Genomic DNA, 67,868 nt, shown 5'->3' on the forward strand with positions numbered 1-67,868 from the left:
TCTTGTTCCCAATCTACTTAAAATCCGAGTCGTGCAGAGATCACATTCCGAGCATGGTCAGCTAAAGAAAGCATATTTTTTTAGGAACTCGGGGTAAAAGACAATCTGCAGGATAAGATGTACCTAGCAGTCTTTTTGTCTTGTTGGCTTTGTCTTTTCGTGTTTCCCCAGAAATGAGCCTATCTTCATCCAGACGTCTTCAAAATTGCTAGCTTATTGGCTGACAGTAATATCTTCAGCCTTGTCGTTCCCATCCTAGCAAAAATATCACGGCTTAGGAGTGATAACCAAAGCTTCGAACCCAATCGGGCGCACGGATTTCTGCTTCCCTATGCATTATGTCCATGGTTGGGCTGCCAATTATTTTAACACCCACTATCATGTTCTTGTAGATGTTCGGGGTCCTAAGATGTCTAACTTTTTCGGTGAAGGCAGAGTGATCTACTTTGGGGAATATGAAACTCGAGATTTGATCCACAAGGGGGTAAACATTCAGTGGCATGTGAATATTCGGGGCAAGAATAAACACGAGAAAGTGATTGATAATGAGTACCTCTCCTTTAGTGGGTCTCCACATTTTTCCAGAATGCAATCTCGCTACGTATCATCCTAATATGCGGGCACCTTAATTATTGAATTGTATAGCCCTTACCGGTATGGTAGAAAATTTGGCATTTACCAAGACTTTCTTAAAAACATAGGAGGAGTCCCTCCTATCGCCACTCCCAGAATGTACTGTATCACTAGAGGATTTGTACGAGGAGTAGGACCTCCTCCCAAGCATTCTTGCCTGCCCGCACGCTAAACCCGCATAATCATGCCACCCCGCGTTTCATGACCTGGTGATGGGAGAAACATGGGAGCTACTTTGAGGAGAACAAGCATCATTTGGTATCCAGTGCCATTCCTCCTCCGACACAACCCAAACTGCCCAAAAGCAAAGAGACCATCGAGGGAGGCAAAAAACTTCGTTTGGTTGAAGAGACGACCTCAATCCCACGAAAGAATGCTCCACACTCAACGGAAGAGGAGAGTCATAATAGCACTAGTCATCGTCATTGGAAAAGGCCCTCCAAGAAGCCAAAAGCATCGGGCCATGATCTTTTAGCAGAGGACTAAAACATTCTTGGAGTCCCCGATGCTCCTAACCTACTGGTACAATTTTTTTCTTTCTATTTATTTATTTATTTATTATTATTATTTTTTACCATATAATTCATGTTGTGCGTCTTTTTTAGTTGCCTCTGAATGCTTCACTCCAAGAGCTGACAAGGCAACAAAGTGAAGAATCCTTAATGAGCCCATTTGCTATTGATATAGTCATTGAGGGTACCAGTACTTTAGAGACGCTACCTGAAAAACCTTTCACTCCTGAACATATTCACCATGTTGAGAAGGAAACAGGCATAGGGTGCATCGAAGCTCTTGCTTCTCAAGTTAGGGAAGCTGGTTTCCACAACATTCCTTTAGCGGAGAGAGTCTTGCAACTTGGGGAAGCTTCAAAAACCCTGGCGAGCCCAAATGGACACAAGCCCACTTTTGCGTGTACGAACGACTCTGGGATCCTGGTTGGCACAACGGTGACTCTGGATCATCCTTTTGTGGCCTAGGAACTCCCCAAACATGCAAACAAATCAACTTCTATGGTTATTTCTAGGGTGTCCGAATTTTACGCTGTCAACGTAGTTTCTAATGTTCGACGTCATGCTGTCTTGGCTATGTTGGAAACTATACAGAAGAAAATAATATTACCCCCTTCGAGAAAGTCCTTTGTCTAGAAAAGAAAACTCACCAGATATTTGTGGCAATTTCTGACATTTGTGGAGTAAATCTTCCTCCACTTAGAAAACTCATAGATGACTATTATCGAAACGTGGAGTGGTACAATCAGTTCCAATCATCATTTTCTTCTTAATTGACCCAGGAAAATAAGAACCAACGTCAGGAAGAGGCCAAGTTTCACTTGGAGAAGATATTGTATGACGAAAGTAGTGCCCTTGCTAAAAGAAATGCACTACTAGAGCGTGATTCTCGAGCTTGTACACCCTGCTTAGCTACCCATATATGGAAGACATTTCTCTCTCTCTGTTTTTTTTTTTTAATCTCTAGGCTTATTTGATTGCTAGATTTATTTATCGTACGTAGTGTTGAAACTTTCATATATGGAAGACATTTCTCTCTCTCTCTCTTTTTTTTTTTTTTATTATTATCTTGTGACAACTTTCAGTGCTTGAAGTTTCTTTTAAATTCCTATTTCTTTATGTGCTTGAACTCATTTTTTTTTCACGTGACTGAACTTAAATTGCTTTAAGCTACCTACGTACCTTTTATAACGACAGGGATCAAGTCATAACGTAGTTCAATTGATTTTTTTTTTTTTTTACATTTGGTAAGCGTAAAATTTCTTGAGAAACTTGCCATTGATTAGGCGGATTCTTAGTCCGTTTGATCAACAATCTTGTATACTTCATTTGTATAGACTTCTTTGACAATGTAAGGCCCATCCCATTTGGGTGTGAACTTATTTCCTATATGTCTTGTCGTGATAATAGGTCTTTTTACAACGAGCACTAGATCTCCAACTTGAAAAGATCGAGGCTTTACGTGCTTACTGAAAGCTTTAGACATTCGCGCTTGGTAGCACTCCCATGCTTGTTGAGCTTCTAGTCATTTCTCGTTCAGTGCTTCCAATTCTCGAAGACGTAGCTTAGCATTGTCTTCTATAGTCAACCCTTGTTGTACCGCCATTCTTAGCAATGGAATTTCTCTCTCTAAGGGAAGGACAACCTCTACCCCGTAAACGAGAGAGTATGGAGTGACTTCTGTAGGGGTACGATGAGTGGGGAAATAAGCCCACAATGCTTCACCAATCTTTTCTTGCCAATCTCTTTTCGACTTAGAGACCATTTTCTTCAGCAAGTTGCACAATGTCTTGTTGAATGCCTCTGCCAACCCATTCGCGGTGGTGTTATACATGGACGACTTGTACTACTTGAATTTGAATTTCTCACACAATCTGTCCATCAAGCTATTGGAGAACTGTCTCCAATTATCTGTCACGATTCGGTGGGGGATACCATACTGATAAATGATGTGAGTGTGAATAAAGTCCACCACATTCTCTTTCTTAGCCTCCCTTAAAGCGATGGCCTCAGGCTATCTTGAAAAGTAATCAGTGGCTGTGAGAATATAAGAATCCCTGCTGATGACTTAGGTGTTATAGGGCACACAAGATCAAGCCCCCATGCTTCAAAAGGCCACGAGGCTATAGTTGAGTGTAGAGGCTCAGGCAGCTGATGAATGAAATTCGCATGATATTGACAAGCTTCACACTTCTTTGCATATTCCATCGAATCCTGGATCATCCTTGGCCAGTAGTAACCCATCCTTTTCAACTGGAACTATAACTTTGGTCTGGATTGATGCGTGCCACATACGCCTGTATGTGCTTCTTCCAAAGCCTTCATCGAGTTCTCTTTTCCAAGGCATCGTAGAAAGAGTCCTTCAAGGGATAGGCGGTACAAAACCCCTTTGTAGTAAATGAAATGCGCAGCCCTCCTTCAAATCTGTTTTATGGCGAGGGTCACTCGAAAGCCTTCCATGCTCAAGGTAATCTACAATAGGCTACGGCAAAATGGGATTCTACCAAGAAACCATGGATTTTTTAGTTTCAGTCTTCCTCCTTGATTAAGTAGACTGATATCGCATTCATTTCTTCACATGCGGTCTCGACCGAAGGTACAACCCACCTTCGAAAAAGCGATATACTAAGAGATACATCATCCAGAACCGTCAAGGCAGTAGCCAAGTTTGCCAAAGCGTCCGCCTTCTTATTTTCCATCCTCGAGACTGTTGAGATTTGTGTCCTAATTCTCCCGGAGTCTCATTGTTTGTAATTTATACCATTGTTTATGAATAAAATAAGAGTTATTTCATTCTGGCATTTACTCATATCCAATAAACAAAGCTCCATGGTTATTGTATGTAAACTTAAGCATGTATATCAGATATATAAGTAGATCATACCTTAAGTGATAACCTAAATAGGTATGTAGTATAAAGATTAAGGAGCGATACCTGATCCTGGTGAGACTACAGATTTGCAAGTGTTGTGAACTACTACAGATGGTAGATCCTGACCATTTATGTGGAGAAATGCGAGCAGGGGTGACTTATACAAAGAGTTTTTTATAGGACCGGACGACAAGATGATTCGTCTCTATATATAACGCCGTTGATACTAGAGACTTACATCTCACCTAAATGACCATAGGTGACATGATCTCAATCCTGAATGTTTTGGGAACTCCTGCCATTGAGGGCGGTCCTTTGATTAGTATGGGTGAGAATGACCATATTGCCAACTCGATATGCCTACCTTTTTGGGGACTTGTCTGATTTAGGAGCTGAGAACTCAGTTACACAAGATGAATTCACTACTTCTCCAAAGCAGGGGTAAGTAGATAGATTGCTCCCTTAAGGGTTGATTTTGGGGCTTGAACATAGTGGCCACAACTTCTCTTTGGAAGAGAGAACTCTATGTTCATTAGAGAGATCAGTGGTACTTAAGGAGTTAGATGTAACTACAGAGGTATAACGGTTATTGGTCGAGCTGTACTTACAAGCGATCTGTAAAGGGTTGTCGCACTATTGATTGGTTAAGATGAACACATAATATATCTATAGTAAGGAGAGTTCAGTTGTCAGTCTTTAGTGGAGTGCCTGGCAGTTAATGGATGGTGGATCCCGTGACTAAAGAGTTTAGTCAGTTATTCACGTACCATTGGAGCTTCGAGCTACAGGTTCATAAGGTCCCCTTGGTAGCTCAATGGATTCAAGTTGAGGATCAGTTCTTGGTGTTGGTTTGAAGTGTTCAAATTGACAAGAGGTAATTCGATTATATATGATATGATCGGTGTGATGTATGAGATACATCTAGTGGTGAGATACATCTAGTGGAGGATTAATTAAATGAGATTTACATTAAATTCCATAGAATAGAAAAAGAGCTATGGTTTATATGTTTCATGAGATGAAATATTAAAACTATAGGTTATAAATATAGTATGGTAAGTTGGTTATCATATATATTTATAATAATATTAATTATTGGATAATTATCTCTTTTTGTCTAATAACCAATTGAGTGGGAGGTTATTGGTGGTTTAATGGTAACCGTGAGATAAAAGGAAAAATGTTTTCCTAAATTTAGGAAGATTTGCAAAAGTTGTTGATTTGAGAATTCCATTCTTGGAAATTACTCACGGAAAGGTTGTCAAGTAAATAAGATTTACTAAACAACAGCTTGGAGAGACTAGACGATTGTGGAGTGTTTCTACACGATAGACACTCAGTTGGCCGATGAGCTAAACGATCGCATAGCGTTTTTTAAACGATTGGGCATCATCTATACGATAGACACTGTCATCTCCCACTTGCTCAATCATTTACACGATCCGGTCTCATCATCTAACCAAGTCCACACAGAGCCCACACTCTAGATTCTCACACTGAGAATACCAAGGTAACTTTTGTGGTGGTGTCATAATCAACTCGACACTAGTCGAGGTTCTGTGGTGGCTGTTCGTTGCGTTTGCTGTGTTCGTGATCCAGGTGATCGCTGTGTTCGAGTTTGCTATGATCATACAGTGTAGCGATCGTGGTGTACGAGCGTTTCTGCGTTTTCGCTTGTGATCAAAGGTGTTGAATATGAATCTTCAAAGGTATGTGAATTCTTCCTTTGATCTTTAGAAAAGCATGTTGTAATTTCGATTTATGCATGACTGTATGTTTCCATTTCTTAATTGTAATTGTTGTTGTTTAAATACGATTGAAATTTGGAACAATCCTTCCCATGTTCCGATTTCCTTCAATTGGTATCAGAGCCAGGTTGTTCTGATATTCCAAATTTCATTTCTGTTTTAAAGCTTTTTTTAAATTACAAAGTGTTAATTTTGAAGGGCCTCTGTGTTTTTTGGCATAATTAACATGCTATCGAGTCTGTAATTCAAAGTGTTTAAGTTAGTTGAGTCGTTCTTTATGAAGTTTCGAAGCATGGAGATGCGGTTCTCAGCGAAGAAGAAGACCAACAGTTGATCGTGTCATGTAGCCTCAGGTAAACGATTGTTGGGATTTAACTAAACGATCATGTAGATTTTTCTATATGATCGTGTAGTATTTACTAAACGATCGTTTATCTAATGCTAAATGATGGGGTAAATCGTTTACTTTATCGCGTAGCATTGGTTGCCCGATCGCGTAGACGCTGGAGGTAAACGATCGTAGTGGGAGTATATGATGCTCATTGTTTAGAAGAAGACGAGTGCTAGACGATCGTGTAGTTAGCATGCTCATCACATAGTCACTGATTACACGATCACGCAGCATACGATACGAAGGCACTCGCTCAGCAATCGTTTAGACGATGGTGCTTCGCTGCATCGTAGTCATTTAGACGATCGTATAAGACTTGCGTTAGGCGGAGCGCGCTGCATGATCGCATATCTCGTGCTTCATTGCATAGTAAAAGGTACACGATAGTTGCTAAATGATCGTTTAGCTCTGGAAGCGTTGGTAAACGATTGAGCAAAGCGTTTGTTATTTCGTGTAGACGATCGTGGGGAAATTGGTGCATGATCAGTGGAGACGCATTACTTCGCCCGGACGGTTCAAGACCCGGTTCGCCTGTTTGAACTGGAGACTTCTTGTTTTTTTGATAGTTAGCTTTTAGTTTTGAGGATTTGAAGAAATTTTTCCCGGTTCATCAACATTTGTATATTATACATGAGATGTATGGTGTTTATATGGCAAAGTGTTTGACATATAGATTTGAAACCCACCTTAGGTTGTGCACTTATTCATGCATGAAGAAATTACATGAAAGCATGCGCATGCATCATGAAATATAAGAGTTATATTTATGCATGTAGTAAGCATATTCACGCATCATCTTTATATTATAAGCATTATAGTATAAGGGTGTATGGAAGCATGTTTTTGTTTGGTTCATTGCTTATTTATGTAAGAGTTATATAAAAATTTATGAATGCCTTGTATGTGTCTACTTTGCATTGTGGTTGGTTTTGGTTATTTCCGTTATAAGTGTTATAAAGGAAATTAGAACTAAAATCGATAAGAAAGAGTTGCATGCGAACATAGGGTGAACTCTTGTTTTAAAAGAGTTTTAAAATTGGATTGAGATAGACTTAAGTTCAAAGGTTATAATGAGATTACTAACCTAGTTTAATCTTTTTAAATCGTTTTAATAGGATTAAATTGATTGGCATAAAAGATTAAAATTTTATTAAATCTATCTATAAGGGACCTTTTGTCTAAGGCAGGTTCTGTCTAGGCTGGGGTACTTAAGTTGACGGAAACGGAACACCCCTACCTAAGAACCTACCTGGAAAGGTGAATTAGATAGATTTTCTGCAAGCATGCGACAATTGGTCAAAGACTCCATTAAGGAGTTTAATGGATGATGATCATGTTGGGGTTGATGCCCTAAAGTCTCGTGTCCTGTAGTTTGTAACCAGTTTGTATGAACGCTCGTGATGTATAATATATGATATTTTACTTCACTTCTTGATTTTGCTAAGTTGTCTGCTTTATTTGCTTTAACACAAACTAATAAACATAAAATCTCTAGTTATCAGTATGTAACTTAAGCATGTATGTGTTGACATACAAGTGGATCATGTTTTAAGTGATAACCAAAATGGTCTGTGGTATATGGATATAGGAAGGAAACCTTATCCTGGTAACACTACGGATGTGGCCTGCTTTGTGGAATGGTCACAAGTGTTATGACTTGTCACAAATGGTTTGATCATGATCATTCGTGTAAGGGACATGCGAGCGGGGGCGTCCTATACAAAGAGTTTGTATAAGACCTGACCACGAAGTGTTAACGTCTCGTTATATAACATCGTTCATGATAGAGACTTCACTTCACTAGGATGACCATAGGTAACATGACCTCAATCCTGAGTGAGTTGGGAACTCCTGCCATTCAGGGCGGTCCTTTGATTTGTATGGGTGTGAGTAGCCAGGTCGCCGACCCAAACCTACCATTTTAGGGATTCGTCTGATTTGGGAACTAGAAACTCAGCTACACAAGATGGAATTCACTCCTTCCCCGAAGCAGGCGCAAGTAGATAGATAGCTCCCTTAAGGGCTGATTCCAGGGCTTGAATGATGTGGCGCCACATACCTTCTCTTGGCCCGATAGGTGTTCACACATAGTTGGACTATGTTGTATTGTTCATTAGATGAATCGGTGGTACTTAAGGAGTGAGATGCAACTACAGAGGCAAAACGGTAAATTGGCCCAGCTATATTTATGAGCATCTGTGAAGGGTCATTGTGCTCATGATTGGTTATACCCGATGGACACAGAAATATATCTGTGGTAAGAAGAGTTCAGCTGTTGGTCTTTAGTGGAATGCCTGGCAGTTAATGTATAGTGGATCTCGTGGCTAAAGAGTTTAGACAGCTATTCACATACCGTTGGAACTTCGAGCCATAGGTCCATAAGGTCCCCTAGGTAGCTTGGATAAAGTCGAGAATCAGTTTTTGGGTCAGTTTGAAATGTTCAAATTGATAAGAGGTAGTTTGATTATATATGATATAATTGAATTAGTTAATTATATATGATATAATTGACTATATGTATGAGATACATCATTTTGGAGGAAATTAGAAGAGCATCACCTTGTAGCAATATATCCTTTTTAGGGTTCGAAATTCCGTCATTTCCTCATCTGCGAGAGCCGTTTGTATTTGGTTATACCCAAACGATCCATCCATAAAGAACAGGGCCTCATGTCCTATTGTCGCATAAACCATGATGGGCAATGGGAAATCATCTTTCAAGCACGCATTGTTTTGGTCACGAAAGTCCATGCGGACACGAAGCTATCCGTTCTTTTTTTTAACTGGGACAATGTTGGCTATCCACGCTGGGTATTTGACTTCACGGATGAACCCTGCTTCAATCAGCTTGTTGACTTTAGCCTGAATCTGGGGGATAAGTTTCGGCTAAACACGTCGCTGAGCTTGCTTAACGGGTAGACACCCTTGTTTTATCACAAGATGGTGAACTGCTACCTTTGGATCTAGTCCCGACATCTCTTTGTATGACCAAGCGAAAACATCCCTATATTCGGTGATCAAACTCACGTATTCGCCTCATTCCTCTTCTGAGAGGGATGTACTGATGAAAGTCGGTTGCGGCTACTCTGTTGTGCCCAGATTCACCTCTTTGAGCTCGTCCACTGTGGATTGACCACCGTCTTCCACTTCCTCCTCGGTCATACCATCTTCAGATTCTTCGGTGATGGTGATATGGTGGCATGAAGTTCTGCCCTTCTCTTGCTCTAAATTTCCATCCCAAGAGTTGGTGAAGAGAACGTCGCGCCTCTTTACCTTGAGTGAGCCCTCGCTTGTGTTTAAAGTGACAAAGAAAGTAACAAAGGTCTTTCTCTTCATTCGTGAGGGGACGGTACCACGAATTTCTCCGTCACTTCTTGCCTCACCTGATGGTTTCTTGTCCAATGGCCTTTCAGCATCTTTAAGGTCAAGGCGTTGCCAAATTGACGCTTGAGGTATCGGCCCTCTCTTTCCTTTTCCCATTTTCTTACTAGAGACGTTTTTGTCGAGGCGATCTTTAACCTTCTCGAGCTTCAAGTAATAAAAAATGGGGATGCGGGTTTTTTCTTCATTTTCCTTTGGAACTGCACCTAATCTCTCAAAGGTTGAAGGTCGTGCCACCATCGCCGGATGATTTCCTCATTTCTTTCATTCGACAGAGTCAACCTTCAAAAGACTGAGTGTCGAGTAGTTCTGGGAATCGTATATGGACTTCCCTTTTCTGCTTTCGTCACGCTCAATCTCTCGAAGACCAAAGTGCGTTCAACGGACGACCTAATACGGTCGAAGGCAGAGGCTCTTTTATCCTTGCCCCCTTTTTCCCCTGCATCATCTACTTCTTTTGCAGTGATATGATTATTGTTGGCCACATTTTCCTTCGTCTTTCTGGTTATGAGAACCGGCTCTGATGATTTATATCTGAGTCCCATCCTCGAGGTAGGTGTAGCATGTCTCTCTTGCAAAAGCTTCTTTTGGGTCAACAAGAGTTTGTGTTGCTCATAAATCTTCAAGCTCTTGAACTCAGTGTGAGTTATGAAGTCATAACCCACCTTCGCCAATAGCTTGTAAGCCTTGGGGTCGAATCTGTCTTTAGTTCGCTATCGACCAGATTTAACTCTGTCAGGTCCGCCTCTAGCTTGTGGACTTCCTGCTTTGTTTTCGGTATGAGGGGTATGACGAAACTCTTATTTAGGATTTCTATATCACCGACCTGCAAACCTTTTAAGCATTTCGTAAAAGGTGACTCCCTCTTTTTTTGTCTCGAAAAAAGGACATAACGCAGAATCGGAGGCTTTGAGGCTTTTTCGTCCCTCATCACGGGTGCCTTTCCAACACTGGAGGATGTCCCACTCTCTTTTGGGCTGGAGGCTTGTACCTTGCTACCCGTTTCTTTCTCTGTGTCTACTGGCGACCTTGACCGAAATCCACCTGCTTTCTTTGTTAGTAAGGTCTCTACAGGCATTGTTTCACCGAAATTCTCACTCTTTAAGTAAAACTTTGTATCTGTGAAGTGAGGTTCAGGCTCAGAAAACGGATTAGAGTCTGCTTCAACTTTCTTAATCCCATCATGGTAGAACTTGAAATATTAATGCAGTGTTGACATAATCACACCATTCCCGTGAATCTAAGGGCACCCTAGTAGCAGCCTATAGGTGGTTTTTGAGTCTATAACGTGAAACAACGCATCAGCTTTTAGGTCACCGATGAGAAGCTTTAAGCGTATCATGCCTATCGCCCTTTGTCTGCCTTGATTGAACCCTTAAATCACCAACTTGTGGTTCGACAACTCTTCCATGCAGATGTCTAACTGTTTCATAGTTTCTTTAGGATTATATTGACAGCAGATCCATTATCGATGAGAATTCGACATACTCTTTGTTCTTGAATGTACCCGGAGACGTACAAAAGTCTATTACGCAACGTGGATCCTAGCAGCAGATCTTCGTCTGAGAAGTCTATGAATGTACAACTGGAGGCATACGCACGTGCTACGGAGGTCGGTGCACCGGACGTGTTGAAGTCCAACGCCGCCTCAATGAGGGTCGTCTTAGCTTCTTGCGGGAGTGAGAGGAAGTCATCTATGCTGAATGATGATAAGCCCTTTGATTCTTTTATCGATTTCAATGGGCTTGGGAGGGTATCTTCTTCTTCTGTAGTAGCCTCTAGCGTTTCTTCTGCACCCCAATCGCAGAAGTTCTCCAAGAGGAAATTTGCCAATGTCACATGTCACCTAGGATGAGGAACATCCTCATCTCCCTCGTCAACACCCTTAGGCTTCTGGGCCTTCTTTCTACCCTTCCTTTTTTGTGTCTTGCTCTCTTTTTTGTAACTTCGATAGGAGCGTGATTCTTTTTTAGTAGAGTTCGACCCTTTCTTCTTACGGTGTGTCACAAGGATCCAACCTTCGTTATCGTCATTATCAACGTGTTCTCCTCTGTTTTAAAGATCCGTGGCTTGGACTTGAGTATCCACTGGGCGCCCAATGTGGGATACGTTTGACTTGAAGAAATTCCATTCTTAGCGATGGAATTTCTCTCTCCAAGGGAAGGACAGCCTCGTGTGAACCACACTGGATACGAATTCAACTCAAGTTCAAGTTCAACCTCTGTTTTGACGAAAGCCGTCAAGGACCGAGGCCATGAGATCACTGCCCTAAGAGTATAAATGCAGTCTCGAAAGGCTGCTGAATCAAGCCAAACACATACGGTCAAAGTAACTGACAAAGGGAAGACTGTACTACAAGAAAACCAGCTACAACAGTCAGCTTTGGTGGCCTCTCTATCGGTCCAACAGCTGCAAGACATGATCATGACCTCCACAAGGGCTCAGTATGGAGGCTCGGCTCAGACTTCCTTCATGTATTTCAAGCCATCACCCAGAGGATTGACAACTTGAGAATGCCTGTAGGTATCAACCCCCAAAGTTCCAGCAGTTTAACGGAAAGAGCAACCCAAAGAAACACATCGCTCACTTCATAGAAACATGCGAGAATGCGAGAATAAAGGGAGATCTGCTAATCAAGCAGTTCGTCAGAACCCTCAAAGGAAATGCTTTTGACCGGTACACAAACTTAGAGCCTGAGGTGATCGATAGTTGAGAGCAGCATGAAAGGGAATTCTTAAATCGCTTCTACAGTACAAGACGCACCGTCAATATATGGAGCTAACAAACGGCAAGCAGTAAAAAGAGGAGTCGATCATTAACTACATCAACCGATGGAAGGCTTAGAGTCTGGACTACAAATACCGACTCACCGAACTATCTACTGTGTAAATGTGCACTCCGGGTATGCACTGGGACTCCTCTATATCCTGTAGGGAATAAAGCCTCGTACCTTTGAAGAATTGGCGACTCGCGCCCACGACATGGAGCTAAGCATCGCCAACAGGGGAACGAAAAACGACTAGAAGCTCAACAAGCGCGAATATCTAAAGCTTTTGATAAGCACGTAAAGCCTCGATCTTTTCAAGTTGGAGATCTAGTGCTTTTTGTAAGAAGACCTATTATCACGACAAGACATACAAGAAATAAGTTCACACCCAAATGGGATGGGCTACGTCGTCAAAGAAGTCTATACAAATGGAGCATACAAGATTGTTGATCAAGATAGACTAAAAATTAGCCCAATCAATGACAAGTTTCTCAAGAAGTTTTACGCTTAACAAATGGAAAAAAAAAACAATTGAACTACGTTATGACTTGATCCCTATCATTATAAAGGGTATGTAGGTAACTTAAAACAATTTAAGTTTAGTCAAGTGAAAAAAAAAATGAGTTCAAGCACATAAAAAAAAGGGGGGGAACTTAAAAGAAACTCCAAGCACTAAAAGTTGTCACATGATAATTAAAAAAAGAAAAAAGAGAGAGAGAGAGATGTCTTCCATATAAGAAAGTTTCAACATTACAATACGATAAATAAATTAACAATCAAAGAAGCAGATTACAAAATTATTGGAGCCCCCAACAACCAACACATGGGTAGTTAAGGAAGATGTACAAGGTTGGATCATAGTGCCCAATTGTAGTCTTTCAGCTCCTCTTGCATAGCCTCTAACATTTGGTGCAGCATTTTTCAAGGCTTTGACGTCCTTGTCAGAAATAGCAGGAGCAGTCTCTATGTTGTTTATGTCCCTTCTCGTGTTGGAGGCATCAAGCTTGTGTTGATTCAGAAGATTCTCATTCTCAAAGAGTTGCTTCGATATTTTGGCTCGTCTAGCTTTGATGGCTACTAGCTTCGCTAACAATTCTTCCTCTTCTTGCAAAGCTTGAGAATCACGCTCCAGTAGTGCTTTTCTTTTAGCAATGGCACTACTTTCATCATACAATATCTTCTCCAAGTGAAACTTGGCCTCCTCCAGACGTTGTGATTGGAGTTGATTGTACCTCTCCACGTTTCGATAATAGTCATCTACGAATTTTCTAAGTGGGGGAAGATTGACTCCACAAATGTCAGAAATTGCCGCAAATATCTGGTGAGTTTCCTTTTCTAAAAAAATGACCTTCTCAAAAGGGGAACGTATGATTTTCTTCTGTATAGTTTCCCACATAGCCAAGACAGCATGACATTGAATGTCAGAAACAACGTTCGCAGAGCAAAATTCGGACACCCCAAAAACAATCGCAGAAGTTGATTTGTTTGCATATTTGGGGAGTTCCTGGGCCACAAGAGGATAAGCCAGGGTCGTCGTTGTGCCAACTAGGGCCCTAGATTCGTTCGTATACGTAGAAGTGGACTTGTGTCTGTTCGGGCTCGCCAGGGTTTCTGAAGCTTCCCCAAGTTGCAGGACTCTCTCTGCTAAATGAGTGTTGGGGAAACCAACTTCCCTAACTTGAGAAGCCAGAGCTTCGACACACCTTGTTTCCTTCTCGATGTGGTGAATGTGTTTAGGAGTAGCAAGTTTTTCAGGCAGCATCTCTAAAGTATTGGTACCCTCAATGACTGTATCGATGGCGAAGGGGCTCATTAAGGATTCTTCACTTTGTTGCCTTGCTAGCTTTTGGAGTGAGGCGTTCAAAGGTGAGTAAAAAAAAATGCACAACATGAGTTATATGGTAAATAATAATAATAATAAATATATAAATATATAAATAAAAAGAAAAAATTTGTACCAGTAGGTTAGGAGCATCGGGGACTCCAAGATCGTTTTGGTCCCCTACTAAAAGATCATGGTCTGACGCCTTTGGCTTCTTGGAGGGCCTCTGAAACGCAGGGTGGCATGATTATGCGGGTTTAGCGTGCAGACAGGCAAGAATGCTTGGGAGGAGGTCCTGCTCCGTACAAATCCTCCAGTGATACAGTACATTCTGGGGGGTGGCGATAGGAGGGATTCCCTCTACATCGTTAGGAAGGTCCTGGTAAAAGCCAAATTGTCTACCGAACCAGTAAGGGCTATACGATTCAATAATTGAGGTGCCCTCACATTGGGATGATACGTAGCAGGATCACATGCTAGAAAAATGTAAAGACCCATTAAAGAAGAGGTACTCATTATCAATCACTTGCTTGTGTTTATTCTTGTCCTGAATATTCACATGAATGCTTGCCTCCTTGTGGATCAAAACTCGAGCTTCATATTCACCAAAATAGATCGCCTCGCCTTCATCGGAAGAGTTGGACATCTTATGACCCTGAACATCTACAGGAACAGGATAGTAGGTGTTAAAATAATTGGTAGCCCAACCATGGACATAGTGTATAGGGAAGCAGAAATCTGTGTGCCTGATTAGGTTCGAAGCTTCGGTTATCACTCCTAAGCCGTGATATATGTTTGTTAGGATGGGAACGACAAGGATAAAGATATTTTCGTCAATCATTAAGCTAGTAATTTTGAAGACACCGGGATGAAGATAGGCTCCTTTCTAGGGAAACACAAAAAGACATAGCCAACAAGACAAAAAAGTTGATAGGTACGTCTTGTCCCACAGATTGTCTTCTACCCCGAGTTCCTAAAAAAACATGCTTTCTCTAGTTGACCATGCTCGAAATGTGATCTTTGCATCGCTCGGATTATGAGTAGATTGGGAACGAGAAGCTCTATTTTGCTTTCTGTTTGGAGGCTTGTCGTACTTTCAAGTACCAAGGAACCAAAATGAAATCCATGAGCTGATGGTCACCAGAGAATTGCTTTTGGTGGGGTCCCACAGTCATTTTTCGAAGACTTCGTACGATTCTTTCTTTGTGAACAAACTGTCAAGTAGTACGCATGAAAACGATGTTAGCAGGTCTTTGGCAGATATCTTCCTTTCTTTAGTGAGTCGATTATTTCCTTGAAGCTGGGGATAACTTCCACGTAGAACCTTCCTTTAATAGGAAGACCCCCGAAGGACCATAAATCCCATAAAGATATTGATAGTTCACCTGCCATGGTGTGAAAGGTGTTGACGGATGGACACCAAGCTTCGCAAAGGGCCCACACAACATCGCTATTGTGATCATACGTGTACAAAGAGGCCATCATTGCATTGAACAAACGAGTGTCATAAAGACGTCGTTCGTTTCGAACAACGACAAACTCTACCATTCCCAGTAGTAATCAGTAAAGGTAAACTCTCCAAGGACCTTTGTTACGACATTCCAACGAACTTCATTTTCAATCAAACAACGCCCAAGAGTTAATACTCTATAATAGTTAGGAGCCTCGTCGTGGAGGGTAAACTTTAAAGTCCACACTTTCTTATCCGAAGTTAAAGACAATTCCATTGATAGTTCAGTAGCCATCTCATCGTCATTCAAATCAGGCCAAATATCCAAAAAAGGACCACCCAATGACTCCTCTACAAGATGGCTATGTCCATCCTCGTTAGGTTGGTCTCTATTCGTAAAGATCATGAGATACCGCTTTCCAAAAAAAATGGGCTCGGTAAAGCAGATGACGACGCTGCACAAAAAAGTGAGCGAGTCTCAGCCGCATAAATTTAAAAATAATAATAATAAATAAATAAATAAATAATAAAGGGGGTGAGCCAATAAGGAGTGGAGATCAGAGCCGTTAGAGCACTGAGTTAGAAACCAACGAAATGCTCAAGTCAAAGACTGAGGCTGGGACCGACGGAATCCCCAGGTCGCGTACTAAGATTGAAGCCAATAAGGGGCGGAGATCAAAGTCGTTAGAGCACTAAGTTGGAAACCGACAGAATGTTCAAGTCAAAGACTGAGGCTGGGGCCGACTGAATCCTCAAGTCGCGTACTAAGATCGAAGCCAATAAGGGGTAGAGATCAAAGCCGTTAGAGCATTGAAATAGAAACCAACGGTATGTTCAAGTCAAAGACTAAAGCTGGGACCGACATAATCCTCAGGCCACGTACTAAGATCAAAGCTAATAAGGGGCGGAGATCAGAGCCATTAGAGCACTGAGTTGAAAACTGAGGGAATGTTCACGTCAAAGACTGAGGCTGGAACCGAAGGAACCCTTAGGCCGCGTACTAAGATCGAAGCCAATAAGGGGCAAAAATCAGAGCCGTTAGAGCACTGAGTTGGAAGCCGACGGAATGCTCAAGTCAAAGGCTGACGCTGGGATCGACAGAATCCTCAGGTCGCTTAATAAGATCGAAGCCAATAAGGGCCGGATATCAGAGTCGTTAGAGCACTAAGTGGGAAACCGATGGAATGCTCAAGTCAAAGACTGAGGCTGGGACAGACAGAGTCCTCAGGTCGCGTACTAAGATCGAAGCCAATAAGGAGCCAAGATTATAGCCATTAGAGCACTAAGTTGGAAATCAATGGAATGCTCAAGTCAAAGACGAAGGTTGGGACCGACGGAATCCTCAGGCCACGTACTAAGATCGAAGCCAATAAGGGGCGGAGATCAGAGCCGTTAGAGCATGGAGTTGAAAACAAACGAAATGCTCAAGTCAAAGACTGAGGCTGAGACCGACGGAACCTTCAGGTCGCATACTAAGATCGAAGCCAACAAAGTGCCAAAGTCCTCAAGGACTTAGAGCGGAGTCTTCAGGTCACGGATTGAGATCGGACTTGCAGAAAGAAGGTTGAAATTGATCCCTCAGGCCACTTGGTGTTTTTTTTTCATATCTGCAAAAAAACAAAAAAAACAAAACAAAACAAAAAGCCACCTCTTGCAAAAAAAAAGTAAGCGAGAGTCTACAAAAAAGGTGTTGCTCCCTAGAATTGAAAGCTATAGATGACTTGGGTTCCTGATAAACAAAAATAGGGGTGAGTTAGTAAAAAGATAACTATCATTTGGAATTTTGAAATAATAAGGAAAAAGAGAGAAATAAAAAAAAAACAAAAAGAAAAGAAAATAAAAAATAAAGTAAAAAGAAGAAAAATAATAATAGAGAAAAAAAACAAAACAAAAAAAATTGGAAGAAAAAAGAAAATAAAAAAATAAAAAAAGGAAGTAAAAAATTTTTGTTAAAAAAAAGAAGAAGAAATTTTCTTAAAAAAGAAATAAAAAAAAAAGAAAACAGCAAAAAAAAACCGATTGAAAAAAAGAGAAAAAAATTAATAAATTAATTGACTAAAAAAAGAAAAAAGAAGGGGCAGATGGAGGAAGAAACCCTAGGGTCACCTCCCCCCAACGATCGATGAGGAGGGATGATCAGCAGCGACGATCGACCAACGAGGAACTCGACGGCGCTACGACATGAGCGGCGATGCGAGCAAACAACTGGATCACGTCAAAAGGTTGCCAACGCGCACGGTGAAGAAGGGGAATGGACTCGCGGTTCGGCTCATCTAAACAAAGACAGTTGGTGGCTCAGTGACTCGGAGTAAAAAAAAGGGAGATTTTTTTTTTTTTTTTTTTTACCTTTAATTGATTAGAATGAGATTGCAGAAGGCTTTGAGTCCTATTTATAAGGACTCCACTAAATCCAGAATCAAATCAGGAAATCCAAGATTTGGTTAAATCTAGATTTTATTTGGTTTAAAATTTCATTTCAAGCCTTAAAATTCATTTTTTATTATCTTTCTTCCCCTCCTTTTCTAAAATTGTTGGCCATGTTACCAACCCTCTTTCATTTTTTTTAAGGTTTTATCCCCAAATCTAACTAAATTGGGTATGAAACTTGAATTTTCATTTTAGGTCAAAACTTTAAAGTTTTTATCTCCAAATCAAATTAAATTGAGGATGGAACTTGAATTTTCATTAAAAAAATTTTAGGTTTATCTTCAAATCAAATTAATTTGAGATGAAACCTGAATTTCCTTTTTAAAATCTGAATCTCTACGTTTTATCTCTTCAAATCAAATTAAGTATGAGATAAGAGTTGAAGCTTTTCTCAAATTAAAAGTTTAGCCGTCCTCTATCACAAATTTTAGTTAAACTTGTGCACTAAATTCACGGTTTAATTAAATTAGGAGCATTGAAGTCAAGACCAAATTACTTATGTCTCGATGCCGGCTTTATCTTTCTCGAGATTCATCCACCCACATTTGTGCATAGATTTTGAAAATGGGGCATTTGTTAGAGGAGAAATTTCATTTTAGGTCAAAACTTTCTCGAGATTCATCCACCCATGTTATTTACTAAATTAATAACAAAATTCCGAATCATCAAATTTGTGACCAATTAAGAGTTGACATGTGTTCCAAATTGAACTTGAAGATAAATTCTGTGTTTTCGTCATAGGCGTTGGATTAAGTAAAATTAAGTTCACCCAATTTTACGTTATAATTTGGGCGTTGGTTCAATTATGCCTAAATATGGGTTTAATTTGGGCCTAAAATGTCAAAATAGGGCTCAAAGGCCAGACCCGAGTCTAATTAATTAGGCCTAAACCCGAGTCTAATTAATTAGGCCTAAAGACCAAGCCCATGGCCACGCAAGCCCAGACCCATGGGCTAACTAAGCCTAAGCCCATCAGAGAGCCCTACAAATAGAGGAACTCTTCTCATTCCAAGAGGTTAGCAATTCTAAGTTCATAAAGCTTAGAGAGAATTCATCAACAAGCAGAAGACTTCTGAGACTCCTAAAGCTTCTTAAAGACACAAGACTCTTGAAGACACAAAGACTCTTCCAAGACTTCTACTTCAAGAACGTTCGGTGCTTTTCTTCTTTAAGTCAAGCATATTCATTCAACCGAGAAAGAATCAGAGGGTCAAGTACTAGAGATCGAACCACATCACATAAAATCAACATCAATACTAACACCAACACCAACTCAAGTTCAACTCCACGAAATACGTTTCTTCGGAAACCTCGTGTGAACAAATTGTTCCGACAACACGCCCACTTCAACTCAAGTTCAACACTAACTCAAGTTTGACTTGAAGAAGAAAAGCACCAAACGTTCTTGAAGTAGAAATCTTGGAAGAGTCTTTGTGTCTTCAAGGAGCTTCAGGAGTCTTCTGCTTGTTAATGAGTTCTCTCTGGACTCTCTGAACATAGAATTGTTGACCTCTTTGGAATGAGAATACCTCCTCTATTTATAGGGCTCTCTGATGGGCTTGGGCCTAGTTGGCCCATGGGTTTAGGCTTGGTTGGCCCATGGGTCTGGCCTTTGGGCCTAATTATTTGGACTCAGACCTAGACTTTGGGCCCTATTTTGGCATTCTTGGCCCAAATTAAACTCATATTTGGGCGTAACTGGACCAACGCCTAAATTATAACGTCAAGGGTGAACTTAATTTTACTCAATCCAACGCTTGTGACGAAAACACAGAATTTATCTTCAACTTCAATTTGGGACACATGTCAACTCTTAATTGGTCACAAATTTGATGATTTCGGAATTTCATCATTAATTTAGTAAATGATGTGGTGATCCGTGATTGGTCTGAAATTTCTCCTCCAACACCGTGTTCCCATCGTGCTCCTCATTTTCACAACAAAGTTTACATTTGTTTACCACATATCTAAAATCTAAGGTCTATTTTATAAGGCTTCTTTTGATAACTGTTTGATTTTTTTTTTTTAAATAATTTCTTTTAGCTTAATTTTAGAAAACTAAAAATAAAAAATAAAAATCAAATGTTTACTAAAAGAGTCTAAATAAAATGAAGATTTTAATCATTTTTTCAAGACTTACTATACATATAGCCTAAATAAATAAATCTGATTATACAATTGTCTAAAGTTTCTTATTCTTTTTTACATGAATAACTTAATGCATATTTATTTTACATAAAAGTCTAACCCAATTTGCTCTTCTTACCATTCATTTTTTTAAAATATAATAATATTAATACCAAAAGGTGCATGTAAATGAAATTTATTGTTGTTATGAACTTCCTAGAATATTATTCTTTTCGAAACCTAGTAAGAAAAGTTTATAAAAAAAAATGAAATTGCTTATTTCATAGTGAAAACAAGAATCGACAAAAAGCTTCGAAGGAGAAAAAAAGATATGTTTGATATATACAACACAATGTAATCGATCTATATTGAGTTGTCTATAAGTAAATTATTGTAGATGTTTGATAAGTGTGAAACAATTTATACGATATATCGTCTTATATATCGAATAATATATGTGATGTATATTTACATTTTTCAATATATTTGTAAACACATAAAAAATAAATAAATAAATAACCATGGTATGTGCCATGTATATTTACATTTTTCACTAAATATGTAATTGAGATCTCAACGAATAGGTGATCGATTTTTAACCTAATTATAAAAGAAAATAATGAGAAAAATTAGAATATAATTAGTATATTTTAATTTAATATTTGTTTGTTTGTTAATTCATATTAATTAGCGACGAATTAGTAAATAAATCAAATCTTATAAAATAAAGGAAACATTCACTTCAAAGATAATGTATTAAAAAGAATATCAACAAAAATTAATAATATAATAAGAATAAAGTCAAAATTTGAAGATGGTGTTAATAAGGAAAGAGTACGAAGGTTAAGGTAATTAATATTATTTCAAAAAAATAAATTTTTAAATATTCAATAAACAATCCGAATTTTTTTTAATATTTATAACGATATGAAATTAATAAGTGGGAGAATGTATCATAAGATTAAAAATGTTCCAAAAATTACTGAGCATATTTATGAAATATTAGTTATGTAATAAGACTAATAATTTTTTTTACTTAAAAATATGTTTCCGACGAGACGCGGACCTCAGTCGACCCGTATTGTCTCACACTCCCCTGCCGACGACCGGTTCCGGTTTATTAATTCTCTGCTTCTGTAAGCGGAGAAATGGCGATGTACGGACACACAAAGTATCTAATCCAACGCGCTCCAACTCACACCCCAATTCCATGCAATTGAAAACATCTCCTCATTTCACGTCTTTACGCACGTTGTATTCACGCGCCACAATAGAGCGTGGCTCTGAGTAATCACAAAAAATCCAATTTCTCTATTTAAAATATACATTTCTCTGCCTCCGCCGCGAAGCAAAGAACCCAATGCTTTCCTTGGCCCTCTCGTACACAGAGAATCGCACCAAAAACTCCCTTTCTCCTTCTTCATTTCTTCTCAATTTAAACCCAAAATCTGAACTCCGACGAATAATGCCATCAATTTTTGTTCAATTTGTTGGCAAAGAAAGTGAAATTTCTGCATTCTTATCAAGATATCAATGGCGCCTCCCAAAGTCGATGCTGCGTACCTCAAGGAAATCGAGAAGGCCCGTCGAGACCTTCGTGCTCTAATCTTCAAGGAGAAATGCGCTCCTATTATGCTTCGTTTAGCGTAAGTTCTTGTTGTGAGTTCTATATTTGTAGTCATTCCGAAATTTGCAGGGGAGTGTAATAATAGAAATTATTTGGCATTTTGTTTTTCTTTTACTGCACAGTTGATTGGGTTTTGTAGTTGATGACTTATCCTCTTTTGTCGAGTTCAGAATCACTATGAAATGTCCATTTAATCATCCAACAATATTTTTGAGTTCAAAATGCTTTTGATTCTTGAGCTTTTTATGTGAGTAACTATTTAGTTTATTCACCTCAACTTTAGTGGTAAAGATTTAGATTTTTGTAATCTTAAGTTTGTAACACTTTTTAACTTTAATAATTAACCATCTAAATCTTGTGCTTTTCAATTTGACATGATTTAGTACTTGACATGCAAAATATTATTAGATTTGATAAAATATTTTACACATGTAGATTGATAAATTGATAAAGGATCAGTTTTGTTTATAAACTATAAAAACTAAATCGTTAGATAATAAAAAAATGACACTTAATTTTGATAAGGTATACATATGATCTAAATTGTTACAAATTTGAAATTATAGTGACTAAATTGTTAAATGCAAAAGTTTAAGAAGTAAATATTATTACAAAATTTGAAAGTATAGGGATGAAATACTTGCAAATTAAAGTTAAGAGACTAAACTATCACTTGTTAAAAGTTTGGGAACAAAAGTGTTTTAACCTAAATTTAATATTTGATTTAATGCGAATTTTCCACTATCATTAAAATTAGTTTTGGATGAATAAAAGTATGCCTTCAGTGATATCATTAAAATCACTCTCAAACATATACTTATATTCATTGCTAGAACTCATTTGTTGAAGAGGGATTTTTGTTGGGTAGGTGGCATGATGCTGGTACTTACGATGCTAAAACGAAAACCGGAGGTCCAGATGGCTCCATCAGGTTCATGGATGAATTGAACCATACTGCAAACAAGGGACTGAAAATCGCAGTTGATTTCTGTGGTGAGCTTTTTTCACCTCTCTTTATTGTAAGTCTATATATAGAGTTGAGTTATTGTCCTTCAAATATTAGTTTCAATGTAATGACAAAATTAATTAATCTCTGTCCCAACTGATTTGATTGTCTGGGGATTTGATTTTATTTGCTTTGGCAGACATTTTTACTCATTCTTCCTTGTGTTGTCACTAAACAGAAACTGTGAAGGCCAGACATCCAAAAATCACATATGCAGATCTGTACCAGGTGGTTTCCTTTCATTGAAGTCGTCCTTTTTGGACTATTTCTATCCTCCAGTTCTCCGTGACATTCATCGACATAATTTTCTTTTTCTAATTGATGCTATTCTGCTGTGTGTTGGAACTTATATGTTTTGGAAATGGGTGGCAGTTTCTTCTTTTCAAATCACCATCGAACCCAAAAGCTTAAAGCTAACGGTTACTTTGACACTCCTCATTTGTTGGCTTGACTTGAAAATATTTAGAAGACCCAACAAATAGAAATCAACATTAATTAGGAAACAAGTGATATTACATGGGTTTGAATACAAAACTTCCCACTCTAATACCATGTTGAATCACCACTGAACTCAAAAGCTTAAGTTGATGGGTTATAGTAAATTTAATTATATCAAATACTTCAACACTTGTTCACCTGTTGTTGCTGCTCGTCGCTCCAAACAATTAGGAAATAAGAATTTTTCGAAATTAAAAGAACATAATGATGTAAAGTTCCAGGCTTTCAGCTGCCAAGATTTGGCTCATTCTCCTCTAATTGTAAGTTTTCAGCTTGCTGGAGTTGTTGCTGTGGAGATCACTGGCGGGCCAACCATTGACTTTGTCCCCGGAAGAAAGGTATCTGATGCACAAAAAATTTGATTGACGTTGACAATTGAGATTGCCGTTGAATAACTTCATTCTTCTTTTATATCAATGGATTAGGACTCGGATGTAGTTCCAGAAGAAGGCCGCCTTCCAGATGGCCACCAAGGTGACTTTTTGCTAAGGCATATATAGATATATTTAAGATATAAATAACTTCGTTGGTAATCTAATGATGGTTCAAATTAATTATTCAACTTTTAAAATATCTAGTTGAGTTTTTAAATATAAAATATAACAATGAATGTTTATCTTAGTTCCTCAACTTTGTAAAACAACTATTTTGGGCCTAGCAAAATTTTCCATCTAATATTCACTCATCCAACCTCTGTGGCTTTTAATAATCGCTCACTTCAGCAGATTCAGCATATCAAAGTTACCTTATCTATGAACAAATGTTTTTTTTTTCTCCCTATAATTAAATTAGTCATTTTGAAAAAATTAATGACAGAAATGAGATATAAACCTTTAATAATGGTAAGTGTTTCCTCAAAATAATAATAATCATAATAATAATAATAATGGTAAGTGTTCAAACTTCACGTGTGTTGGATCTTGTGCTAATTTTTAAGTCCACAAATGAAAAGGCCACAGGTTTAAGCTTTAAGCTTTTGGAGTGTCTAGAACTTTTTGTTCAAAGTTATAGCAGAAACCATGATTGAGTGATCATTACATGAAACTTCACTGCAGGTGCTTCCCATTTAAGAGATGTCTTTTACAGGATGGGACTAACTGACAAGGATATTGTGGCATTATCTGGAGGACACACATTGGTACTTTCTCTTGTTCCTTTCAACTATGAAGAAATTGGATCTTCACCCTTGGCTTTATATTTCCCTTTTCATTAATCATAGTTCTGGTTGCTAATTCTTCAGGGAAGAGCTCACAAGGATAGATCAGATTTTGAAGGCCCATGGACAAAGGACCCTCTGAAGTTTGATAACTCCTATTTCGTGTGAGAATAAGAAAATATATATATATATATATATATCCTCACTTCATGCATTCAATTCCCCCTTGTTTGTAGATAAAACAAGTTCTCATGCAAATGTAATTTTGATCAGGGAATTGCTGAAAAATGACTCTCGATCTAAGGAGAAACTATTGAAGCTTCCTACAGACAAGGCTTTGGTCGAGGATCCTCGGTTTTTCCAATATGTGAAGGCATATGCAAATGTGAGCTTCAACTGCTGTGCTTTTATCATGTTTGAGAGTGATTTTTAGAGTGATTTTATCAGGTTAAAAAAAGAAACTCACATTTAAAAGTGTAAAACCAAACATTAAATTGATTTTAAATCATTACATACACATTTTCAACCAAAGTGATTTTAATAATTTTAATTTCACTATAGAACTCATCTTTTAACTCGAAGGATTTTATGTATTTCTTTCCAATAGGATGAAGTCAAGTTTTTCGAGGATTATGCAGCATCTCACAAGAAACTGTCTGAGCTTGGCTTCACTACACCTTCCACGGTTCTCAAGAGCAGAGCCTCCTCATGGGCAAATAAAATTACTGTAGCTGCAATCGTAGCAGTTGTGGCGATACTGAGTTACAAAAGAGCAATGTCGCCTGAGGGCTTTCTTCCAAACCTCTTCTGATTATTCTAAAGAAAGATATTCTTACAACTATATATATATATGCATATATGTATGTTCATGGATAATTCAATGTTCCCATTTGTACATTTGTCTCTCGTTTTAAAATGGTCTGGGAATGAAAAAGAGAGCTTTAAAAGCTTTTTCCAGTTCTTATATAAGTGGCAACAATTGGCAAGAGGAAAAAAAAAATATGCATCCTACACGTTTGTTTTTTTTTTTTTACAATTTTTTAAAAATATTTGCCAAATGGCAACCCTAGGTAGCATTTCAGTTTTTTTTTTTCTAAAAAAATAAAAAATGAAATAGACTGTTTAGAATGTTCATGGATTACGATATCCATGTCGAGTTTGATTCTTACACTTCTTGGATAAATTCTCTCGTTTGTGCGCCGTAAAAGAACTAGCAGATGGATGCCCAAATAATTAAAAAAAACGATGAACAAACTAACTATATAGCATATTTTGTGCTATTTCATTAATAAAGATTTTATAAATTAAGCTCACCTGTTTTTTCTATCTATAGTTTTCCTTTATACTTTACTTCTTTAAAGAGGTGAAAAAGTGTAGTTAATAAAATTGCAAAATTGTGAGGCAACCGAACACAATTTTCAAAAACAGGAAAGGAAAACATGTCATCCCCTCCATCACAATCAGTGTTCAAGTGCAAAGAGCCTGGAAATTCTTAATACTGACAGGACAAAAAATAAAATACACAGAAGGTCAAGCAAACTAGAACAAATTTTATTAATACCATCATCATATGCCCCATATATCACAGGCATAAATAGAGAACAACAAATAAGCTTATGAAGAGTGGTTACCAAAGTAAGCAAGGGAGAACAAGTTCATCTCCTCTGCCCTAATTACTAAAAAATTAGGAATAATTCAATTAGAAAGGTAAAAAAATACTTATTGTTAAATTAGAATAGTTAGGCTCTGGGACTCAAGGAAAGTGTAATGTCTTCAAAAACCTTGAGCCTCTTCTCAATTTTCCTCTGAATTACGCCGCCGCCCCCACCGCCACCGCCAGCATTGCTTGTTGTTTTCTTCACTGCTTCATCATCTGTTGATCCCAGAACAGCAGCAAGAATAGCCTCTTCAAAGTCATTGTCATCAGGCAAAATTTCTGCCCATTTGTCTGTCTCCTCAGAGGCAGGAGATGGCTTCCTTGTCTTAGTTTCTGGCCTTCCTAATTCAACTAAAAATGGCCTTTTTGTTTCCACCAAATCATTCACTCTCATTGAGTTGGCTGCATTTCCAGACCTTGTTCTCTTCAAGCCTTCAGGAAATTGGTTTCCTAAGGGGCCTTTAGTAATGGGTTCATTAACAAATTTTGATGAAAAAAATGGTTGTGCAGCAACATTCAATGAGTTCCCTAAAGGAACTTGAACTTGTTTGATAAACTTTTGTTGTTGAGGAGGAGGAACCATTTGGTTTGCTAACAAGTTCATATCAATATTCTCATCACCAAAATCATCTTGAATTGTCCTAACAGGATTTGTGACAGGCAATGTTGGTAAGGTTGTTGTGTGATCCTTGCAAGGCTGAGGTTGCCAAATCGAAGAAGAACCGAGAAAGGCATCGAACAACCGTCTTTGTTCGAGCCTGTCGCCTCCCCTATTCATCATTTCCGACTCAAGATCTTTGAGCATTTGTTGTGCCCTTTCATAAGCTTTGAGGTGAGAATCTGTGCCTCTTGGCCCATCTACAACTGCTGGTTTAACTCTTCTTAGATTTTCTTTAGCCTCTGAAATTCTCCCTTGTTTCATCAAACAGATTCCAAGGTTACACATTTTGTTATTATCTGGTGCAATTGTAAGTGCTTTTCTATAGGCATCTTCTGCTTCAACATAGTTGTTTTGCTGCATCAGCGCCCATCCCAAATTCCCCTAAAGATCAAATCAAACACTTCAAAATCTAAGTTCAAAGTTCTCAGAGACCCAATTGTTAATTTTACAAGATGCCATTGTCTTACCAGTAATCTAGTTGCTTCTTGCTCAACAGAAACTTGGAACTTCTTCCCTTGAGATCGAGCGGTTTTAGTCCGCTTACCGTTAAACGCTAAACCTTGTTGAATCAAGAACAGTTTATGCTTCAAAAGAGCTATCTGGTCGTCTAATCTTCCACATCTCTGTGATTTCAAATTTGAAGTTATCAGTTTCGGTTATAATTTAGAACAAATCCAGTAAAGAAAAGAAAGAACAAATTTTACAGACCTTGTATAAATCGAGAAGAATATTATCCAGAGACTCCTGAGCCTGATCAGAACATCGATTTCGCAACGATTTGATCGCTTCAATCGCTTCTTCGGCTCGATTCTGTTGTTTCATCACAATGGCCATATCTTTCAAGGCACTATCAACTCTATCCCCTGCATTAATCGCAGCCCAAAAGAGAGGAATCGCCTTATCCGGATCCTTCGCAACTAACTGAGCACAAGGAACAAGAAATCAATTTTCGAAATTCGAAAACATTGAACTGAAATTGAGAAGGAAACAAATTGAGAAACCCTAGAAATCTTGCCTGAACATTTTTTGCCCTAACGTACGGAGTATCACCAACTGGAACCTTGTGAGTGACATGGTAGGGATCGGGACGGAGCCTGGAGACGGCGGCGAGAGGCTTGGCCGGAGAAGAAGGGGCGGATTTGGAAGGCCTGAAGCCCGGAGGAGCGTTCCACATGTCCTGTAGCATTGTGAAATTGAGAATGGAAGAAGAAGAAGAAGAAAAATGAATGAAAATGTGGAACGAAGGGGCTTTCGCAGAGTGAGAGATGTAGGGGAAATGGAAGGGGGGATAATATGAGGGGATTTTTGAATTTGTGACCGTTGGGAGAGTTTACCGTTCCACACAACTAGCCGTTGCAGGTTCCACGTTCGAAACTGGTACATTGTATAATTATATTATTATTATATTTTATTATAATTATTGGTGAAAAAATAAAAAATAAAACAATCTAATGTTTTTTTGCTGTTCTACAAAAGGGGGAATATCGCTGACCTCAAAGAAGAATTCTTGAACCGGAGATTTCAATTATTTTATTTATTTATTTCGGTTTCTTTTAAGGGCTATTTGGTTTTAGATTTTATAGATATTTGGAAATAAAAAATACGTAAAAATAGGATGTGTGGAAATAAATTGTTAGATAATCGAAGATAACTATGTTTAATTGTGTATAATAATGAGAATATAATGTCTGTGACTGTATTATACTTTTTAATGCAATTATAAAATATAAAATTAATCAAAATTAATTTTGATAATTAATTTTTGTTTGTTAATTTATTTTTATTACATTGAGCTATTAATCAATTTTAAGTTATTAAACTTTAATTAAATTTATCCACTCATCCTCCCGTTTAATATATTTATTATCAATTAATTTTTTATATTGAAAATTTATATTATCAATTTTTTATTAAAAATATTGGCAATTAATTTAAATATCTATTTTCTTTTTTTTTTCCTGTAAATTTGTTAATTCAAGAGTTAATTAACTAATTGTTTAATGTCAATCATAAGCATTTTATATTTATAAAAGAAGTTGATATAAACTAATTGATTTTAAATCATCAAACAATGTGTTTAATTGTTAAAAGATAATTATAATTATAGATTAAAATTAGAAGTACAAGTGTACAATATTGTTGAATTGAAAAAAAACAACTTATTTTTATTATTAATTAATTAATTAATATTTTTAAAGACTAATTAATAATTTTAATAAATAATTTAAATGTTAATATATATTACCAATGAAAAGAGATTCAAGCCAATATAATTATGTTTATTCACATATTTTTCAAAAGATTATAGGCCAACATAATTATGTTTATTCACATATTTTTCAAAAGATTATAGGCTTTCATATTAATTCATAATGATAGAATAAATTATTATATACGCATTATTATAATAAAATTAATTGTATATATTAATTATAAATTTAATTTAAACATATTTATAAAAAATTAAATAAATTAACCGATATAAAGAAAGAAGAAAAACAAATAAAATGAAAAGATAAAAAATAAGAGAGAGAAAACTCATTAGAAATGGAGAAAACCCATATATTCGGGTGGTTATGAAAAACTTCCATAAATGAGAATATAAAATACCTCGAAATAAGATATTCTCATTCCCAAGATTGAAACTTGTACTGGTGAAATATCATTTCACATTCCCACCTCTTATTCCCATGAACCAAACAGGTCACTAAAATAATCATCAGACCTTGTCTCTCTCTCTTTTTCTTTCTTTTTTGTTTAAAAAGTAAAATTGTTTATTCTCATAAAAATTTTGCATCCCTATTTTGTCAAGATTTTTTAAAAGGTCAATTTATTACCAACTATTAGATAATCTAAGATTTGAAATATATTGATGAAAATTTCATGAAACTTTATAGAAATGGATGAAATGTTGATCAAATTTTTATTTTGGCTTAATTAGATAATAATTGACTATTTTTAATCATCATTTCATAAAATGAGACAACATTTAAAAGTATATTGCAAATGCCTATATAAAATGTCGATGCAAGAGGAAAAATGTAAGAAAAAAGGGAAAATAATTATAAAATAATATAAAGTTCAGGAATGATGTGGAAATAAAAGTTTTGGATGATAAAACAAACAAAACCCACATTCAATTTAATTTTGATGTGAAATGATGCGAAAATTTAATGAAAAAATTTGATGAGGTTAAAAATATATAAACATTCTTTTTTGTGGGTTTTTTTTTTTCAAGTTGGAAATGAAAGTATTGGATTGAAATAAGGTTGGAGATTAAGAAAAGTTGAAAATTAAAAAAAATAGCTAACTAAAAAAGTTTCATTTTTCGTTGGAAATGACATTGATAATACATTGACATGTGAAACTATACAATTGTGTATGATCAAGACCATAAAACTGAAAAAACTTGAATTGAGCTAACATAACTAATTCATAAAAATAAAATTAAAAATTAAAAAAGTCTCAAAACTTTGATTTCTCTATTGAAATTTTCCACGTAGTTCTATCTAAAAAATAATTGACATTCAGAAGAGTTGATCATCTATACTTCGAACCTTTGATAGAACACATTGTGAGTTCCTTTGATTTTTTCGATATGAGATCTTCAACAACATGAATTGCAATAGATTTAGTCATAGATGATTTAAGAATCTTGATACCGATTTTCAGGAAATGTTATTTTCTTTTAGTATGTGAAATTTTAGTGCCAATTACTCTTGACTTTCGAACTAGCTCACTTTGGCAAAAATGTTAATATTATTGTGTAAAATAATTGCCATCCAAATGTTAAATCATTTTGTAATATATTCACACAAATTGATGTTTCTTTAAGCACAATAAAAGATGGAAAATTTGAACTACAAACTTTTTAATTGTTCATTTGAGCTTGATGTTACTCCACGTCATAAATTATTATAATGAATGTTTTAACTCATGAAATTCAAACTACATTGTTTTAAACCGAAAGAGATTCACTTTATTTAAAAAGATAAACTTTCTTTGATGTTTTCCCGAATTAAGTGGAATAGAAAAAGAAGAATGAGGTAGGATGGACTTTCAGGTGGATAGTTATTTTTATAAAATATGTATTTATGTATTTGTAAAAGTATAAGAATCTAATCAAGGTGAACTTAACTCAATTGACATATACAATGGGTTATCGACCAAGAGATTTGATTCAAATCCCTTACTAAAAAAATATAAGAATTTAAACCTCCGATCGCTAAAATTTTGAGGTTGATTGTGCAGTTTTTATGTTCATATTCTCTATCTTCATTTTAGCAAGTTCTATTATAAATTATATAAAATATGAAATTAGTATTTAAAGAAAATATCAATTTATACCCCTTAAACTTTAAGGATTGTATCAATTTGAATCTTAAACTAAAAATTGCATTTATTTAAACTTTAAACTTTTGTAAATTATCAATTTACACCCTTTATTACATTTCATTTGAAAACATCTATATTCATAGATGAATCAATTTAGACTCTTAATCAAAATTTCCTTTGAGAATTGTCCATGTATTTACTCTAATCCTCCATTTTGTATAACAACATTTGAAGAAATCTACATATGTTTGAGAATTAATGCATTGATGATTTTCAAACTTCAACGGTAATCATAATGATACTTAAATTGATTGACTTATGAAAATTTTGGAATTATGTTGACTCAAATTATACATTTCACACAATATTGGTCAAACAAAATCTTGAAGAGAGGGTAAGTAGACACAATTATGAAAGTTTAGGATTTAAATTAATATAATCATTAGTTAAAGACTTTAATTGATACAACCCAAAAATTAAGGGTATAAATATTTATAGTTTTATGCACTTTCTCACTATTGAAAATACTTTAGATACTTTCATGTGATTTTTTTAATCATTATACTATGGTCTTTCTATCCTCAAACCCCTTAAGACCAGAAAATTCCATTTAGGCTCAAGAAAAAAAAACATTTAAATTCGATGAAGCTAGAAGTGTTAATTAGAATTACCGATAATTTCATATAATCAAATTTACTTGTGTGATATTTAACAGCCTCCAATTTTACTCTGTTTCGGCCTCCAAGGAAAACTTGGAGAAGTCCATTGTTCAGAATGATGGAAAAAAAAATCGTGCACCAGATGGTTTTGGAAACGAAGCTCATTTCGTACCCCAAACGACTTTTGGGACCGGTCGTGCTGCCCTTGGACCCAATTTCCTACTACCCATAACCAGCATAATATAGATATACCTATGTACTCACATACGACATACAAAACTTGCAAAGAAATACATGTAAATAGTGAAAGTTTCCATCTCTTGGTAAACAGCAAACAGATGAGATAACTTCAAATAATGAGAAGGAAATTTGAGTTAAAGAAGAGAAAAGGTTAGACAAGGCAGGCAAGTCCCATATGCAGTGAAGCCCTTCATTCTCCAATTGGGAGGCAAATTACAGCGCTCTAAAGCTGTCTACTTTATCAAGTCTAGCTGTACCTGAGCTTGACGATTCGCCCATGGCATCGGGAGAAGCTGCTCGTTGGGATGACTCCCTCTTCAAAGAAGTTGGTATTCCAGAAATCTCCTGAACATACAAAGAAATAACAACCATGTTCTTTTATGTTTGGATCTGTTAACAGTTGCAAAAGGGACCGACTCCCATGAATCTACATAGGTGGTGTTGGATTGGATATATATTATCAAGAGAAAAAAAAAATGTTCAAGTGCAAAGGAATCACGGGATAACAAAGTGATCGAGTGTGCAACTTTTGATAAAAATGGATGTTATTCTCAATTCCATACAAACATTGTTAAATTACCGATTGACCCAAAAGTTTAAGTTGATGAGTTATATAGTAAGTTTAATTATATCAACACTTTAACACTCTCCTCACTTGTTGGCTTGAAAATTTATAGAACCCAACATGTGGAAACTAATATCAATTAGGGAGAACGACATTTCAGGAGTTTGAACTACTCCGCTATCATATTAAATTACTGATTGACGCTAATGGGTGAAGGTACATTCAATTGGTAATTTAACAAACACAATTGGGAATAAACTCATATACTATTAGATAAACTCAAGCAAAAGAAAATGACTTCTACAATTATAGATGAGAAATATAAGGAAAGAAAATTTACCTTCATCAAGTGAAATCTCAAGTCACAAGGTCTTACTTGATTACCAATACATGCCATCACAAATTTTGAATATTGAAACATTACATCAGCAGCAGCTTGCTTCTTCTCTTCGGTCTGAAAATTTGTTAAGTTGATAATCAGAATGCATAACAAAAGGTAGGAAACATAGATGGCAAGGAAACATATCTAAAACTCATGATGGCACATGAACACTTCAGTTAGGACTGGAAACAATCTTTAGACATAATAACATTAGGGACCTAATGCCTGTAAAGTGAATCCTGGACTTCTCTTATGGTTGAAAGGTTGATGCTGATAGGTCCAAAAACAAGTGATAGGTTTATCTAGCCTTCGATGCAGGACATACTGCAACCTACAAAACTTAAATCCTACCAAGCCGTCTGTGCATCAACAGAATTTCAAGGAATTCTGGAGGCCAAAAAAGGATTGGTGAAACTAAATGCAGTTGTGGAAACTAGAAAGCATAACAAATACAGGCAGAATCAAAGTAGCAAAACCAGAAACTACAAGTACACAAATAAGGTATCTAGGGAGAACCAGTAGTAAAATCAGGAACTACAAGTACACAAACAAGACATCCACGTGGAATGAAAACTAGTAAATGTAATTTACATAAATGAGGAATCAGAAAAAAACTTTTAAAAGTGTAGGCTGCGTTTCATAACCATTTGGTTTTTGGTTTTTTTTGTTTTTGAAAACTAAGCCTATAGACACTACTTTCACCACCAAATTTCTTCTATAGTTATATATTTTTTACCACTAGTTTAAAAAACCAAGTCAAATTTTGAAAACTAAAAAAGAGAGCTTGTAACAACTTGTTTTTGTTTTTAGAATTTGGCTAAGAATTTAACCATTATACTTAATAAGATGCAAATCATCGTAAGAATGAAATGGTTACCAACGGATTGTAATAAACTCAAAAGGGAAATAACATCCTATTTCCTAACCCAATTTAATATCAGTACATGAACTGGATATGGTTTCTCATGATCGCCATTCCAAAGATACGAAAACTTTTATAGAAAAATAGACATTCACAATTTCTTTAGCAAGGACATGACTATTTCATTCTGAATATTGAAAAGGGAAATAAAGAATATCGACTGTTACAATACAAGTCAACTCCTCAGCAAAACTGAAAAAGGTTCAACATATAAATCTAATCTACCAGCTCAGGCTTTAAGATTTAATCCAAATCCACCAAATTCTAGGTAGCATAAATTCCAACAGTCATTGATTGTTGCAGAACAAAATTGATATATCTAATCTAACCATGAAGCCATCCTTAAGATAACAACAACTGCGAAATCGAATAGGAGAGGGAGAGGGATGACTTGAGCACCTTGATTTTTAGCGCAAGATCGCGTAACTGATAGCTACAAGTGCGAGGGAAGGGAGTCGATATATATGAACACGATGAAGAGGTAAAGACGTTGAAATTCGAGGCTTATAAGAGAGAAAATCGCGTACCTCATAGTCGTCTTTCATGGCTGAGCTCCGTCGCTGGTAACAAAAGAAGAAGGATGATGTCTTCTTCCATTGATGTAGGTGGAGGCGAAGATTATATTTAATAACGCGTTTGGAAACTGGACTTCGATTCTCGACTTCGGGGGTTCTATTTTTTGGGGTTATTTTATTTTATTTTTAGGATTTAAACTAAAGTAATTTTTTTAAAAAATAAAATTAGAATTCAAAAAATCATTTTTCAAAGAGAATTGTATAAAAAAAAAGTACTTTTTTTTTCAAAACAACGTACTATAGAGGTGAGGGATCAATGGTAAAAAAACATTTCTATATTATATTTAGGGTTATTTTTATTGAAAATAAAAAAAAAAATCAATTTATTTATAAAAATAGCGAAATTTGATTATCAGTGTTAGTGATAGAAGTCGTGCGTCCATCACTAATAGATAATGGCGCGTCCATCACTAATAGATAATGACATTATGCTACAATTGAAAATATTTTCAACAGTTTTACCATTTAAAACAATTACCTTTATATTTTTATAGAATAATTATTGGATAAAAATATTCATGGAGAAATAACCTCCCCTTTGAGTTCTATTGTTTCAAATCATATTTTAGTAACACCATCACTTTGTTTATTTGTGTTATTTTTATTTAAATAAGTACATGTTTCTAATATTGCTTCTCCTTTTATTAGAAAAAAGGCTGTAAAGCTCGAAATCATAGAAATTATTAAATTAATCAATTGATCTATACATATATCATTTTGTTTCAATACATGAGTTAATCAGTTGATCTGTATTTATGTCATTTTGCATAGACAACTTGATGTTTACTAGATTAGACATTGATTGTAAGAATTAGAAGTGTGGTTTTGAAAATAGAAGATAGAAAATAAGTTAAAAGTAAGCACCAAAATTAAAGTCTCAAAATTTAGGAATGAAGATTGAAGATTTAATGTTGGCCAAAGCATATTAAAACCTTGTGACTGCCTCTTAGCCATCCAACACTCATCTGCCTTATATCAATTTGGCACCACTCTAATTTCTAAATGCATCATGACTAGTTCATCACTTAGAACATATTTAAATTGACTTTTTAAATGCTTTAAAATGTGTTTGGTCAACCTAAACAAAACATAAGTCATTTTACCAATCCACTAGTAAGAAAATGACAATGCAAGAAAAAAATTCAAGTACTACAGAAGTACTATACTCTCTTTGTTCACACTACAAATGTCTTCATAAGTATTAATAGACCCAATATTAATGTCAAAAGGTTTCACTCTATCTTTAAAAAACACAATATAGAACACAATAAATAGAGAGATTCGTAGTACTAGAAATTTACCCCGGCAGCCATGTTCATCAATATTTCCTATTCAAACTCATAGAATTCAAATTTATACAAACTACATTCTAACATGATGTAACAGTAACCCAACTACTCAGCATAGGTTGTTTTGGCTCACCTAGGCTCAAACAAGAGCATGTTTACGAACTATGCATGATGCATCACATTCATGGACACAATAATCTCAACAACAATACACAAATCACATCATTTTGCCATCCCATTGAAAGAGGCTGGAAGGATAATCAGGCATTTTTCAGAGGCTACAAGACAACTATGGCCACCTCGTGTCAATGATACACAAAATGGTATAAGTTTGGAAGTTCAGAATAAGATTTTAACGGTCCATTCACTACACCAGAAAACTAAAAGATTAAAAAATGCCTCAAGAAATGTAAGAAATGGGATCATGTTTCCTTGGGAGGAGCCTTTTTTGCAGCCTCAGCAGCTGCTTTTTCTGCTTCTATTTCTGCAACGAGAGCGTCAATTTCAGCTTCTTCCAATTGTCGCAGTCCATGCTCCTCTGTCATCACTGCGACCTCTATGTTCTTTCCACCACTCTCAACAACCTGGATTTAAAAGAAAAAGAATTCATAGTTTTTCTAAAAGAATTCATAGTTTTTCTAACGACTTGGCTTTATGGCATTGTTAATCTTTTTTAGACCCTCTCGTTCATCATCAAACGTCCACAAGGAAAATTATATGCCTATCTACATGAATGGTTCCTTACAGCAGCCCTTGTGCCGGAGAATGAGGAAGCAAGGGAGAGCTATTTAGACATCTAAAGATACCAAACCTAGAAAACCCCATTAGACCAAGAGCTATTTACGTAAGGGTCATAAGAAATTCAATATAATCTGTGTCAGGTATCTTTAGATCTCAATTCAATTTATACAACAAAAGTAGTTATGTGATTTTCTATTCTTCACAGCTGTGTACTGATTTGCATTGTGGTATATTAATATCTCATAGTTTTAGATGATTCTGTAGTCATCAACATCAACCATGAAAGATTTATATGAGATTACCACCTTCAATAAAATAGTTTGGGCAAGTCTATCGGTACTGTAAAATAAAATGACTTAGGAAGTTGGACTTTGGAAAACAGCAGAAAGAATGGAAGATGGAGAATGTTCTAACTTCTTAAACCAGGAAATTTTGATGTAATCAAAGGCAGGACCAACAGATTTTGGCTACTGGAGAGCTAGGTTCCTTCTCTGTTAAGTTCTTGTATAATAATAACACCTTGAAGGGTTATCCTTCAACGGTCTCAGTAGTTCTCATTCAATAATAATAGCACTTTGGAAAGTTATTTGAACACACAATTGGACAAGTTTTTTTTAATAGTTCCATTCTACCTTAGAAAATGAAAATTGTTTCTGAAGATTTATGCCCATGTATGTTTAAACACTTCTGCTAAAATTCAGCTTAGAAATTCTTTCATTTATATCTGCCCTGATTTGGTGTATTCTATGTAAAATTGCTATAATTGCAAATAGTCTTTTTCTGAACTTCCTCCACTCATTTGGTGGAAGCAGCTGGAATTTTTTTTAGACGTTCTTGTGAAATCACCACTTGAAAAGGACTTGAAAGGGAGCAAAGGGGCAAAGGAACTCTGATGAATACAGTTATAGCTTTGTAAGGAACCGTGACTGAGAGGAATAAGTTCTAATGTGGAAAAGGATTAGCCCGAGATTTGGAACCTGATAGTCGTCTTGTCTTCTCATGGAGTTTTCAATTTACCATTTTTATTTCTAATCTCATCATTATAGTAATGATATCTTCAGTAATATTTAGCCATAAGTACCATGCATCCAAGAGCTACTTGAGATGGTTATGTTTATCTCTATTCCTTACCAAATAACTTCAGGAAGGCAACCATAGGAAAATGTGTGAATATAAAGCTGACTCGCTTCCTAAATGAATGTATAGAACTCAAGGATATAAGTGAAAAAGCTACAGAACATATCTAGTTCAAGTAAGATCTTAAGCTTCCTAACTCACTCTAGAAACACAACTTCAACAATCAAAACTAGCCATAATGAGCAGCTCAAAATGATTCTGGTAAGGTGAAGGAATTAACTGACTCTAGCATGACATCTATCAGCTATAGTCAAAAGAACTTAATGAGAGGCAAATTAAGAAGTGAATTACTGCAAGATACCCATGAACTAATGTAAGGCAGTATAAATGATATATGCAACTCTAAAGCCCCACCACAAAATTGTGAGGAAAGAAAATGTGAAATTTGAATTCTTCCTTATAAAAGGAAAGCTTTTTATCCCTCTAGGGACATCTGATAAAATTGGAATGATACAAAGAAGATTAGCATGGTCCCTGCAAAAGGATAACACGCACAAATCGAGAAATGGTCCAAAAAAAGGATAGCTTTCCGAAGCAACTGTGCCAACATATATGAGATAGACCTAATGAAAAATATTAATGAACTCACCTCAAGCAATGCACGAATAGCAAGCTTCACAGTTTCCTGACCAGCAGTTTCCTTATAATTTTTCTCTAAGAATTCCCTTATTGAATTGGAGTTTCTACCAGTTGCATTTGCTTTCCAAGCTGAAAATGTCCCAGAAGGATCTGTCTGGTACAGTGAGGGAGCGCCAGTATATGGATCAAAACCTATAATCAAGGTTGAGAGGCCAAATGGTCGCACCCCACCACTTTGGGTATACTTCTGTTGAAGACCTGCAATGTAACGAGTAATATACTCAACGGTTACTGGATCCTCAACTGTAAGCCGATGGCTTTGACATTCAATCCGAGCTCTATTAATCAAGACACGTGCATCAGCCTTGAGCCCAGCGCAAGCTAGTGCAATATGGTTATCAAGATTCACGATCTTCCTCACAGATCTGTAAACAAAAGGAGAATATCAGTAATGGATATTTCACCGAATAGAAGATTATGAAATATTCACCATCATGTACAAATTATGGTAAAAGCATGAGTGTGTGTTCTGCCAAGACGACCATTCATGATACCACCATTATTGATACAAATTGAACAAACCAGTAATGTTGATGCAAATGGACATGGTGTTGAAATGACATCACCAGATTGGACATAGTTTTTCCTATCTAAATGAAGGCTGGTTTCCTTCCTTCATTATTAAATTTCAAAACGCCGCCAAGTAGACATTAATTGGATAATTCAACATATTTTTTGTTAACATACTACCGCCAGGGGGAAAAAAAAAGAAAGAAACCCAGAAGCTGTGTTAGTTCTTCCACAGAACAAAATCGCATGAAATTAGCGGATGACACGAACTACTATCCCCCAGTTATAACAATTGGAGTATAGAAAGAACAACAAAATCAAAATCATTTAGCGCCAAACTACAATTAACGCGTTCCTTACTCGGAAAACCATCAGCCATTTTGGCAAGAAATACCAAATCCAGTTTCTCTAGTGAAACATGGCCGATCAGTTAAATTTTGTATGACACAAGAAGGTGTCGAATCACAAATCCGCCGAAATGATTAAAAAAAAATTGGAATACTGGACCATACAGAAGCACAAATGATCTCAGTAAATCTCAGACCTTCACACTCCATTTCGGCATTTAAGATAGATCCATTCACAGGCAGAAACAGAGAACGAAATGGAAGTACCTGGAGTCTTGGAGCTTAGGGGCAGCTTTCTTCTCAACACCGAGGACGATAGTATCGGTACCACGAACACCGACGGCGGCGTTACCCTTCCGCACAGCTTCGAGAGCGTATTCGACTTGAAACAAATGGCCGTCAGGGGAGAAGACGGTGATTGCCCTATCGTATCTTGCCATTGTTGTCTTGCTTCAGCTCCTTCTTTCTCCCTCGTACTGGGCTCTGCTTGCAGCGGAAATTATAGAGATGGAGAGAAATCCCAACTTGAGCAACAAGGTACCACCACTCGGTCTATTTCTTTGTGACTTCTTTTCCCTCTTTCCTTTTTATTTCTTTTTACATTAACCACTATTTTCTTAAGCGCAAAAAAACCACTTCTCTAACTCATGATTTCAAAAGAAACAATTTTATTTATTTTTTTAGAAAAAAGATTATTATTTTTAGTTGGACAATTGTGATTGGAGAATTAAATCGTTGTCTCAAATAGTAATTGATATCTTGTCGATTGAACTTATAGTATTAAATTTCTTTTGACATGTTGATATTTCTACATTTTCATGAATTCAACATTGATATGATGAGTGAATCAATATTTTTACTATATTATAGAAAAATCTATGTTACATAATAATTAAACAACAAAGTGTTATTAATGTAAATATAATATACATGATAGGTATGTTAATTTGTTTAAAAATTATAAAATGTTTATTTACTAATTGAAATTTATCCTTTTTTTAATTTTTGTTGTATAGTTTTTCCATAAATATCTATCCATATCGACACTTTATCGATATTTTCATTAACATTTTCGTAAAATTAAGACTTCGATATTTTAATGTTGTTGAGTTGTGCTTGGATTAACAATTTAGGTTATTGATAATGTTTAACATTCTATCACATGCATATATTTTTTGAAATATAAGGTACTTCCCAAAATATGGTTCAACTTTTTTTGGTTCTAATGTGGGTGGGGGATTACATGGGTGGTGGATTCAAACCTCCAACATTAAAATTGATAACAAATATTTTATCTCAATTGAGCTATGGCTGGACTAGTCATTTTTCTTAAACGGTACTAATGTTCAAATTATGTATAAAGTTGATAAAATTAGAAGAGTAAAGATAAGAACTAAGAGCATAATTCAATTAGCATAGTGTTTATCCTATCAACCTTGAAGTCAAAAGTTCACCCCACACCATATATTATAAACAAAATGTAAAAACAAGCTTTTAATTATAGAAACGGGAATTTTAGATTAAAATTATAGGTTAAACACAATTCTTAGTTATATCTTGGAATATTTGCAAAACACATCTAAATGATTATAATTATTATAATAAATATTAAATTCTAGTTCATGCACACCTCGACTAATCTTATAGGATAACCCGCTTGACCCTACAACATTGAGTGTCAACAAAATTCATAGCATATTAAATCTAAAATAGATGATTGTCATCCATTGAACCAAACTGTTGCAATTAAATTTATTTAGAAATTGTTGCAATTACACACTCGTAGAAGAGCTTTGCTGAAACGAATTTGAGGCAATGATCTCAAATTCTCAACTTTATTGCTGATATTTTTGTGTAAATTAAATATAGAGATGAAATTTTTATTCAAAATTTCAATATGAAAGTACGAATCTCCATTGGGCCCAACTCCACAACAAGAGCTGATTGGTCAATAGGGCCACCTCTAACTGGGGTGGCTTCTGTTTTGCCATCTCCCTCAACTTTCCATGCCTTCTTTTTCATCTCTGATTTCAATTGATTTGCTGATAAACTCATCTCCTTCACCTCATTTATCTGGGAAAAAAAAAAAAACAGAAACCCCACCAGCAATAATCCATGGAATAGAAACAAGTTATTTCATTTAGTCTACATACTTGAGTTGGTTCTTGTTCACATACCCTTTTCTTGAGGATCATTCTCTTGAGTTCCACTTTAGCCAATTTTGAGTATTCAGGATCTTCTCCAGCCTGAAGAGATTGTAGTCGAAATAGTTATGATTAGCTTGCAGAATGAAGGTAACTTCTTTCTCTTTTCGAGTTTAAATTCACTTATAAACTAAATGATTTGTACATTTTGACAGAGCCAGATTTCTGGGATGTTTGTTTTACCTCGTATAGATGAGCCAACCGGACTAATACACTTCCATCATTCAACTTCTACAGAAATAAAAGTTAGAGAGAAAACGAGAACGAGAACAAGAGCGAGGGCAAAGTGGATGATGCGCAGATCACCTGAAGGGTAATCAAGGCAACATTGAGAGGCAAGCTGTAAGATGGATCCATTGTTGTTGATTTGGTCACCTTAGATGCAATCCAGGTCTCCCTTTTCTATACAAACAATATATATTACCAAGAGAGGAAATTTGTATGTTATTTACAGTATCATAAGATCATATATCATACCTCATGCGCAAAAGCTAGGAGAAGCGGAGAGTAGATTTCTTGGCCTGTTTTTCGGCGCCAACGAGCTCCAGAACCCAGTTGGTTGATGTTCACATAGTAATTTCCTCTTAACTGATAAAAAGATTGTCAATTAGATATGAGGAAAGCATACAATTCAGGTCTATTGTTTTGTACTTTTATCGATGAAAAACATGAGAAACTTTTTCTATTTCATTTTATTTTTTATTTTTTATTTTTTATTTTTTTTGGGAAAAAAAAAAACAAGATAATTTGAAATTATATGGCACATGTTCTTCATGGTGGTTTAATACACTAGAACGTTCTTCACTATCTGATGATATCCATCACAAAAAGGAAAAGAAGAAAAGGCCTACTTTTTCAGTTCATGTATTACACACAACCCAACTATACATCAATAGTTAAAATCTAATATTCTGGAGAAAGCTAAAATTTTCCTAGCTGAAGAATTCGGAACATATAAGTAATTAATTACGAGGCAAGATGAAGCTGCTTCTGAGAAGAAAATTTCTTAGAATTTCCTTCCTGAGTTATTTACATAGTTCAATCATCGTTTCATACTGAGAAACTTTTTAAATCAAAACATTTCCGTAGTTTGCAAAACAGCATTCCATTTCCAACCTTTGCCATTTCACTGTAGAACAGAAACTGAACTCAAAAGAAAATCGTGTTCCAGTCAAGTTAATACCGTTAATCCTTGACATTTGTTGTCGACGCACACCCTTTCGTCAAGAGGTTCCCCTACTCCTCTACTGTCGTCAAGGATAGTACGCCTTTCGCATTATAAAAATATGAAAGAATTATCAGCTAATTTGATGTCCATGATAAAATGGTATGGTATATTCAAGCATCAGAGAATAAGAATGTTAGAAAGCAAATCAACCTATGAAGCATTAACTCCAGTTGTCCATCTTTAATGCTGGCTGCACCGGTGGCACGATCGACCAAAACAGATAATTCAGTTTTTTTATCTGTAGTGTAAATCCCAAGATTGAGCTGAGAAGAGAATCCCAAATAGCGCAAAGGTCAAGACCCCTATACCATCTACTTGATTAATGAACTTCACAGTCAATCAAGTAATTGAGCATTACCGGATAATAGTTTCCTGCCTGTGGTTCATTGACAGAAAGATTCCAGTCTTGTCTATAGTCTCGAACCTGAAAATTATACTCATTGTAACTACAAAGCAATAAACAATTGAAGGCAAGAGAGAACTAGTGCAGAACAAGAGAGAAGAAAAGGAAAATGTTCTCAAAAGAATAAGAGAGAGAGTGATAATTCAAAAATGTTTGTAAAAGATATTTCAAATTGAACTTTGAACATTTTGTATGCTATTACCCGCTTTAAAAAGTCTCTCCCATTCGAATCAGTGTAGAACGCCTTATCCGTAACCATATTCGTTGTCAATCTTGTGATGACCTCCTTTCCCACACTATCATCCACTGGAATTGGACCAACCTTAAGAGTAGAAAATCACCCGAACCATTCAATAGACGCTTAAGACATCAATAAATTTTGGACTTTTACAAATAGGAAGATGAAATGTCGAGCAATTTGAGAAAAAAGTTCCAACATACTCACGGTGAATTCAAATTCAGCATGCTCTCTGTCTTTGAAAAGTCTAACGACCTAATGGACAAGCATATACTCAAAGATTAAGCCATTAACAGATATGAACCCAAATGGACAGATCCTTTTTAAATTTCATTCCATTTTTAGTAAGCAACCTGGTAGACCCACGGACTGAATTGTTGGCGGACCTCTTCAACTAGCGGTCCACGAATGATTTCCACAGGAACCTGTTTTGTTCAATATGAAAAATGAGGAAAAAGAGGAGGTTTGGAACATAATAAATACATGAAAATTAACAACTTGATGCACATTACACATAAGAAGTAACAAAGGGAAACATAAGACTTACTGATCTGGAAAGGATATTTGGTTCCCCTTGTGGCACAAAAATATATGCACCAGAATTCTACGTGAAGAAATTGTGGAAAAGACATATTAGTAGATGCCAAATTTAAATTTCATGAAATGTATTTGTCTAAAGAGCTAGAGAAACCTGTTCATCACTATAGAAACCTGAAGATGAAGCATACCAAAGATAGCTTTGTTGTATTGGTACATCAACCTGGCATATGGAGATAACAAGTTAACAAGTATAGAATTATTCCATTTTACTAACAAAAATAAAAAGCAATTAGATCGTAGAGCCGAAAAATTCTACTCTCATATACACAGGACGCTAATCTTATTGAGATTTCTCAACAAACAAAAATTGAGGAAATAACACAGTAAGATCACCCGATCAATCATAATCAAGTTTAACATGCACTGGAACTTGAAAACTAACAAAATGCATCTAATCACCAGCCAAGCAGTATATGATAAGTGAAGTATTTATTTTAAAGTTCTAATTTCATCCATCTTATATCAACCTTTTAATACTAAAATTACTTGGACCGGAAAAAGCGAGACGATTTACCCCTGTTTTTGAATTGTACATGCGTTTGAGTTGACCAGATGCAATAGAAAAGGACATCTTCAACTGGCCAGGTCCAACCTCAATGGTATCATTCTGACTGTCCGCGGGAAGGAATTTTGATCTTCTTTTACCTGAATAATTTTGGTACAAAAGTAAAATAGAAATCTCGATTAATTGTTTAAGGATTCTATAATTTTCTGAGCAGATGAGCTCAACTTAAGATCCACTTGAAAGGAAAAAAGGACTTAGGGATAGAATGTCAAAAATATCTACCTCCACCACTTCCTTTAGAAATAAAGTACGTGTTCCATCCAAGTTGAGGAACTGATACTTGAAAAAGAAGCCAGTACTTGGGAAATTGTCCCCTCGGCAGTCCCAAGTTGGCCTTCACATAGAACTCACTTATGTTATTTGTGACTTTATCAACAGCAACAAATTGTGTTTCGATGGTTTTGCCTGAGATATCTTGGACAACAAGATCAGCATCATGAACCTGATGAAAGTTTTCATTTCAGATTATATGAATAAACGAATTCCACTTCTCTTTCTATTCTATTCATATTTCCCTCAATTGTAAAAGGTCTACTTCCTAGTGTTCTTCTGTTGAAGATGATGTGGTAATAATCCAAATCATTCAATTGTCTGGAATGTGAAATAAGCAAGCAAAAGCAAGTTTCTACTCACTGGTATTCTAACAATATCATTACGAATCCATCCAAGAGGGTTGTACACCACCATGACCTGGCCGAAGGCACATTTACACATTCACATTGTAGTTGAAAATTATAAAAAGAACTTTTTCAAGGTAAGGAAAAGAAAAGGAACATTACCAAACTATTCCCTTCTTGAATATCTTGCTCAGTTGGTGGGCAGAAACTGATATTGAGTAACGGACACTAAAAAAAAAATAAAAGGGAATTTCAAAAGTTATAAACTGCAACAATTCCAACAAGATAATGAGAAAAAGAATCCAAATGACCCGAAAATGAAAAACAAATTTCAGTAAAAAGGTGAACTTAGATAAATAACGTCAGAAGTCCAAGCAACAACAAATCATCACCTGGCTTAGTATTTTTGATTGCTCACAATGGTCACCCAATTGTTTTTGTCCCAGGCAAATAAGGGCAGAATTGACTACTGCTTCAGCCTGTAAATGTATCCATTGTCTTTAGATTAAAACCTAAGATATATTCAAGCTTACAGAAGAACAAAGGGTAAATTAGAATGCAATTATAGTATCAAACCAAGGCTCGAGCAAGAAATATGAAACCCACCTCAGAGGATCCTGCAGCAAGCCGTTTCATATAGTCATTAGTAGTATGTTGCTTAGCAGTACCGGTCACTGCATCATGGTGCTGTGCAATCCCCAAAGCATCACCAAGACTATAAGTATTGGGGCTACCAGATTTCCTTCCAACAAGGAATTCGAGCTGTCGTGCTGCCTAATATGAAACAGAAGATTATTCAATTGATATGGATTTTTAAAATGTACCAAGAAATTTAAAATCAATGAGCTAGCAATTCCGATTCTTCTTGGCATCACATTAGAAGATTGCTATATTTAAGAGCACGACAAAATGTACTAGAGATTGCGGCACTCCTTAAAGTACAATACAATACAACGTAAATTTAGTCACTCCTTGTCGTGCTGCCTAATATGAAACAGAAGATTATTCAATTGATATGGATTTTTAAAATGTACCAAGAAATTCATAATCAATGAGCTAGCAATTCAGATTCTTCTTGGCATCACAATAGAAGATTTTCAGTAGCTATATTCAAGAGCACGACAAAATGTATAGGAGATTGTGGCACTCCTTGATGTACAATACAATACAACGTAAATTTAGTCACTCAATAAATCCTCAGCTACCCTTATGAGTTATGACATACCAAGTAATATCCACTAAGCATCCTGATATATCCTTTAAAGGCTGGGCGACTTGTAAAGAAGCCAGTCCAGTACGCATGTTCTCGATCAGCATACCTGTTATTATCGATGTGGAAGTTTATTGATCACTTATACAATACCCAAAAAAGAAAATTATGTTCACCAATAGAGGAAACATCATAAACTTGAAGGATGATGCTGGATGCAGGACTCACGGGAAAAAATCATCGGTTTTCAATGGCCATGACTCATTTGCTGCATGTTTTGCATCAGTATATATGGATGGTGTTGAATACAGAGCATTAATCCGACCATCCTAGTAAATTATGCATCCCGAAACAACAAAACATAAAGGGAAACGGTAACCCAGTAATCAGAATGCAATACACATGCCAAAGAATTGAATTTCCATTGAACCACACCTTTTTAACATAGTGAATAAACTTATCCATTTGTCTAAACCAGGACTCAGCATATTGGTACTGGAAATCATCACCCATTGTCCACATAATATGATTAGTCCTGGTGATATTTGCCTGCACATGCATGATTCATAGTGCAAATAATTAACCAATGTCTGTCGTTACCACTTCTTGCCTAAAATCAGAATGCAAATCATCAAATGGAGATTTTACTTGGTTCAGGGCAGCATCTATAAAATCATTAACCCGCTCTTCAACGTTGTAGTCATAAAGTGAAGGATCATCCTGCAGTTTTTTATCATATTATTTAAGAGGTAATGTGAATGTTACCAAGGATTTGGAGTAGTTTTTCCTTCACAAACATTATACCTGAATAAGATTGGAATCATCGTTCACTTCAAAGTGAAACCCAGGTGGAGGACTATAATGTACAGGGAAGGCATTTGCAAAAATCTGCAAACGAGCAGTAAGCACAAAAATAAGTATAAAAATACAACAGCAGATCACAAGAAAGAATGGACACTGTAAGAAGAGAGTAAATCTGATTTGTTATGGTAAACCTGAGATGAAGAACCAAATGTTTTGGAGCCACGCCATACAACTTCTAGAGATTTATCTACCTTGCGCTTTGCTCTATCCTGATAATCAATCCTTGCAAAATGTACAGAGTCAAAACCAACCTGGAAAATGAAAGCATGGAAATCCAGAACTGTGTTAGAAATTGTACAAATCAAGAGATCGCTGAAAGGAGAGAAGATTAGTGATAAACGAAATTAAGAACCTCAGCACTAAGTAAGTAAGCTTGCACAGCAGAGTGGCCAAAGGGATCAATTTGCCATCCAGCACGAGGAACCTTGTTGAACTCTTGCTTTATCACACTATGCCCAAGTGTGGTTTGGTCAATCATGTCTATGTAATGGCTTGTTGCTTCATCATGCATGCACCAACCTCCGTTTCTAAAGATATAGAAGAAAAATAAAATAGTGCAAAATATCCTCAATATAACAGGGTCAGAGAAAGGCTAGAGTTGTTCTATAATTACATACATGAATTCCAACTGTCCATCTTCAACAAGTTCTCTCACTCTTTTTTGGAGTACAGGACTTTGTTGTGACCACCATCGCTGGAAAAATGCCTACACCATTCAAAATGAACTTCATTAAGTAAAACTTTTACATGGCTTCCTCATGCTGTGGGCTAATTTAGGAGATCCAAAGCTTTAACCTTCAACATGGAAAGAGATAGCAAATTCAAGATGGGACATTTGGTATACCTTTAGGAGTGCTTTTAAATAAAAGAAATTGCTGGAAAAAGAAAAGGCTAAAAACAACAATAAAGTGCTTTTTATAATGCACATATAGAGTGTTTTCCTCAAGTAATTGATCAGAAATCACTTTAAAAGTACTTTACAGAGTAAGCCAAGCCACTAATCACTAATTCTTTCTACTGTGCTTGTACTTTTGTTAAAAGTACTCATTCTAGATTCCCTCATAAAAGATTGCATCCCAGTGATTAAAAGAGACAGAGAAAAGAAGTTACCATTTCAGCAAATACAAACTTCCTGTTTGAATCACGAAGCAAAGAATCAACAACTGAATCAAGCACATTCTGCACACACGCTCCCTATTTAAACACCATCAAATTCAACCATCAAAAAAACATTTTCCAAATCCGCTAAACAAGCCACTTTTTATTGAATACAAGATTATGAATATCAATTAACCTGAATACTATTGTTTGAACCAACATAGTATTGATCAACCGTCTTCAACCAGCCAACATCGTCGTGCGAATGAGCAACCAAGTGAACATTCAGCTTGCCTTCCACAGCGCCACCACCAGTGTCATAGTTCACAAAATTACCATTCACTTCAACGCAAAAAAATATCAGCACAAGAACCAGAAATGAAAAGGGTAAGCTAGAACTAGCTTGCTTCTCCATTATTCAAGGCCGATTCCCCCAACTCTAGCAGAATACAAGGGAGACATGGTTTTTGGCTTTTGGGTTTTTCTGGCCGGCATAGAAAATGATGTTGACTCTGTTGGATCTTTAAAAGCTTGAAACCAAAGTTCGGTACAAGAGAAATTATTGACCTCCATTGAAGAATTCCTTGATTTTTCCGTTTAATATTCCTCTTGTAATCCATCGTGTAGAGATGATAAATAAGGAAAAACAGGCATTGAATTTCCATAACAGAAACTTCAACCCAAATGACGAAAAGCTTCAACCCAAATGACGAAAAGCTTTGTCTGATTCAGTGAATCATGAGATTATCCACTCCAATGCCCGATTCCCCACATGGAAGGAATAATAGTAAGAGTTATCCGTCGGTTGGCCATCACTTTACGCTGAATTTGGAAGGAAGACAAGACGACGATTGGATTTTAGGGCAGAAAGTTAATGATTGTTACCTTTTTAAAGATTTTTTTTGTCTTTTTCGTTCTGGACAGTGATCTCCACATCAATGTGATTATAACAATACGTAATAAATAAATCGCCCATATATAATAATTGATATATTAGTCATTTTCACAAGAGTATGTAACAGTTAACCCCAACATTTATTGGAAAAATTAGATGAAAATGGTAGGTTTTATAAATCCTAGTGAAATATTGTAGATTTGAAAGTAATTAAAGAAATAGGGTAGTTTTGAGATTTGACTTGTACGAATTTTTTTTTTTAAATTAAAGAGTTGAAAACTCTTTGTCGACCCTTTTTTCCCTTTTTTTATTTTTTTAATATTAATTCTTTACCTAATTTTTTATCTTCCCTAAACAAAGTATCCTAGGTAAGTTTACCATTCTATTTCTTAATAAGAAAAAATTACCCTTGTATTTCTTAATAATAAGTAAAATTAACTCTCAGAGATATCATAGAAAAAAAATCTCAATATTTTTTTCCTTTCATATTACAACTATGGTTCATAATTGGAAAATAATAAAATGTAAATTAAAATGTTCATATCAACAATAATTTAATGTTTCTCATTTATTTAAAAATAATAATTAAAAAAAATCAATGTGTCCCACAAGGCAGATGTCATTGATTTCGAGATGGTTGTCGTCATCAACTTTGAACTCTAGGTTGTTCTAGTTTCTCTTGATGTTACTCTTGTGGCTCTTGTTTATGTGCAGACGCTTCATAGTATAAATATTCGTTATGCTCTCCACGACTATGCCCATGTCCATGCATGTATGAAAAATTGTTATTTGAGCAAGAGTATTTATCGGCAACATTCGAGCTTCTTTAAGGACCTCATTTATGCTCTCAGATAAATTTTTTCGTCATTCACCCGTACCTGGACCCTCCATTGTGTGGTTGAGTCCATTGCTCAATACCAATGTTATATATATATATATAAATCATACAACTCCAATTTATTCCTTTGATGTCCTCAATAGCTTTATTAAACTTTTGAATTTAGAATTGACATGTGGCACGATAAACAGAATTCTTTAATGTATTGGATTTGTATTTTTTGTTGAAGTTGCTAACAATATGTCGTAAGCAGAATCGATGGTAACAGTTTGGTCCCATCCAATTATTTTTTGGATTGTTCACTACTTGATAATGTCAGCATGTCGATCTGAAATTAAACACACTTCTTTGTGTGTAACAAGTTCTCTCAAATGTTTCAAGAACCATTCTCATGAGTTGCAAGAGGAAGAAAATGCTCGTTTGAATTAACTAATGTAGCAATCAGTAACTTTCCTCGATATTTTCCATACAGGTGGGTACCGTCTATTTGAATCATCTACCGATGTCTATTAAAAGCTTTTATACAAGGACCAAATGTCCAAAATACAGAAGTGAGGATGTTATGTTCTTCAGTTGGTGTTTCCTTTACTCTCCATCCACACGCGTTCCGGGAATGGTTTGCTTAACCATATACCAGCCACCTAGACAATAATTTGTATGACTTGTCTCAGTCACCAAACACTTTACCCAACACATTTCTTTTGCCCTCCCCACACCCTGAGTAAGGAACATGATAGATATCCAAATTTTGTTTTTATGTCGGACTATAATTGTGTCACACTAATGGGTGGTTTTTCTCTTATGGCATCACAAAACTCTAGTGCAATCATCGAAGAATCTAACTGCACATGACTTTTACTAAGTTCTGAGTAAAAACATGTATGTTGCTCAACATACTTAGTGATCTCAAACAAGCCATGCGATTTTTTCTTTGTTGCATGAAGTCTCCATTTGCAACCTTTGTTCCCACTTTTTCGAATTAATTACTCAAATCATTGGTGTCGATTCTACAACCTCATATGGTGCATGACAATTAATAGGAAAACACATGTCTGCATGTTATAGCATTTCTTTATTTTGACAAATCATCCCCTTACGCAATTGGGTATTGTCAACAGGCACAAGGGTTACAATTGGGACGACATGTTGTAGCATTTATTTGTTTTGAAAAATCATCTCCTTACGCAATTGGGTATTGTCAACAGGCACAGGGGATACAATTGGGACGTGTTGTAGAATGTTATCTATTGCATCCAAATCATTGAATGTATCTAAAGATAACTCCTGTTCACGACCTTCAAAATCTAACTCCTCGAATTCATCGTCTATTTCTATTTTAAAATCCTTGTATTGACTGTTTCATGTCTTTATAATCACAAAATGATGCAACTTATTCAGGATCGGGGTCAATAAATTAAATCAGATCTTCAAACGGACTAAAAGGTTGTGCATTCAAGTTTATATCCAATCCCACCATACTCATATTAACATATAAATGCACTAAATTCGAGAGTGATATCGCGATTGAGAACATCAAGTTCATTGTTTGTTCATTAGGAAAAGGGAATGACATACTGATGGTATTAGATTAGGATGTTTATATACTATTTCTAACCGATTTGCTCTCATATCTACACCAAGTGTCATCCCTACCATTTTAACAAATTGTTACTATTTATCATTTGTAAACAACAAACATTTGTCGGCTATTTTCTAAAAAAAAAAAAAAAAAAAACAGACAATACGTTACTAATTATTTTACTAATTATCAAACTTAAATATAAACAAAAACTAACAAAAATATTAAAAATATATATTTAAAATATTAAAAAAAAAAAAAAAAACTTTGAACCTCACACTTAAATACTAAAACAATTTATCACAATAAATGTATATAATAAAAATTCACTCAAATTAATAATTTTGTATTCAATAACAAAAAAAAAACAAAAAAACAAAAATTTTTAAATAAAAAAAATTTATTATAAAAAAACACAATACATTACTAATTATTTTACTAATTATCAAACTTAATTACAAACAAAAACAAATAAAAATATTAAAAAAACTAATAAAACAAACTTTTAACATTAAACTTAAATACTAAAATGATCGAATATTATAAAAAATATATATAATAAAAAATTTATATTAAATTGTTGAATGAAAAATTTTAGACTAATCGCAAATTGTCACGTCATTTACTAAAGTAATGATGAAATTCCAAATAATTGAATTTGAAACTAATTAGAAGTTGACAGATGTTCTAAATTGAAGTAAGACATAAATTGATGAATTGAATGATGCCACATGCTTTCAACATGACCATTGGATTGAATAAAATTAATTTGGTCCAATTTGATATTATAATTTGGGCTAAAGTCCAGTTGAGCCAAAAATGGGTTTAATTTAGGGGAATTGGAGTGTAGGGCAAAATCTAATGTTTCGTTTTGAAAAATGGCAAAACCGCATCGGAATAAGATTTATGGCAACTCATGGTCACAAATTCCTAAATCCCTTATTTGTCCTTGTCTGGTTGTTGATGAAACTACAAATACTAGTAATTGTAGAATAAAAAACCGGTCGAGTTATGTATACAGAATAATCGTTGATATTAACAACTGCATTCCTAATTTTGCTCATGTAATTAACATAATCTCCATATTTTATTATTATTTTAGATTTTGTTTAACTACTCCTTGAATCAATTCCACCTTAGTTAAATATCCAGATTTTTCTACCAAATTATATTTTAAATACCCATATATTATTAAATTTTATTTTATCAATATATTTTATTCAAATCTTTGAATGATTTTTCATTGGTTTATACTTATTCAATTTTATTCAAATTTTTGAATTATTTTTCATAATTTTTTATATACATTCTTAATAAATTAGTTGTATATTTCTCATATTCTTAATAAATTAATTTTACTATTATTTTAACGATTTGAAAAAAGAAATATCAGTAAAAAAATGGCCATAACTTTTGTACAGTGTTCATCAATTTAGGTTTTGTCGTGGTTTCTTTAACGAGCTACTGCTTTTGCTATGAGTTTACAACATATTAGACTCCTCTTTGATAGTCGATGGGATGAGAATTCTCACTACCATGATTTTCAAAATTTTGAACCACATATTCCATCAAATTCATTGTTCCAACAATTTTTAGAATATAGTAAAACTTTTTCCTGAGTTAACTATATTTCGTTTGACAATGTATCGTATTGGTTCTACCAATTCGAATATTGTCAAAGATAAAGATAATTAGTGGTTAATGTCAGCTTTATCAGAGTCCCCCAAATGAATCAAACTGACAGATACTAGGTAATTATAAAATAAAAAACATGGTTGAGTTATGTATACAGGATCATTGCTAATATTTCTTAACAAATTTATCGTCTATTTCCCTTGTAGAAATTTAAAATTAACTAAAAGTCATTTTCAAGATAGCCAAGAAAATAATTTATTATTATGTTTTGTTTGATTTGAATGGAAGAAGATAACAAAAACAAATTGGGAAGGCACTCTCATCGTTACTAATCTTAAGATAAGAACACCCGGTTGCAGTGTCCAATTCCAAAGAAAGTAACGTCTGAAAAGAAAAGAAAAAAGAATAGAGAATTTTACTTCGTAACGAATATTTAATATGTATTTGAAAAATAACATATATTAGACTTATTCTTTAATTGTATTTTATATTATATATAACCTCACGGTCTGAGTAAGGTACTGATTATTCAACTTTTTTGTGAGAAAAGGTGGATGTCGGGGAGGCACTCATAGTCCGTGGGGATTTGATGGTGGCAGCAAATGCAGGCTTCCAAGATTTGATGGTGGTTCGAGCTGCAAATCTGTTTAACAAGAAAGTCCTTGATGTATCAGTATTTGATTCTGATGAAAGATGTACCTGAAGATCTAATGAAGCTTTATGAGAGTGAGATGAACCAAAGAGTTATTGGACCTGAGGAAGATCCAGTTGAAAACAAATGGGTTAATGACCTCCAAGACTCTTATTTTCTTTGTAAGGCTTGTAACATTTTAAAATGCATATTTATTTGAATAACTATTTTAAATGATAACATCTTTAAATATAACAAAATATTGTAGTCTATCAATTATATTTATCTAAATAGTGACATTTTACTCTATTTATAAATAAATTAGCTCATTTCATTATATTTAAAATCGTCAACCTTGCGTAAAATCTGTTCTCTCCCTGGTGAGAGCCAAAATTAAATATTACCTCTAAGTTTAATTATTTATTAAGAAAGTGATGAGAGAAGTAGTTTGAGAGAAGTAGAATTGTGTAACCTAAAATGTCATGTGGGATTTATAGTATAAGGAGTTAAATAAAACATGAAATTTATGTTTTTCAGTCATGAAGGAAATAAACACCTTAGATCAAAGGAGGAAAGGACCCCAATACCAAATAAACAGAAACCCCAAGCTTCAAAGTTATAGTTTAACCTATTTTCTTTCTTTTAGTTGATTCGGAAAAGGACAAACATATCATTTTCATTGAATAAACAGAATGTGTTGAACGAGGAAGTGACAAGTGAAAAAGAAAGTAATGTTCTGAAGCTACTGGCTCTCCCCTCTGATAATGAAGGATTTGTACGACCTTTGTCTGACGAGGAAGAAGATAAGATATGAAGATCCAGAATGGAGGAAGGCACACTGCTGATACCATATATTTTACCATCAAAAGATAACAATTTGGAAACCGGTGAGAACAGTGAGGAATTTGATAATAATCATCTTCCTACACATCTGTAAATTCTGGCTGGAAATCGAGCTCGAAATGCCTCATTTCTCGTCTTCCTTTGATGATTTGTCTTCGTCTTTCTTATCCTGCACCCAAAGAATGTAGCATGTGTAAAAATATTCTGCATTTAAATTCACGTATCCATGTCATCAATGTGATGTGACTAGTTATTGCAAAAAAGTTTTGGTTAAATACCTTAATATATATAGTCGAAGAAAATGAAAATCCTCAAAAAAACGATAGTCTAGTACTATAACACGTTATGGATGTTAACTAATAACCCCATTTCGACCCGTTTTACAACCATTTGAGGATCTTTGGGTAATCATTTTGTCTCTAGTTTTGTGTTTTTTTTTTTCAAAATTGAGTTGGTTTTTTAAAACATTAGTAAAAAGTGGATAACATGACAAAGAAACTTAGAGGAAGAGACAATATTTATAATCTTAATTTTAAAAAATAAAAAACAAAAAGCCAAATATTATAAAACAGGCCCAAGTACTTTACCATGCCCTTGGCCAACAACAGTTATCTTTTCAGAAGATTACACGACTCACCTCGGCTTGGCTTTGCATGGAAGCAAGCAAATCTTTTACAGAAGGATCATTTGGATCTACGCCGGGAAGCTGCAAAAGAATTTTTATTAGTATTTCACTTAGAAGCAGAAAAACCACAATGAGAAGCTTAAATTTTTCACTGTAGAAAAGAAAAGTGGGGGAGAAAAGCTGAAACTGTGTAAACATACTGAAGCAAGAATAGAAGACACAAAAGACTGATCGGCCAACAATTTACTCATATCTGTCTGGCTTGTCGAATCACTGGAGCCTTCCTGCACAGACAACTGAAGAGCTGCAAGCCAACTATCAGATAGATTGCTTTGTAGGGACATGAATAAAAAAATATTTATCAAGTCTAACCTATCATCCTAAGAATCACGAATATGGATACCACACAACATGGATACATGGATACAGTGACACGTCATTTTTAGAAAATCTAGGCCACGAACGCCGCGATGACATGTCCATTAAGATACATTTTTTAAAATGTATATCATTTTTATACCAGAAGAGAACTCATAGTCGTGCTTAAAAAATGAGCATGGTATGGTGTGCTTTTATTGTTCTCTCAAATTACTATTGTGTAGATTTAGCATGTTTAGTAAGTGTAAAATATATGTCTAACAAACGTTAGACCCACATTCACGTTGTACAATGTCTAATTGTCCATTTTGCTAACAAATGCCACTCTTGAAAACGGGCAAGTTAGCCAAACTCAAATGTTTGTACTACTTAACGGTCAACTATCATAATGGATAACTATAGCCCCTTGTTTGTTATTAATCACCAACGCATCTTGAAAATTAGCAATTTCATGCAATCTATAGGATGTTCCAGTAATGTTTTGAGGAGTTTTCTCTAGAAATTCCAATAATTAAAAAAAAAAAAAAAAATAGCGCTATATGGAGAGAAAACAGACGTATGTACTTGTCAGTCATGAAAGCCTAAAAAATGGGAAAACGTGAAACAGCAAAACTTACCAAGTGCCAACTCAGGATCGTCTGATGCTGCTTCTGACATGTCAATGTCTCGTATGTCAATGCCTCGTGTGTCACTGGTAGCAGAAGGATCCATTGACATAGCAAGGGCTTGCTGTAGCAGTGCATTCTCATCATCCTATAATCCAGAATCAACTCAAATAATAAGAATTGTTTTTGCCTTTCAGCCAATTACGGGTCACAAAAGGTAACAAAGAATCAAAGATATTCAAATTGGAATAGAGAAAAAGGATCAATCTGTCCAGAGGCTAAAGTTTAAAATCATATTACTCCGAACGGTTAGATTTTAAAAGAGCAGTCTAGCCCAAATAAATAATAATAATCTAAGAAGCATGGACACGAGACACGAGACATGAGACATGGAGAAAGACAAGACAAGGCAATGCACCAATTTCAAAAAAAAAAAATGGAAAAGAAAAGAAAAAGAACTGGGACATGAACACGTTTGGATACACTTTTTATTATTAACTTTTTTAAGACTATATACATCTAACATAAAATACTAAATGCACTCCACTTTAAAAAAATTAATTACAATTATAAGAGATGAAACGTTCAGGTTTGTAACTTCACTTTTTTACGTTTATGTTTTTTTTTTTTTTTTTTTTTTTTCAATCTTTGGTTAAAAGAATGGGCTTTCCTTTTGTTTTGTTTTGTTTTTTTTTAATCTTAGTTTGACATATAATTGATTTGGACTTTAAATTTGGGTCCAACACAAAATGTTAGACCATGAAGTGTCCCAAACGAGTACCCACGTGTCTGAAATTAAAAATAAATAAAGAAATATAGGACAAGTAAATCTGCCTGTCAGACACATGTCCCGAGCATGTCTGAATGTGTCCATGTCCGACATGGACTTTCGGCCTAAAATGGAGTGTTCATGCTTCATAGATGACGATGATGATAAATGATATATATATATATATATATATGCGGTAATACAATACAATTTTCTAAAACCCAAGCAACACTGACCATTAAATCAGCTGCCTTGTTTTCGGCATCAGAAGTCGCAAGACCAGGGCGCTCAGTCATAGTTGCATCCTGTGAGCCAGATGGCTGCTCAGTTCCTTTTTCTTGCTTTGTATTCTCCTCTGCAGCCTTTTTCGCAGCTGCCTCTTGTCTGGCCCTCTCCTCTTCCATTGAAACTCTAAGAGCAAGGGCAAGTTCAGGATCTAAGTTGGGATCAACCCCAAAATCAAAACCAGATACGCCACCAGCAGCTGCAGCCGCAGCTGCTGCTGCAAAACCACTTCCACCTTCCCCGTCTCCAGTAAAGATAGGAGTACTGAAATCAAATAAAGGGAACTTAAAATGAGGATATAAATTGTTATGACACAAAGTACAAAAGATCTTGAAATAGAACGGAGTCAAAAGCCAACCTGATGAGTACGTCAGAGAGCACATTTGGACCAGCAGGAACATGAACAATGTGGCTGGTGTCATTACTGTTTACAGCTGCCAGAAGACTTTCCAGTTTCTCAGGTTTGCCATCATCTTCTTCACCAAAATCAACAATGTCAAGGGCCACATTGTTCTTCTTCAATTTCCTTCCAATCATCTCCAGTGACTTTTTCTCATGTTTGACAGGACTGCATCAGACATTTAGTGATAAATTACAATGTATTGAAACCTTTGTTTTCAAAAGCTAAAAGTGGATTATCAAAGTTCATCTTAGCTAGGATCTTAATTTCTCCAAACCTTCATAAGCCAGTTTAAGAAGGGAAATAACCCCAAGTACTTAAAGTCTTTCCTTGAATATTACCCTTATTGGAGGCCACAGAAAAGATGCAATTTAATTTAGATTTCCATGTATCCATATTGGCTGATTAAGATTTATCATTTGAATGTGAGTAGCATTCCTTCACCAAATTTACCGAGCACTAAGCACTGAACTGAACATGACGGTTGTAGGTTAGTTGACACTAGTCTTTTTTATATACACAAGAAAAAATTGATGAGTATAATAAATTCCAGAATCAGATTGCATAAAGATTTTTACAAAATATTATATTAATTAAACTTTTAGTGGCTGGTTGAGAATTTTCCATTCTGAGAGAACTTGTGAATGAGATTGAGGAACACACATGCTGCTCTGAAACAGGGAAGTTGATTCACTTCAAATTACGTCTCATGGTATTAAATATTAATGTGGATATCAAATCTACGTGGTTGCTGACAGTTTTAGGAAAATCATTAGCTCATCAGTTTTCATCTTGATACTACAGAATTTATTTTAAAAAAGAAATTATTCACGCATTTGGATAGGAGAATTAGGAGAATTTGTATTTGGGGTGATAGCCCAAATTACTGGAGCCAGCAGAGTTCAATCATTACAGTCTCGAGTGGGGTTCATTAATCGGCAAGGATTATTACATAATATGAACTTCAAGTTCAAACATCATCGACCAAATCTAACCTAAGCATAAACACCCTAGGCTTAAGCCTTGTAACCAAATTTGCATTCTCAAGGGGAGCGTGTTGGTGCAAACCTCAAAAACTCCTTAAAATATTTTACTAGAGTACCGTATTGCTGGTAGAAAAAGGTTTTTAAAGCACATACCTGCCAACAAATACTATAATCCTTTGTTGCTGCTTTTTGTTCTGACGATGCTTAAGAGCCAACTGAGCCACCTGGATGCCAGCTGCGAGATTTATCTCACCACCTATCTCCAAACCTAGATTTAAAGATTAGGACATAGTTTCGATGGCTTAAAATATATCTTGATGGACTAAAACTAATATATAGAACAAAGCAATACGAAGTAAGAAATTTCTATCTAACGATATAGTGCTTTTCAGTCCAGAAACTAACCGTGCATGCATGCCAGTATCTTGCCAAGGTCAGTGGTAGGAGTGACCAGCACACGAACACCTTTTCCCGCCATTGTGAGAACCCCAACCGTATTCTCTGGATTAGACTGTCAGAGCATAAACATGTTCATTCACGACTCAGAATAACAAGCAATGCAGAAACATATAGAGACTAGTCACTAGAATCAATCAATGCAGAAACATATAGACTTGTCACTAGAATCAAATTCCTAATACAAAAAGCCTCCTATAACACTCCTTCTAACAAATTTTTTCAAACAGAGCAATTATCTGAATGTATTCTCATAACCAGACACACTACAAAATTGGATCCCAAATCATGAGCTACAGAGGGAGTGAGCAGCCAACATGTGCGATGTTCAGATGACAAAAATGAGAAAATGCAACAGAATCCCCATTGCACAATAATGCAGAGACTTCTTCATTTCTAGAGACTCCCGCCAACTAGAAGAAATCAAGAAACGGATTCAAGATCAGTTACCTGCGTCTTGGCTCCACAAATAAGATTGATGGCATCTGCTTGAGCTTGAAATCTTGACGGAGCATAATCGCCATTCCGCATCCATTCGGAGTTGTCAATACAGATCATCGTCGCCTGCGTCAATCCAGACAACGAAACTCAAATTAGTAAAACCCTAACTTGAGATAACAAAAGCAAGAAGATCACGAAATCCTCAAATTTAGGGAATGAAAACTCGGCGACTGTAAGCAAATCAAATATCTGAAAAGGAAAAACAGAAATTGAAAGAAGAAATACACCTCGAGCACCATCGTTGAAGAGGTAGAACTATGGAAGGACAAATCTGGCGCTACACAAACACTTCTTCGATCTTCCTGCAAATCTTTGCTTGTTGCCTGAGCCAAAGAGAATGCAATCCGGTGCTTCGCAGTATGATAGGCTGGTCCTGTAAAGCGAATGACAAGGCCCCACGTAATATATCTCCTGAGGCCAAAAGGACATTCGAGAAAGAAAAGTAGCAGGCGATACGACGTCGTCGTTTCTTGGGTGGATTGTTTTGAACCACCTAGACTTCATTTGGGCTCACGGTGGCTTTTAAGATAATTGTTACCCACTTTGTTTTTAGAAAAATCAACTCTAAAAACAATTAAATATTGTTGATAAATTTTAGTTTGAAAAAATAAGTTATAGTGTTTGGTAAATAAATACAAAAAAAAAAAACAGTTATCTAAAATAGATTTATAATCAACTTTTTTTTTTTCGTAATTTAAATTTTTAAATACTTATTTAATATGATAAATTTTATTTGTGATAGATTAATTTTTAAGTATTAAGAAAAATAGCTTTATTCTTTTAAAATTAATATAGTATACTTTTTTAAAAAATGATGCATTTAACTCATGGTAAATAGAAAATATATTTTATTAGGTGAGTATAGAATGAGAAATTTTGGCGAATCACCAATTTTTACATCATCAATGAAAGCCCAAGTTTGTTGGAAAAATTATAAGTTGGATTGGACCAAGTAATTAAATCGCTTGGACCAAACCCAATTCAAAAGCATAGTGAAAGTTTGGGCTAACTTAAAAATTAAGCTCAAGCCCAATATTTCGGTCCAACGAAAAATGGGCTCAAGCCCAACTTTAGCCCAAGCCCAATTTAAGCCCAATAAAGTAATTAGGTCTAAGCCCATGTAAGGGCTATGAGAAACCTCTATAAATAGAGTCTTATCTCTTCATTTGGGAGAGGTTGGAAGAATTAAAGGTCAAAAGTGAAAATCTAAAATTCCAAAGCTCTGAGGACTGAAAACACGACTCCTTCAAATCTAGAAGTCTTCAAATCTAGAAGGCATATTAAAGCTCTGAAGATTTAAGTTAAATACTGAAGCTCCTAATTCTTGAAAATCAACGCTTTCAAGCTCTCAGGTGTTGAAGGCTAAAGCTTCCCAAAGTTCCGAAGACTAAAACACTTTTATTCTCAAGTTTAAGTTTGAAGGTTTGAAGATAATAAGATTTCAACAAACTGACTATCTTCACAACCCATGCGTTGAAGATTCAATCTCCTCAAACTCAAGGAAAAGCTCATAGGCCGATCCAAAATGATCAACAGGCCTAAAGAATACTCCAAGTAAGTCAGAGATTCTACATTCCAGATGGCCTAAAGAGGATTATCTTAACAACCAGAAGACTCTCTGACTCCTGAAGCCAACCACACCTGAAGACTAAAGTTTTTCGGAGATACATACATTCTTCCAAGACTTCAACTCCAAGATCATCACGCACTTCGCTTCCTCATATCAAGCATACGCATTCAACCGAGAGAGAATCAAATGATCAGGTACTAGAGATCGAATTACATCGCAACAAATTAACATCAACACCAACTCAAGTTCAACTCCACGAAACAAGTTCCCCGAAAGCCCCATGCGAACACTAATTCTCTAAAAAGATCAACAAGCTCAAAGGCCGAGAAGATCAATAAATCAAAAAGCCGATTATCCAAGAAAATCAATAAATCAAAAGGCCGATTATCCAAGAAAATCAACCAGCTTAAAGATCGTGAACAGTGAGAAATAGATAAATATATAAATAAATTATTCTTTTTAAAATATAAAATTGAAAACCAAATATTAATTAAAAATTCTACCTAATTTTAGGTGAATCTAAAAACTAGTATGATATTGTTTTTAAAGTAAATGAGAAATTAAATCATTTTTAAAAATGATTTTAAATCTGTTTTACCAAAAAAAAAAAAAAAAAGTTAAGATTTTTTATAAATGACTTTTTGACACAGCTACACAACACCAAACATATTCTTAATTTATTTGAGGTTGATAATATAACCTTTATACTTTGAAGTTGATAATATAATCAATATACCCATCCAGTGCTCATTTTTAGTAAATTAGGACACTTTTTATAAAAGTAAGGGGAGTTAAAAATTATTTGAAAAATATGATTTTTTTTATTATTATCATCATCATCATTATTATTATTGATTTTCGCCTTTTACTAATATGGAATTAGTTTAAAATTTTCAAACTCCCGTCAACAAAATCCACATCATTTACGGTAAAAAAAAAAATGTCATCTCCTTTTGTTTGAAAAACGAAAACAAAATATAGCCCATTTTGAATAATGCATTCTATTTTGTCTTAATAATATCCCAATTTTATTTAAAACTCAATCTTTTTACGTTGGTGTTAAATTTCACTTTGGAAGACATGTCCGTTGCACTTGATTAAAATTTTTTAAAACAAATTTTAAGATATAATTTAAATTTAATTGAATTTTTATTGAATTTAATTAATAGATGTTTAATATGAAATGAAATAATTTAAAAAAACAGCGCTTTAACTATATATTTCTTATTTCAAGTTATTTTACAATAAATAAATATGTAAAAATAGATGGATGAGTTGAAATAAAATACAAAATTATATAATTGGAATAAATTTTGTGAAGTAAAATTGGTAATGAGTGACATACAAATATAAATTACTTTTATTACGGGGTTGCTCTTGCTTTTTGGGAGAAAAAAAGAAAGAAAGAAAATATATATTTCATAAGAATTATATACTTCCATTAAAAAATAAATAAATATTTAACAATTGTGACGCTGAATAAAGAAAACTCTCTTTGTAAACAAAACTAAATGTTGTTTTCCCTATTAAATTAAAATCCAATCTATCATATCATTTTTTTAAGAAAAAATATAATAACTAAATCTTCTTATGTTTTAAAGATTTTTTTAAGTGTTACTCGAATTTACTTTTGTAGTTTAATACCTGATTTTGATGAATATTTTTTGGGTTTGCGACTAAGATATGAATTTTTTGAAAGAAAATTAAAAAATCAACAAAGTCAAAAACTATTACTAGACTAAAATGTTTATTTAGAAAAATAAAATTACCTTCATATTTCAATTCATTTATTCTAACATATAAAACTTTAAAAGCTTTTAACATTAAAATACAATAAATAATTATATAAAAATATTACATTAACTAAAGATACAAAAAGAATCGATGAATCAAATTAAAATACACAATGATATAATTAGATTTGAATAAAACTTGTGAAATATAATTGACATGGAACTGACATAGTAACATAAAATATGGGGTAGTTTTTTTTATGGTTGCTCGCAAAAAAAATTTCTTATATGCATGGAATACAATTTTATGGTTCTTCCTTTTATGATTTTTTTTTCCTTGATGATATGGATAATTTTTGTGAATTTTTTCTCAAAATTTGATAAGTGAAATTGATCGTTGTTTTCTTATCATTAGGATCCCAAATCATATATTTTTTTTAAAAAAAATTATAATAACTAAATCTTCTCCTATTATTATTTTAATTTTTTGTACGGTTAATCAAATTTATTTTTTGAGTTTATTGATACACAATTTTAATGAATCTTTCTTTTATGCCAGAAATTTCGTCCAATCACGAAATGCCACGTGTAGAGATGTCCAATTTTCCCACAGGGACGGGGCCTCGCCCCATGATTAGGCGGGGAATGGGGGAGGGAGTGGGGGAAAATTTCCCGTGAGCTAAACAGGGTAGGGACGAGGAACCTTACCCGTCCCCGCCCCGATTAGCTTTTACATATTTATTTAGTATAGTTATCTAATGTTATGTTGTTGTTATTATTATATAAATATTACATTTAAGTTTCAAATTTGATTATTTATTGGGAAAGATAATGAATATGTTTAAATTGAATATTTAAATTTAGATTATATATGTGAATAATTTGATTTATATTTATTTTTTTCTACTAAAAAAATTAATTAGCTTTTTTAGGCCAAAATTTGAGTAATTTATCTTTAAATTCAAATTGTCATGTAAAACTAACCATAATAAATAATTTAGTGATAAAGTTATATTTAATTAAATTTTGCTCACATTATGATTTAAATTAATTGATTTTTACGAAAAAAAGGAAACGGAAAAAAATTCGGGTTCCTCGCGAATTCCCCGCCGGGAATGGCATCCATGGATTTCTCTAGCCACGTGTCGTCCATTTGGTCATTTGATCACAATAATGGGCTCATCAACTTCAAAGATGGTAAAGCCTAAACCGGATAAATTTGGCTGGACAATGACCGATTGGGCTTTGAATCATAAATTGGATTGGATCGAGTATTTAAATTTGTTCGGGTCCAAAATTCGACCCAATTCAAGCCCACAGTGGAAAATTTGGGCAAAAGAAAAGCAATTGCCCAAACCCAACTTTGACTTAGACCCATAAAGTAGTTCGACCCAAAGCTGAAAAGCCCAAAAGCAAATAGGGCCCAAGCCACCAAAAACCCATGTAAATCCTCTATAAATAGAGTCTTGCCCTTTCATTTAGGGAGGACGGAGAAAATTGAAGCTTCTGAAGATTGAAAGCTCTGAAGATTGAAGATTGAAGTTCTACAGAATTGAAGTCTAAAGTTTTAAAGTTCTCAAGCTCGAAAGACCAAAGGTCTTAAGCTCTCCGGCTTTGAAGATTAAAGCTTCCAAGCCCTAAAGATCTGAAGACCGAAGACTCAGAAGGCTAAGGCTCCAAGCTCCTAAAAACTTCAGAGCTAAACTTGTAAGAAGATTTGGAAGATTTAAACTTATTATAACATTTGAGAGAAAGAATCAAAGGAATTTATATATTAGTGATTATACCTCTATATACCATAAATCAATACAAATACAAAGTTTGTATTCCACGAAATGAATTTCTGTTGAAATCTTGTGTGAACAGTTTGGCACGCTTGGTGGGACAATCTCTACCTTTCATCTATTTCTCTATAACACAATCTACCTAAAGAAGCCATGGTATCAAAAAACAACGCTCCTAAAACTTCAAACGATGTCTACAACAGACCAATAACTCATAGTCGCTCTATGGGGATTCAACAATCTAAAGAGTTGCCTCCCTTCGAGATTGCGAGGAATAGATGAGAACAAATTTCATAACAACCACAAGGTAAAGTTGTCATTAAAGAAAGCCCTGCAGTTAACAAGCATACTCCACCTTCTGAATAATCAAATGAAGAAGCATCGCACCAAAATATAATGTTAGTCATGATGGCCAAACTCGAAAAGAAAGTTAACATGCTGATGAAGGCTGTCGAAGAAAGGGATTATTAAATTGCATCCCTCAAGAATCACATCGAGAGTTATGATGCTGTCAAATCAAGTCATACACCCATAGTCAGGAATGATGATAAGGGGAAGACCATTTTGCAAGAAGGTCAACCACAAAATTCGATGTCAATTGCTTCGTTGTCTATTCAGCAATCGCAGAGAGATGATTGCCAACTCCATCAAGACTCAATATGGTGGACCTACTCATACTTCCCTCTTATATTCTAAGCCATATACGAAAAGGATCGACAATTTAAGAATGTAAAGTGGGTACCAGCCACCCAAATTCTAACAGTTTGACGGGAAGAGCAATCCAAAACAACACATTGCTTATTTCATCGAAACATGTGAGAATCCTAGTACGCGAGGATATTTGATGGTCAAACAGTTCGTTCGAACTCTGAAGGGAAATGCCTTCGACTGGTACACCGACCTTGAACCTGAAACTATTGATAGTTGGGAGTAGCTTGAAAGAGAATTCCTCAACCACTTTTACAGCACGAGGCGTATCGTCAGCATGATAGAGCTCACAGCCACCAAACAACGAAAAAACGAGCCGGTCATTGAATACATCAACCGCTGGAGAGCATTAAGCCTTGATTGCAAAGATAGATTAACTGAACTATCAGCAGTGGAAATGTGCACTCAATGAATGCACTGGGGACTTCTGTATATTCTGTAAGGGATAAAACCCCGCACCTTTGAAGAGTCGGCGACTCGAGCTCATGATATGGAGCTAGACATTGCTAATAGAGAAAGCAACGATTTACTAGTCCCAGAGGTAAAAAAAAATGAAAAGAAAGAAGTGAAAAACGTCCAGAAAGTATCGAAGGGTGCCACTAAAGAAGACATGGTTGTCAATATAACCCCTTTGAAGTTCATCTCCAAGGAGAAAAAGTCTAAAAAATGCCAAGATAGGGGTGAGAAAAAACGCTCAACATTGAAAGAGAAACAAGAAAAAGTCTACCCTTTTCTAGACTCCGATCTGCCTGATATGTTAGAGCAACTATTGGAAAATCAACTCATTAAGCTTCCCGAATGTAAATGACATGTAGAAATGGGGAGAGTAAATGATCCCAATTATTGAAAATATCATTGAGTTGTCAGTCATCCAATAGAAAAGTGTTTTGTGCTGAAGGAGTTAATTTTGAAGTTAGCTCAAAAGAAGAAATTTGAGTTGGACCTGGACGATGTGGCGCAAACAAATCACACCGCAGTAATGATTCATTCTGATACTTGACTACCTACGACAGAAAGTATAATCCAATTTGGATCTCTTGAGCCTGTCATTATATATTCTTCACCGGAGCCCTCACGAAAGACTGACTTCCAGAAAGTTGACTCTTAGAAAAAAGAGGAAAAAATGGAAGATGTAGATGAGGGATGGACAATAGTAACTCGTCGAAAGAGGCCAAACAAAATCTTGTTCAGAAAGAATCTCGTGTGTATTGAAACTATAAAAGGAAGAATAAATCTCAAAGAAGAAAATTAAGGAAGAATACGAGAAGACTTCGTTTAGTTATCAAAGAAAACTAGGTGATTCCTCAACCTTGACAACTAATAACCTTGATTTTTTTTTTCCAAAGAGTAAGTAATCTAGTATCTTCAAGTAATTGTAGAAAAAAATGTTGTCTAGAAAAAATATACCTTGAGAAGAACAAGCAAATTAGAAATAACAAAGGTTTCCAAGATCCTTTAGCTTAAAAACATCATTCAAATGAACCTTAAGAGTGTTAATTGATAATGGGCTTTTAAATTCAGAAATAAAACGAGGTCCACATAAATCAAACTTAATTAAAAAAGAAAACTTGGTTGTTGTTGTGCATTTAAGATAATCAGCCACGTGGTCTCCCTTTCAACATGTGGTAGGATTTATTTTTCTTCTCTTTCACTTCTTATTTTGGTAGGAAATCACAGAGAAAAAAAAAAAAGGAACTCTGATCTCTCTCTCTTCATTGTTTCTTGTATCAATGTGTTACTCAGATAAAGTTCATGAACAAGATGAAGAGAAAATAAACATGAAATCAAAGATTTAGAGTAAGGGCAAGAAGAATTACACTATGATGTATAGTGGTTCGGTGAGTTTCACCTACATCCACTCTCAAAGCCCTCAGAAACCCACTTCATTTCAAGATAATTTCCTCACTGCTCGCTTTACAAAATACTCTCAAATTTTTCTCTACTTTTACTGTCAACCCCATACTCTATTTTTCCTACAAAAGTAAGTAACAAACGTGTTAAGTAAAATTATAAAAGGAGATAAAGGAAGTGGGAAGATGGAGGAAGAAAATTCTAAGTATTAGAAATACTTAGATGTGTGAATTTAGATAATATAACAAGAGGAAATTTGGTTAAGTATGGAAGCATAGTGTAGACATGCGTTGAGGGAGAAGAGGGAACGCATGAGGTTGTGTGTGTAGCAATCAAGGCTTGTAGAAGCTAAGTGTTGAGGGCAAGGATAAGCAATGTGTTGGTACCAAGGGTGAACTCATGAGTGAAAGCTATGATGTGTTGGTAAGTAGCCGAAGGCAAGCGGTGCGAGGCATGCATCGATGGATGGCATGCGGCAAGGGAGGCATGCGACGATGGACGCGATGGACGCAGTGTATACGTTGGCGCTATGTGTCACGGTCATGCTTGTCCAGGGCCTGTTGCCCATGGCCGCATGCCCGATCCAACCCCCTTCTACCATACTTTCATATCTTGTATTGTATTAGCTTAGTTAGCTTGCTTTCTTTACATTTTCATTGTAAGTGACCACTCGCCCTTTTGCATATGCAAAGGCGC

At 35.3% G+C, this 67,868-nt stretch overlaps 6 protein-coding genes and 1 non-coding gene across 7 annotated transcripts; 2 read left to right on the plus strand and 5 right to left on the minus strand.

Moving 5' to 3' along the window:
* The first annotated feature begins 21,478 nt into the window (after positions 1-21,478).
* LOC120072693 (L-ascorbate peroxidase 3) lies at positions 21,479-25,378 on the plus strand. The gene is made up of 9 exons (XM_039025143.1): positions 21,479-21,773; positions 22,623-22,747; positions 22,939-22,988; positions 23,531-23,596; positions 23,684-23,732; positions 24,314-24,396; positions 24,499-24,578; positions 24,688-24,799; positions 25,022-25,378. Exons 1-9 carry the CDS (start codon positions 21,661-21,663, stop codon positions 25,223-25,225), a joined length of 882 nt encoding a protein of 293 aa, XP_038881071.1. The 5' UTR covers positions 21,479-21,660; the 3' UTR covers positions 25,226-25,378.
* Positions 25,379-25,949: 571 nt separating this feature from the next.
* On the minus strand, positions 25,950-27,983 carry LOC120072974 (protein POLLENLESS 3-LIKE 2). The gene is made up of 4 exons (XM_039025519.1): positions 27,748-27,983; positions 27,441-27,653; positions 27,200-27,355; positions 25,950-27,113 (listed from the first exon to the last, which is right to left on the minus strand). The coding sequence occupies exons 1-4, from the start codon at positions 27,916-27,918 to the stop codon at positions 26,154-26,156; spliced, it is 1,500 nt and encodes a 499-aa protein (XP_038881447.1). The 5' UTR covers positions 27,919-27,983; the 3' UTR covers positions 25,950-26,153.
* A 3,771-nt stretch (positions 27,984-31,754) lies between these two features.
* Positions 31,755-34,519, minus strand: LOC120073967. The gene is made up of 3 exons (XM_039026897.1): positions 34,363-34,519; positions 32,872-32,985; positions 31,755-32,311 (listed from the first exon to the last, which is right to left on the minus strand). The coding sequence occupies exons 1-3, from the start codon at positions 34,378-34,380 to the stop codon at positions 32,180-32,182; spliced, it is 264 nt and encodes an 87-aa protein (XP_038882825.1). The 5' UTR covers positions 34,381-34,519; the 3' UTR covers positions 31,755-32,179.
* Positions 34,520-35,722: 1,203 nt separating this feature from the next.
* On the minus strand, positions 35,723-39,639 carry LOC120074288 (proteasome subunit alpha type-7). Its single transcript, XM_039027370.1, has 3 exons — positions 39,341-39,639; positions 38,167-38,581; positions 35,723-36,283 (listed from the first exon to the last, which is right to left on the minus strand). Exons 1-3 carry the CDS (start codon positions 39,511-39,513, stop codon positions 36,122-36,124), a joined length of 750 nt encoding a protein of 249 aa, XP_038883298.1. The 5' UTR covers positions 39,514-39,639; the 3' UTR covers positions 35,723-36,121.
* Positions 37,995-38,097, plus strand: LOC120074845. Its single transcript, XR_005481123.1, has one exon. It is a non-coding gene; the product is annotated as a U6 spliceosomal RNA (small nuclear RNA).
* Positions 39,640-40,796: 1,157 nt separating the features above from the next.
* On the minus strand, positions 40,797-48,944 carry LOC120074554 (alpha-mannosidase). Its single transcript, XM_039027711.1, has 29 exons — positions 48,297-48,944; positions 48,113-48,196; positions 47,620-47,708; positions 47,355-47,529; positions 47,134-47,253; positions 46,943-47,026; positions 46,787-46,858; positions 46,574-46,687; positions 46,367-46,467; positions 46,154-46,247; positions 45,535-45,702; positions 45,321-45,407; positions 45,091-45,156; positions 44,945-45,001; positions 44,534-44,753; positions 44,261-44,391; positions 43,838-43,906; positions 43,694-43,750; positions 43,500-43,571; positions 43,354-43,401; positions 43,111-43,230; positions 42,864-42,929; positions 42,656-42,768; positions 42,461-42,545; positions 41,755-41,865; positions 41,584-41,679; positions 41,461-41,508; positions 41,251-41,319; positions 40,797-41,146 (listed from the first exon to the last, which is right to left on the minus strand). The coding sequence occupies exons 1-29, from the start codon at positions 48,513-48,515 to the stop codon at positions 40,958-40,960; spliced, it is 3,024 nt and encodes a 1,007-aa protein (XP_038883639.1). The 5' UTR covers positions 48,516-48,944; the 3' UTR covers positions 40,797-40,957.
* A 5,202-nt stretch (positions 48,945-54,146) lies between these two features.
* LOC120074602 (26S proteasome non-ATPase regulatory subunit 4 homolog) lies at positions 54,147-59,913 on the minus strand. The gene is made up of 10 exons (XM_039027768.1): positions 59,754-59,913; positions 59,476-59,589; positions 58,975-59,080; positions 58,723-58,837; positions 57,542-57,751; positions 57,135-57,447; positions 56,142-56,277; positions 55,347-55,450; positions 55,159-55,227; positions 54,147-54,690 (listed from the first exon to the last, which is right to left on the minus strand). The coding sequence occupies exons 1-10, from the start codon at positions 59,763-59,765 to the stop codon at positions 54,646-54,648; spliced, it is 1,224 nt and encodes a 407-aa protein (XP_038883696.1). The 5' UTR covers positions 59,766-59,913; the 3' UTR covers positions 54,147-54,645.
* Between the last annotated feature and the right edge of the window lie 7,955 nt (positions 59,914-67,868).

The sequence above is a fragment of the Benincasa hispida genome, chromosome 3 (assembly GCF_009727055.1).
Source record: "Benincasa hispida cultivar B227 chromosome 3, ASM972705v1, whole genome shotgun sequence".
Lineage (NCBI taxonomy): Eukaryota > Viridiplantae > Streptophyta > Magnoliopsida > Cucurbitales > Cucurbitaceae > Benincasa > Benincasa hispida.

Excerpts from the sequence above, each read along its gene's own strand:
- LOC120072974 (XM_039025519.1), bottom strand. The coding sequence starts at position 27,918 with ATGCTACAGGACATGTGGAACGCTCCTCCGGGCTTCAGGCCTTCCAAA. Across the intron at positions 27,356-27,440 it reads TTCTTCTCGATTTATACAAG|AGATGTGGAAGATTAGACGA; the intron begins GTCTGTAAAATT and ends TTGAAATCACAG. Across the intron at positions 27,114-27,199 it reads AAGAAGCAACTAGATTACTG|GGGAATTTGGGATGGGCGCT; the intron begins GTAAGACAATGG and ends TTTGATCTTTAG.
- LOC120072693 (XM_039025143.1), top strand. The coding sequence starts at position 21,661 with ATGGCGCCTCCCAAAGTCGATGCTGCGTACCTCAAGGAAATCGAGAAG. Across the intron at positions 22,989-23,530 it reads CATATGCAGATCTGTACCAG|CTTGCTGGAGTTGTTGCTGT; the intron begins GTGGTTTCCTTT and ends GTAAGTTTTCAG. Across the intron at positions 23,597-23,683 it reads ACTTTGTCCCCGGAAGAAAG|GACTCGGATGTAGTTCCAGA; the intron begins GTATCTGATGCA and ends TCAATGGATTAG.
- LOC120074288 (XM_039027370.1), bottom strand. The coding sequence starts at position 39,513 with ATGGCAAGATACGATAGGGCAATCACCGTCTTCTCCCCTGACGGCCAT. Across the intron at positions 38,582-39,340 it reads CCTAAGCTCCAAGACTCCAG|ATCTGTGAGGAAGATCGTGA; the intron begins GTACTTCCATTT and ends TTTTGTTTACAG. Across the intron at positions 36,284-38,166 it reads CTATTCGTGCATTGCTTGAG|GTTGTTGAGAGTGGTGGAAA; the intron begins GTGAGTTCATTA and ends TTTTAAATCCAG.
- LOC120074602 (XM_039027768.1), bottom strand. Across the intron at positions 57,752-58,722 it reads ATTATAGTATTTGTTGGCAG|TCCTGTCAAACATGAGAAAA; the intron begins GTATGTGCTTTA and ends TGTCTGATGCAG. Across the intron at positions 56,278-57,134 it reads ACAAGGCAGCTGATTTAATG|GATGATGAGAATGCACTGCT; the intron begins GTCAGTGTTGCT and ends TCTGGATTATAG.
- LOC120073967 (XM_039026897.1), bottom strand. Across the intron at positions 32,312-32,871 it reads TGAGATTTCACTTGATGAAG|GAGATTTCTGGAATACCAAC; the intron begins GTAAATTTTCTT and ends TTGTATGTTCAG.
- LOC120074554 (XM_039027711.1), bottom strand. The coding sequence starts at position 48,515 with ATGGAGAAGCAAGCTAGTTCTAGCTTACCCTTTTCATTTCTGGTTCTT. Across the intron at positions 46,688-46,786 it reads TAGATGCTGCCCTGAACCAA|GCAAATATCACCAGGACTAA; the intron begins GTAAAATCTCCA and ends ATGCATGTGCAG. Across the intron at positions 43,572-43,693 it reads CAAATATCCTTTCCAGATCA|GTTCCTGTGGAAATCATTCG; the intron begins GTAAGTCTTATG and ends TGAACAAAACAG.